The 72,089-nt window shown below is 37.7% G+C and overlaps 1 protein-coding gene across 1 annotated transcript; it reads right to left on the bottom strand.

Annotated features, from left to right (window-relative positions):
• Positions 1–6,217: 6,217 nt before the first annotated feature.
• NOX3 (NADPH oxidase 3) lies at positions 6,218–45,692 on the bottom strand. Its single transcript, XM_085297976.1, has 13 exons — positions 45,648–45,692; positions 44,891–44,986; positions 44,552–44,662; positions 42,721–42,805; positions 34,461–34,606; positions 31,274–31,455; positions 28,193–28,322; positions 25,028–25,120; positions 23,556–23,809; positions 19,714–19,876; positions 11,836–11,982; positions 8,611–8,735; positions 6,218–6,344 (listed from the first exon to the last, which is right to left on the bottom strand). The coding sequence occupies exons 1-13, from the start codon at positions 45,690–45,692 to the stop codon at positions 6,218–6,220; spliced, it is 1,704 nt and encodes a 567-aa protein (XP_085154102.1).
• Between the last annotated feature and the right edge of the window lie 26,397 nt (positions 45,693–72,089).

Raw genomic sequence — 72,089 nt, forward strand, 5'->3', positions numbered from 1 at the left:
ATGATACATGCATAGTATGATGGAAGTTCAGTTAAAAGCACAGTTCGTGTTTGATCTTTCAGTGTAAACTAAAGAGCAAACTTAAATAATTTCCATTACCTGCATACCTGGGGGGAGAAGTAGGGGAGGAATGCCCAAATATATAAAACCATATATTTTAACTTATTAGTGAATAAAATTAAATTATTGTAATACAACTTCACTTACTGTAAAACCATTATTTTTATTGTACGAGCCAAAGTAATTAATATATATATTTACAATGCTTGTCCATGATTAGTTTTCTGTCACAGGATGTGATGAGTCTGTGCTGTTATGACTATATTTTATTTACTAATATTTTTCTACACAGTGCTGAACACTTCCTGCTGAAGAAGCTGAATGGACAAATCCATGAAGATATCTTTCATTTTCCCTGACAGTGAATGATGTTTCCATATACAAACATAATAATAGAGTCATTACATATGCACTCACATTATCATAGCTGCTCTGTGCTTGGTGCTTGGTATTATTCAAAACAAGGCAGGAAGCCAAATCTAGTTGCCATTTCCATTTCCATTGCCTGGTTTCCATTTTGATTTAAATTACATTTGTAATAAAGGGATTTTCATTCAACCTAAATGCAGTTTCATCCTAGTCCAACAAACCTCCCCACCTCTTCTTTTATTATTATTATTTTTCTTTTATTCTAGGTCATTCAGACCTGATACAAGTGAAATTCTCCACTGGTGGTGATAACAGCGGTGCTACTCAATGAACTATAACAAGAGCTCTAAATGCATCTCCTGTAGCATACCACAGTGATTTGCAAAAGTGGGAATAAATCAAAGCAGTGAAGAGATGCCATGTTGAGCCAGAAGCTAAATGTTACATCTTGTTGCATGAGGCTAGGGGGAGAAGAGATCCTGCTTTTCTGGCAGCGCAGTGTCTTTGTGCTTGTTACCTCCGATCCAACCCCATTAAAACAATCATTCAGAATCTGCAGGAAATTGTCACCTCTTTCTTTCATGCAATGGCAGCTGGTATTGGTGCCTACACACATTTCTCATTTCCTTCAAGATTTTCAACACACATAAAAAAAGAAGCTTAATTTATATTAAAAAATGTGTCAGCTTACCCTGAGGCTCAGCACGGGCACCAGGGAAAAAAAATAAAAGATAAATGCCTCTAGGTGAACTGGCAGAGGCTCTAATTCTCCATTCACTCTCCTGCTACACAGTATGCGTTGCATTAATCATTTCACATAGGCAGGCATTTAGAAAAACTTCGGCAATTTTAAAACAAAGATGCATTGCCCTAAACTCAATAATAATACAGCTGTATCTTGTAAAACAAGCTCAGTTCATACACACTGTATCCCCTAATAGAAGAGATATAAAATAACCTTTTAGTCTTCCGTGACATAATCTTTATTCTTCCATTTCATTTGTCTATGCAGCTATGTCCCTGTAGTGGACATTTTATAAGTATACATATGTAATGTTGTCATTTGTCTTATTCAGCTGCTGACATAGGATGTTTTTTTACTTCCAATTTTTACTATGTGGCTAGATACATGCCTTATGTGATGCTAGTGAACTCTGTGTTATACCTCAGTCCGCTTCTAATATCATTTTTCTTTAAGGTAATATACTTCTTAGGGGAGTAGAAAGGTTATTTTAATAAGGGCAAAATTTCTCATTCTTCCAGTTTATGTAAATATTACAAGGTTTTTATTTTGTTCCCCGACRCCCATTTCCAAATTATCCTGTGTTCCAAATGCTTGACGTGTTTGCTTTGAAGTCCCAAAGCTAAGTATAAATAACACTTGGAGGAGCAAGACAAATTCAGTTCTGGAAAGGCAATAGTGACACACTCAGATAGACTTTGATTTCTATGAGGAGAAAGATTATTCCAGAGGATAGGAACTGTGGAAATGGCAGCTCTTGTGCCATTGAGAACTACTAGAAGATATGAGTAAAGAAAGTAAAAGAACTAGATTCCGGTCTCATGAAGGCCATTTTTTTACTCTTTCGACATACAAAATGCTGTAAGGCTGGCTGACCTAACCAGCTGGAGATCTCTCTTAGAGAAGGCATTATCGATTGTACAGATGTGTGCAGATGGGTACGTAGCTTTATATTAGTCCCAGCGTGTTAGGAGATGTGGCTCCAGGGAACACTGGGTCCTGRATGGGCTGTTTGAAACACAGTTGTTAGACAACAGTGTTTACAGCAGCTCTGCAGCTGGTTTGAATTGTGTTTCAGGATTTCCACCTGCCAGCAGAAGGTTTGCAGAGCTGAAAAGTTGACTTACTGTTTTGTGTCTACCTCTCAATGCTATGTCAGCACATCAAACAACAGATAACTATTCTGAATAACATGATTTGTGACCTATGAGGAAAAGCTGGATCAGTTACACAGGAGATTTGAGAGCAAAAAATGCAGATATGAATTACACTCTGTTAAAAATGCTAAACAGCAATATGTGTATGTGTACATTTTGATACACCATTCTCAAGGCTGTCAGCATGGTGTATGATAAAATGGGATGCAAACATAATTTCTCCTGTTTCTGCAACCAGCCAAGCAAAAAGTTTTTTTTAGAAATGATGTGGAACTTGGTGGGGTTGGGGTCCTAAAGGTCATCAACTTGTTTCTTGGCTTGTGTCAACAACAGGGATTTGGCTTTTATGACTATGGGACCCTCTTTGAAGATCAAGGGCTGCCAGTGAAAGGTGGGATCGACCTGCCAAAGTAGGTCAATGGCATCTTTGCCAACAATCTGGCCAAGACGGTGAGGAGAGCTTTAAACTAGAAACAATAAAGGAAGAAGATGATAAAGTGGGGAAGATGCTGGACCAGGCTGGCAAGCAAAGGGTGCAGGGCAATGTGGACAGGAGAGACCTCATAATCAACAAAACAAGGCAGAAAGAAGGCCCACGCAAAGTGTATGTACACAAATAAGGAGGTGCCAAGAAGAGACCATGATGAGGGAAGCATTTACACCTTTTCTGGGAAATCAGTATGACTCTGAATTGCTTGTACACTAATACACACAGCATGGGGAACAAACAGGAGGAATTAGAGGTCGTGCGCCATTGCAGGACTGTGATTTCATTTAGATCACAGGGACCTAGTGGGACAGCTCACATGACTGTTGTGCTGCAATGATGAATGATGTGCTGGATGAATACAGGCTCTTTAGGAAGGCCCATGCAGGATGATGAGGAAGAAAAGTCACCCTTTATATGAGAGAGCTGCAGGAATGCACAGGGCTGTGCCTGGGGACAGGTGAGGGGCCAGCTGAGATCTTTTGTCATGGCCTGCATTAGCGGGCAGACCAACATGGATGATGTTTTAGTGTATGTCTGCTACAGACTGCCTGATTAGGAAGAAGTAGATAAGGCCTTCTTCAGACGACTGGAAGAAGCCACATATTCACAGGCCCTAGTCCTCATGAGGGACTTAGACCACCCTGATCTCTGCTGGAGAGACAACACAGCAGGGGACAAGCARTACAGGAGGTTTCTGGAGTTCATTGATGTTAGCTTCCTGAYGCAGATGATTGAGAAACTGACAAGGGAAGATGGTCTCCTGGACCTCTTACTTAAAAATGAAGAAGGACTGGTCAGGGATGTGAATGTTGGAGGCACCCTTGGCTGCAGCAACCATGAGATGGTATAGTTTAGGATCTGGAGAGACGGGGGCAAGGCAAATAGCAGGATTGCAACCTTCGATTTCAGATGAGCAGACTTTGGCCTGTTCAGGGACCTGCTTGGAGGAATCCCTTGAGACATAGGCCTGGAAAGGAGAGAGGTCCAGGAGAGGACCTTGATTTTCAAAGAGCACCTACTTAGAGCTCAACAGTGCTCTATCCCAATGTGCAGGAAGTCAGGCAGCCAGCAAAGGTGACAGGAGACTTGCATGGACGAGTCAGTCCTGACAAAACTCAAAACATAGAAAGGAAGAGTACTAGTGGTGGAAGAAGGGATAGGTGACCCAGAAGGAATATAGGAATGCCTAGCATGCAGGGATGGGGTTAAGAGAGCCTACTGAAACTTGAATCTGATTAGAGACATGAAGGGCAACAAGAACTTCAACAAGCACATCAACTGCAAAAGGAAGACAAGTAAGAAAGTTGGTCCACTGCTGAATAAGGCAGGGGATCTGTTGACTTAGAGAAGGCTGATATATTAAATGTCTTCCTTGCCTTGGTTTTTACTGCCAAGACTTGCCTTTAGCAATCCCAGACTCCTGAGACAAATAAGAAAATCTGGAGCAATGAAGACTTCCCTTGGTGGAGGAGGATCAGGTTACGGAACATTTAAGCAAACTGAACATACATAACTCCATGGGACCTGATGGACATGGAACCTCAGCACCTATGAGTGTTAAGGGATCTGGCTRATGTCACTGTGAGGACACTCTCAATTACCTTTGAAAAGGCAATCAGGGGAAATTCCTGAGCACTAGAAGACAGAAAATGTCATTCCTATCTTCAAGAAGGACAAGAAGGAGGATCTGGAGAAYAACAGGCTGGCCTCACCTTTCTAAGRAAAGGTGATGGAGCTGGAAGTAGCTTCCTCCTGGAAATCTCCTGGAAACCATTTCCAAACATATTATCAAAAAGAGTCAGCATGGATTTATGAAGGGGAAATCATGCCTGACTGAGGTTGTTTATCTCAGCTTTAGCAAGGCATTCAATGCTGTCTCCCGTAACATCCTCATAGACAAGCTGATGAAGTACAAGTTAAATAAGTGGACCAGGAAGTGGACTGAAACCTGGTCAAACTGATGAGTTCAAAGGGTTATGATCAGCAGCACAAAATACACCTGGAGACAAATTGCAAGTAGTGTCCCCAGGGRTTAAGACTGGGACAGTATTGTTTAACATCTTCATTAATGACCTGGATGATAGGACAGAGTGCTGCCATGGCAGTCTGCAAATGTTTGCAGAGTTTTCCTGCAAAACCAGGAAATGTTTGATACACCAGATGATTGTGCTGCCATGCAGAGGACCCTTGCCAGCCTGGAGAAATAGGCCAGGAAGAGTCTCCTGAAGTTTAGCAAGAGGAAGTGTGGAGTCCTGCACCTGGGAAGGAAAACCCCAAGCAGCAGTACTGGCTGAGGGCCAGCTGGCTGGAGAGTAGCTTTGCAGAAAAGGCCCTGGGAGTCCTGGTGGGCAGCAAGTGACYGTGAGTCAGCAATACAGCCCTGCAGCAAAGAAGGGCAACAGTCTTCTGGGCTGCATTAGGCAGAGTATGGCCATCAGGTTGAGGGAGGTGATCCTTCCGCTCTGCTCAGCTCTGGTGAGGACACATCTGGAGGGCTTTGTCCAGTTCAATTTCCAGAGGTCCCTTCCAACCTCAGCGACTCAGTGATATCTGTAATTCTTTAGTCTCCACTTAATTTATTAAAACGGAATGGATTAAACATTCTGAAGGTTTCTTAACCAAGACTTAACCGAGGCTTGGTGATATCTGTAATTCTGTATCTTTTAAAGCCCATTCTGTAGTGCCCATGAAGCAGTGTCATTCAAAGGACACTTGAAACTTGTTCCTGCAGTTTCAGTTGCCTGTCTTGGGGGAGCCATTCACTGAGCACAGAAATTTCTGGAGTCTACTCAACATATTAACATATAACATATAGCTTATGGCAAGTACCACCACACTAAAGAAATAACAGGTTTAGATCTTGCATAGCATAGGGCAAAAGAAATTTGGTGAACAGTGTTTATTTAAACATTATTGCTATGGTACAAAGGGTGATGTGGATATGTGTGCAGTAGGAGGCTAGAAAGAGAAGTGAGAAATCAAAACAACAAGAAGGAAAGTACTTTGAATGACTGGGGATTCAACTGGAATGAGAGACTATCCTGCAGTAGTAGTTTGATTATACACAATAGTGAAGTAGTTTTAAATGTCCAATTTACTTATGTATTTTTCTTTAAAGATTTATGGTTTGTATTTATTTTCACACAGCTGTAGATGAATTCACAATGTAGTGGAGTAGGCAATGGAGAATCAGTCCTTCAGTTCTTCAAAGGAGAGACTGAAGATGAAGTCCAAATCTTTAGTTGGCATAGGATAATTTTTTCCAGTGAAGTCAATGCAGCTACTTCATTTTACAACTGCTAGTATCTAGCCTAAATGCAGCAGAATGAGTAGAGAGCTGGAGAAGGTGAGGAAAAAATGCTATTTGTTAATATCTATTATACAGTTGAGAAGTACGGCCTAGAAACTTTCTTTGTTGTAGTGAAACTGAACCCCTCTTGGATCAATTGATGAATATGAATTGCACATCTTTTGAAGGATCTTGGAGAGAGTCTTGGGTCCACAGAAAAATACTCCAATACTGTTGCTGTAATCACAATAACAATGAAACATAAAAGTAGCACAACAAACCAAAAAAATGCACCTTTTGGCAGTCTCCAGTTTGGTTTGCAAATTTTGAAATAGCCTTTTGAGACATACATTTGAGAAGTGTTGTGTTAGTGTCGCAAAGGATTATTGTATGACTCTTGTAATACTTCAGTGTTTATTGCCTCTTATTACATTATTTATTTGGATTGCTATTTTGGAGGTCACATGTTATTTTAAATGGCTGTTGTTATTTTTGWTCCTCCTAGCTTTTTTAAGACAGAGAAATAAAGACAAGGGCAAGCAGCACATCTCTTGGACTGAAATTTTGCTATACTTTCTCTCCAGCTATTTTTGTTTCAAAAAATAATGGACAGAAATCTGTTATTTCTGAGTTTTTCTATTTTTTTCTTGTTAAGACTTCTCTACCTATGTATATTTTTTAAATGGCTGATTTATTTTTTAATTTTGCCTGTAGGTAGTTCTCATAAAATAGTARGAACATTTCCAATGTAACAAACAGCTGTGTCTGTTACTGTTATAAGCAGCTCAAACCCTTGTTCTTTACTGCAAAGTGCCTTACAGGATTAGCTTTTAAGAACAGACACACAGTGCATCTTCCTTGAGAACATATGTATGCACACACGGAAACACACACTTCCTGAGCTACTGAGGAAAGCTGAATCTAGTTAAATAACATGCAAGAGACAAGTGACAGCATGACTTTCAAAAAGTTTGCTCCTGTAAAGGAATGGCTGTAGATCTGATTTTGATGCCAAAGCCATTGTCCCCAGAAGTAGTGTTCTAGTATTGCTCAAGTGCTGTGTTACGCTACGTTTACCCTAGACTGATACATTCCTGCTAATCTGCAAAAAGACACTGTTGTAGYCAAGAGAGACTCCCCGGACCTAAGTGTGGGACCTCAAAATTTAGTCAGTTCATGAGAGCTGATTGAACCTTCATCCAACAGAAACTCTCAAGGTTCTCTGCGTCTTAACCTTCTGCAACTCAAACCAAGAAAAGTTTGGGTGTTTGTTCTTCAGGATACATTAGGAGCCCAAGAAATGTTTATTTCATGCAATGTTTTCTTTAAAAGGTTCATGGCTGACCATAAATACGTGCATCTTGACTTAGAAGCAAATACGAGTTCTACTATAAGTGCAAGTTCCATTCTACAAATATAAATACAATGTATAACTATATATACAAGTTTTGCTATAACTTTAATGCTAGCTTTCTAAGGAAATATCACAGCATGGAAAGTTAATGCCCATCTTCTTCCCTGAGTGTCAGAAAAACAGATTTTTCTCAGTTGTACTTAAGAAAAATAACAAAACAATAATGTTTCAACTATAAGTTTAAAAACTCTGGTATTGCAATAGAGTCACTTTAAAAGGTCTTTCAAAAATCGTATTTTCTACTCTTGGACTTTTTCTATTTTTAATCTTTCATATTTCCTGATTGTATTCACTTTGACCTCTATCAAGTAGTTTCTCTATTACTGTTATTTCTGCAATTTTATGGTATTCTCATAGCTTACTGTTTTCTCTTTGATCCCTCTCCCTCCCTTCAGCTTTTTCTTGGGTCTTTTTCATCCTTAAAAAAGGTTTTCTTCCTTTTCTTTTTGTATCTTTGTCTCCCAAGTGCAGGCATTTATTTTCTATTAAAAGGTAAATGTTTGGAAATAATAGAGTCACAAAGATTCTGGAATTTTCTACTGCTGAACACAAAATATTTCAAATTCTTGCTTCAAAGGCTTTCAGGAACAAAGAAGCTTTTCACAGACCACTAGCAAATCCACCAAGTTCAAATGAACTGTCTTTGCCAGCAGAGATGAACTAATAACAGAACAGCATAGTCTTGCAAGAGCAGCCAAATATGTTAGGGGAACAAACATATCCTTGACATCATAAGAAAAAAATCACAGTTTATCTCTTTAATAACCATCTTCAAGGGAAATTAATGCTACTTTGTCCTTTGTGCAGGACAGTAATTGGATTGTGTGTTTCAATTATATCTGGACAAAGGCCAGGATATTGAAATACTTCTAAATATTAGATTTTCTTGTCCAAAAATTAGATTTTATTGGCATTCTCTTTCCGAGATTTCTTCATTAAAAGCTTCATTAAGCATAAATCTTCTTTCCACACAGCAAAAAAACTAAATTATTTTAAAAGGGTCATTTAAAAAGGTTCACCCTCCCTTCCTCCCGCTGTTTATGCTGAGAGAAGAGTTGCATAACAAGGTTAGAAGCTAACCTGCCTTACCTAGGATGATTTTCAGCTAGTTGCTTGAACTCAGTGTCCCAGTTTGGCCTTCCGTAGAAGGTCTTCTGTCTCAAACCAGTAATTACATCCTTCTTGTCATCATAATGTAGGGCTATGTGAGTAGCCTAAAGGCAAATTTACAASGTAATCATTTTAGAATCAACAATGTGTATTCCAAGGAAGAGGAGAAAGCAATAATACTATCTCCGAATGAAAGACAGAAATATTAATTAAGGGAAAGAAAATTGCATAATTATCAAATGGCTGCACTCTAGCAAAGAGGGAGAGGGGGAGGTACTCTCTGAAGACTGTATAAAATGACTGAAAGCCTAAAAAGCACTTCCAAAAGTGACTTAGGCCCAGGAGCTTGAAGGTGTTCAATTGCTTAAGATGCAATATTTGAAAGAAGTTGGAATTAAATACTTACCTTTACTGACATTGGCCTGAGGGCCAAAATCACTTTCACAAGCAGGTCTTAGATTCCTAAACTTCTAAGCAGCCTTTGAATATCACACCCTAAATATCCTTTATTGAAGATACTGCAGCAACCATTTTAAGGCTGAGCTGGAGTTTAGGAAAGGGAAGAAAGTTCAATGAAATCATGTTTGATGACAAATATTAGAAATTTTGTGCACCTTAGGAACTCCGGGTATGTCCAGAGTATTTGTTTTTTCTGCTCCTTGGAGAAGATATTAGCGCATATACTGAATGTTCAATGGTAAAATCCTGGCTGTTTTGTTTCTTCTCCACAGGTGGAGGGAAAGGCAGGGAGTAGATAAGCTGAGATTGAGCACTGAATTAAGTAAGGTATATASCTCCTGCTGTAAGAAACCAAATTCTGATTTTCATGGATTTTCTCATAGATCCTCTGCTGCACCTGTAACCAAGGTTTTTGAATACTTTTCAGGTATGCTTGAACATAAAACCACTCTCTCTCTCTCTTAGTTGTACTGCTATGGTGTAGGACAAATATTCTTGTTTTCATTGCAGACTATCAACATTACTATCACTGCTAAGAAATTACTGGAGGAAAGCTATGTTTAAAAGGGTTTGCATTCAGGCCATAGCATGAACTAGGTACCTCTTGCAGAAGTGGTTGCCAAAATTTGTATCTGTTTTCTGGGAATGCACTCTTCTGCTAATGAGTCTTCTGCATTGCTTGACAATTCAGTTATTCTGATCAAGCAAAACTGTCACAAGAGGTCTTGTTTCTAAAAGATTTTTTTTTTTTAGTTTGGGCCAATGTCGTGGAGAACTTAATGTAAGAAAGACTGGAAATGTATTTAGTGAGTGGTGTGCAGGGGTGGGATTTATGAATTTTTACAGCAAAATTGTGCCACTCAGTAGATGAGCTATTTCCATTCACATCAAGTGGAATGTTTTTAGGATTGTTGGTGTCAGTACTACATACAACTTATTGTGTTACTGATGCCTAGGAGTCTCAAGGGCATTACAAGGAGTACGATTTCTTGGCTAAGCAGAGACAGACATCTGACATATCTGTCCAGCCAATGACAACAGAGAATTCAGTAAGAGCTTGAAGCATTGAATAAACATTATAACTGAAAAAGTAAACACCCTCGCAATGATGGGAGATGTACTAGATGTGAATTGTCGCTCCTGCTTTGGTTCATCTTCACCTAACTACTGGTCATCTAAATGGAGAGACAGCTAGCAGACAAAGCTGTTTTTGTTGTTTACTAAAGGAGAAGTAAAGTTGAGCATCATTCAAATATTACTGATGTTGAAGCTCTTGTTCAGAGAAGTGATGAACTGGGATTTCCTTAAGATGAGTAGGAAAGACCTATAAGATACAGGAGCTCTGTGGATCTCTGAAGGTAGTGAACCAGTTGCCAAGTATAGTTCCCTGACCTAAGTAGGAAAAGCAACCTTTCAAAAGCACTCCACTCACAACCTTTTAGAAGTGGGATAACAATATTTTGTGCTCGGGATCTTCAGAAGCAAGGGAAGGTTCAGGGTTGGAGCGGACTGGCCCAACTCTAGAAGTACTTCTGCAGGCTCATAGCAGACTGGATGAAGGGATTTGGGGACAAGGCAGTGGCACTTTCAAAAGATATCGCAGCAAGAGGTGTTGTCTCCCTGCCCAACTTCTGAACTGAYGTTTGTATAAGAAGGAAGTGGGATGCCATCAGCTGAGCAATGTTGGCAGCTTTCTGTTCTGTTAGGTTCTTGAATAGCTTCTTTCAAACCAAGTATTAGGTAATACCCTGTGATACTGTTAACATAGGGTCATGGCTTGTAGAACATTGGTAAAAGTGCCGTATACTTCACAATGGGAGTGGATTTCTCATTTCAGAGAATGTTTGTGTACACTCCCTTAGGTACTTGTTGCATAAAAAATGTGAATACAGTCACTACCTGACATAAATCCTAAGGAAAGCAGAAAGAAACAGTGKTTTTTTGGCAGGGGAGGCAGGAAGAGAAATGCTCTATAGCGTCTTCTATTTTCTATCTCTACTAGGCAGTCCTTTCATTCAATAGAAACAGCAGGAAATAAAACAGTAGATCAAGGAGTTTCTATGAGAGTTTTTCTAGTAGGTACCTAAATCTATTTGCAATGTGCTCTGAGTGGTCAGTTGAAAAAAAGAAAGAAAATCAACTCATTTGAGACTAGATAAAGACTAAGGAAGTTGAATAAAAGCCACTCAGTCTAAGAATTATGTGCCTTAAGGTGGGATGATCCAATGAAATTATGTTAATTTTAAAGCCAAGCTATGAAAATACTTTTTTAATCAATGTGAATTAGTCCATAAAATTCATTACCATAATGTCCTGAGTGCAGCAGGGTTCAGAGTATACTGGACATGTATATGCACAACAAACGCTATAATAAATATTAAGAGTAAATAAGCTGACAGTTTTTATATAACTCTTTATATTTCAAAGCAAAATGTCAGGACTTAAAGATATGTGAACAAAATGTCCTTTCACAAACTTCTGAAAGACCTTCTGCACTTTCCTCTAGAATATCTGGTAATCAGCACTGCCCAGAACAAGATACCGGAGTAGGAGGATTACCGGCTTGATCTCTGTGTTCCTATTTTCCTGACTATGAGATGGAAACAGGCAGCCTGGTGTCTTTATATTTACAGTTCTTTGTCTCTCTGCTTCATCCATCATTCATTCAACTGTTCCTGTTCCATCTGTTACCATACTGAAAAATCAAGGCACATTAACTCAGACTCATCTGAGCATCATTATTACCTGACTTTCATCCCAGCCAGTAAGAAATATATGATAACTTAGAAAATCATTTTTCCCTTTTTCAGCCATTTTTGCTTCCAAAAAGGATAGAAGATCAGCAAACCACTCAAATGCTGATGGATCTCGACAAATCCAGTAGAAATAAACCTGTCAGAAAAAGAGTAGAGATTTAAAAAGAAGTAAACTTTCAATAAAACTTCTTAATGACTGAGTCAAMTCATCAACTGTATAGTGCACTACTCTTCTTGACAGTAAACTTAAACATAGTCATGTTGTACATGTCTTGATGTAGAGTTTCTATCTTTTAAACAAATTTTTTCATCTGAAAGATTGAGTGACTATATTAATGAGTTAACATAGATAGGCAAAGTACAAGTTTCCCATGTCCCTCTGCCAGTGCCTCTCAACTTCAATTTATAATACCTAATCCTACATTTCTTGCAAATAACTTGATTACTCTTTGAAAAGTTGGATTGATTTTCAGTTACATTGAAAATAAAATTTCAGTTTCATCTAGCAGKGCAGCAAGGAATTCTATTTTTTCAAGACCTTATGCCACAGGTTAACATTTGATGTGGTCAGAAGTTATAATTATGTTCCTTAACTCAAATACCATATATAAAAGAGGCCACAGGATGTCCCTAGTTCTTTTTTAATTTGTTTAAATTAGAGCATGTAATTTCTAAAGAAAAATGAAACTATAAAGTTATCAAAGAGGAAAAATCAACCACTATGCCATGATTTGATGTTCCAATGGTTAAAAACCTCCTCTCTAGGAAAAAAAGTGCACTGTATTTCTCAGGCAAATTTCTCTAGCTTCATGTCGCATCTGCTGGATCTTATTTTACTGTTGTCTGTTAGATTGGAGAGCCCATTACTAAAGCTTTGTTTCCCAGGTATAAATTAGAGGCTGGGCTCAAGTCATCCTATAATCTTCTCTATGGAAAACCAAACTTTCCCAGAATCTGTCACTGTAAGGCACATTTTCCATCCTTTAATCATTTTTTGTGGCTTTTCTATGAATCTTCCGCATCTGTTGCACAGACACTCATAAACAGAGTTTCTTTATTTAAAATAAAAGCTAATTCCTTGGGATCTTGGCATAGAGTAATGCTTGCATTGGGAATCAGATCTTTCAAACGAGTTGGTTGGTCACTCTCCATATGCTGGTGGAAGTCTTTCTTGCAAGAGTCTGTAGAATGGTATCTTCAACAGGATCAGGTGAGACTCCCTAACACCCCTGTTCTGCTCAGATTTTTTATCTAGCTGGCCCAGAGGCCTCTGTGACCACTATGGTTTAATGTGATTGCTCTATGATTGATTGTGCATGATCAATTGTGATTGATATCATAACTACATACAAAGCATCTTCTAACTAGTTAACTACATACAAAAGACTGTCCAATGTGACTATTTCTACAGAAACAGATTCTACTGATCATTTTATATGTGTCTTATCTATGCACAAGCTGATCTATTTTGCAGCTAGAACCACCTGTGGAGACTCTAGTTTGGCCAGATTACCCATCCAGTATCTTGATTAACACACTGAAACATGCTGTTGGCCTAGGCAGAGCAGCAGCTGCCTTGGAAAATCTTCAGGACAGTCTGAAATTCCTATCTGGAAACCTCTTCCACCAACTAGTCAAATGTTTTGCTGTGAAGATGGCTGGAAGTTCAGTCAATCACCAGATTTTAAGTCAGTCCACTATCTCAAACCAGYCCATCTGTGTAGAGGTCTAGATAGAGAGCACATGGACCACCTAGGGAATGAATGTCTACAGTGCGATGGCTGCGAGCCCAGACGCAACCCTAAAACCCCACTGTATACCTATAAGACAAATTTGATTTYGAGTCTTATAAATTGTATACTTCACAAACATGGAGGAAGCCTAAAACTACACAATTTCAGATGAGAAAGAAATATCATGGAGGACAACATATAAATTCCTACCTACTGGACAGTTGGAGCATTTTTTATTGTGACTATGCTTTTTAATTTTGTTACAAAATTCCTTAATTTTTCTCCAGCTTATCTCTATTTGTGCTCACCAGGCTTCTTGTCTTTTATTATATCTCAGTATCAAAAGTAACGCGGAAGGTCTAACCCCAAGGCAAGCCTTCTGGGAGTTCTGGTGATTTGGAATTTGCCACTCTTTTCCACAGGATCAGTAAGAAGAAGATGCATATTAGACAATTCCAAAGTGAAAAGTCAGAGAAGACAGACACCAGGAAGCTGAAAGGAATTTCCCAGAAGATTTAATATACTAGCTTGTCAGACTTCTAGTAAGGTATTAGAAGAGAAATATGGTAACACCATGCTTCACTGGAGTTTTGGTGAAAAAGACTAACAGTAATGTGAGATGTTTCTTAGATATGAATGTACTGTAAGGGACCATCTGTAGTTTCTACTAGAAATACCAATGACGTATGATTGTAGGAAATAGAAATATAAAATTCCGGCTAAAGTAGGCTATTTTTATAGGCTATGAAGGAGTATCTGCAGAACTTTAGTGCAAACCATATTGCCTGTTTATTTTTTTTTCCACTCTTTCAGCGTTTCACYTTAAATATAATCTCATTGCTTCACAAGGGATTGCTGCTGATTTTCACTGGCATAGGTTATGAGGAAAAGCAATCCTACTGTCTTTAAAGACTTTCATTTTTGTAACTAACAACAGCATTATTCTAAATCACCTGAATTATATAAGATTTGCAGCTTTAACCTTTATGTAGTTTTTGTATCTGAATTCTGAAGTCTTTGCTTGCCCCAAGGCCTCAGCACCTTGAAAATCAGGCCACAGAATGCTGTCAGTCTGCATTACACTGTGGCTGTTGATTTGTAGTGAGAAATTTCTTCCCCAACCTCTATTTGATCAAGTTATTTCTCGAGCCTTTTCAGCAGTTCATTTTATGTAAGTGTATATTTAGTACGTGTGTGTGGAGAGGAGGCGTGTGCTCCTAAATGAATAATGAGTAGTGCTAAGGGTAGCAACTGGGAGCATGTGGGCAGGATTAGGAGCCAAGTATATTCAGGGAAGGAAGAAGAAAAGCCAGATGATGAGCTGTGGCAATATGGGTCTTGGAAATGGGGACAAGAATATCAGGGTATGAAGCTTGAAGGAGTAGTTTTAACCAACTGGTTCCAGACTTAACTGTCATGATAGCAGCCAGTCCAACCAAATCAGGTCAGCTTGCCTCCAGCACAGTTCTCCTGAGAAAGGCTATATCTTTCCAAAGCCACAGAAATTCCTTAAGCTCATCCCTGGTGCAATTCTGCTGAAACTGTACCTAGTGCACTGCCTGTAATTTTCATGATAGAAGTGRAGAGCATTTGGTAATGAATAAAGACTGTCATTACAAGAAGTATTTTTGCCTATGATTATAGTCTTAAAGAGAAATAAAAAAGCTAGTGAAGAAGGCTGTCCTATGGGGAAGTATTCTCTTGCCTTAGATCAAGGAGGACGTCTAGTATAATATGTTAAAATAAATGCTATTTACAAAGGGCTTTTCCATTCTCTCTGCTGAGCATCCACAGCATTGTACAACATATGACATATATAATTAAAATACAATAAACACACAATAAAATTAATCCTTATTAACACTGTAGAATAAAGCCAGCATCAGTACATTTCTATAATTAAACAATTACTCTGAATCCTACATTTTTTCTTGTAAGCCTTATACTATTAACTGGCTGCAATTATTTAGAACCCTTAAAAATCTGTTTTAGATTTATGTTTCATTAGTCTCCACCCACCCTACCCCCATCAGCTACATTCATCAGCTTGATGGCTTGCCCAAGTAAACTGTCTTAAATTTTCCAAGTGCTCTTTTTCCAAATTGAGTTAGATGCAGTATTGCTATTAATCAGATTGTAATGCAGGGTTTTGAGTGGTCGCTTATTTCTGTACTACTCCACTCCCTTGCAGTGTGTGCATATTTATCATCTGGTTTTCCCCATCCTGAATTTTGTACAGCAGACAAGAGCAAGAGCTTTGATGCATCTTTCTTGTAAGGTGAGAGAAAATACTTTGTAAATCAGCTTCAAATGGATAGTCATTAATAATTATCTGTTGATGAGTATCCATCCGTTTCTCTTCCCCTCCCTGGAGACAGAAGTGGAGCTGTCCTCTGAGCAAAGCCAGCTCTTTGGCAAAGAGGTGTAAAAGGTGATGAACAGGGGGATGACCAGGGAGGAGCCTCCATCGCTGGCACTTGCTGCTCTGCCTTCRACACAAAGCTGCTCCCTGCTTCCCTATCACACGTACAGTTGGGCACCTCCCTGCAAACGCCCCAGTTCTGCCTGCTCCTGAATTTACTTACCATACTACCCATGGGCTGCAGAGTACCAAAAAAGGTCAGAGATTCAGCTTCACTTAACTGATCCACTGGGCCAGTACAGCAAAGTCACAGCAGTTCCTGTAGCCAAGGGCATGCCAAAGAGTGGGATTTGGCAGCCTGAACAACAAGGCACTAATTTAGAGCTATGACGACAGCAGGCAGCCTTTCATATAAATGCGGGACAAGGTCCAAATTCACACCACTGAATGTCTAGCAAGAGGCCTACACTATTCTGCCTCAATATCCTTTTCTAGGAGGCATTCTCGGGAGATTAGGTGGGCTGGCAAGACCAGTCAGCAACTAGCAGTCAACCCTGTTGAGGCAAAGACTACTTTTCAAAGACAGCTCAGAAATACAATTACATTTAAGAGCATAAAGGACGAGAGTTTTTAGCTTTTCAGACAAAAATATTTTGCTGAAAAGCCTGTGGGATGGGGTGCAACTCAAAGTAGAACATTACCTCTGGTAGGAAATGGCCAGGTGGAAAGCAAATAAGAGACCATTCTTATTTTCCACACAATATGTAGGTGAAATTATTGCCACAATATGCTGTGGTTGTCAAAGGTCTACATGGGTTCAAAAAGCAATTAGACAAATTCATGAAAGAACACTTTACTAAGGGTTATTAAAGACACAGCTCTTGTATCAAGATATTACTGAAGTGCAGGTTGCTTAAAGGCAAGAAAGTATTCACCAAAGAAATATCAGTATATGATTTTCCAGTCTGTATACTTTTCCCTAGGCATTCATGAACAGCCACTGTTGGAGATAGGATATTGAACTAGATGGATCTTTGGTAAGACCCAGTACAATCATTCTTAAGTGCTTATATAGGGTAAAAGGGATACCTAATCTCTTATGCTAATATTTGCTAATATTAGGGTCTGATGGATCAGTACAATTTCATCAACTTCAACAGCAATTGGTCTAAAAAATGAGACCCACTAATGTGAGTAAAGATCAGTATATGCATAACTAAAGCCAGTAGAAACAGTCCAGCCATGACTAGTAGTAGCTCCCTTCTTCATCTCAAAAAATGATAGGGAAATGAAGGCTCTATGGCTATTTAATTGTGAAGAATCAATTAGATAAATGTGTATGCCTTTTGATTTGCTACGTTTTTTAAATTATACAGCTGCAGACATTATGGAAGCTATGAGTATTTATATCTCAACTGTATGTGGGCAACACTAAGAAATATTAGTTCAATAAGTGTAATGATAGCTGTACTCTAATCAAAACGAAGTTGTTAAAAAAAGAAAAACCTCTTATTTATTTCCTTAATAGACATTTCTATGGTACTCATCATGGCAGAAAGAGAGCGCTGAATACTTGGAGGAAGATTAAATTATTTGTAATTACACCACAAGTGGAAGCTTTCAACCAATGGAAAAAAATGTGGCACTACCGTGAGATTAATCATTCTCACTAAAATGATGGCTAAATTTTTAAAATAAGCTGTGAACTTCCCCAGCACCTTCATCCAGGATTTCAAAATATTTTACAAACACTGACTTCATAAAGTGTGAAAATAAGCATCACTATTCCCAGTGTACCGGTAAAGAAGCCAAGATATAGAGAAAGAATATATAGAAATCATTATATGTTTGTATTTAACAGGAATTCAGAGAGAGTGAACTCTTTACAGCAAAAAGCTCTGGTAGGATACACCATGCATTTAGCTCTGTAGGTTTACCTGCATAGGATTCTCCCAAAGCTATGGATGAACACCCTGAAGTAAACTATGCTCTCAATGCATAGTTAAATTGAGCTTGTTTTCCCCTTAAGATAATAACAGCAATGATAATAATAACAATTTTACATGTATACATACAAAACAAAATATACATATATAACATATATACATATGTATCACTCGCCTTCCAGTGGAAAAAACCCTTCTGGTACAATGGGAATGTTTGCAAGTACACTTCTTTTCACATCCAGTACATATTTTCATTTTTATTTCTCTTCCTTCCCAATGCTTTCTCTACCTCAAAGATTCTGCCTGGCAATTTGAACCTCTCCTCAAACTCCTCAGTTACTAAAATCCCAGATGCTTTTTCAGTGGCAGCTTGTCGTTAAGATGCCTATTTTAACACACTTTAATTTGTAAAGATCAATCTCTTGGTCCTGCAATCAACTCCATATGCACTGACCCTCTTAGAGATCTGTCCGCTCAAATGCAGTTTCAACATCTGTTCTTAAATGTGAAATGCTGAACAGTTCTCAGTTCAGCTTTTACATCAGAAAGTGAGCTAAAATAAGCTGTAGGGTCCATGGGCTACCACTTGCCACCATGAAGAGAGGATAGGACATGTAACTGATTTTTTTTTCTGTTACCTTCTTATTCCTCAGTCTACCTCACCGTTATCTCTTCTTCACCTGTTCTCACCCAATGCTGCTTCATGTATCTTTAGCAAAAACATACAATATACTAGCAAATTAAGAGTATGTTAACTTAATTGGTAATATCCATGCCTTATAGTCCCCAACATATTTTTTCAATAAATTAAATGAAGTTGTTTGCAGGCAGCAATGTGCATCTTGATATATGCATCTCATCTCGCATTTAGAAGGCCATTTTGTATTCCTTTTATACCGACTAATATCCTTCTGATTTTCCAAGATGGCAAAAGTAGCTAATAGTTGCCGAATGCAGCATTCCGGATCAGACACTCAGCCAAAGGGCCCTCATGAAACCTGTAGCTGAACAAGGAACGTGTTCTGCTCTTCAGGACTGTCTGAGATGAATTAACAGGATGTTTCTATAAGAAAGAGATCAAATTTCTAGCTCTCTACCTACCTACCTTCCTACCTGTCTATTTGCATTCCCTGTTTGTTTCCAGTTACTACTGAAAAACTGATTCTGTAATATTTAATAAAAAAATATTTCAGGGAAGGCTACCTTTTTCCATCTGGAAATGACAGCGAATTCTGAAGACCCTACCATGCAATAGCAACTGAAACAGCTGGAAAGCAGAAAGGAGGTAGAAAAAAAGCTTCAGTAAAGAACAATAGTTGAGGGTGTAGATAGGCAAGTCACGGTTCACTGATGTAACAGGCTGCTGCTTCTCTCCCCTTGGAGCCTGCTGGCCCCAGCTGTGCCTCCTTCTGGGGCAGCTCTGGGACGTGCTTGACTGTCTGCTAGCAGATTCTGCTCCCTGCACCAGCAGAGATGGATCAACCAAGTATTGCCTGGGCTAGTAAGCCAGACTGGCTCCCTGAGGGGTCGCAGAGGCTGCAAAGGAGAGGCATAGGAAAAGACAGGAGAGAGAGGGGACTTGTGCAAAGGCACCTGCAAATGGGGGAGCAGAAGAGGTTATTCACACCAGCTCTCGTGAGCTACCAGCCTTATGTGCCTAAACGAGGAAGCTAGTTTTTCCATTTTTCAGTGCCTTGCGAGTGCCTGCTTCTCGGGGGGAGTTAGAGCAATCCAGTGAGTTTCCAGCTCTGAATCRCCTCTTCAGCTTTCACAATATAAGCTCATTTGTGGAACTTTTTAAAAGAGTGATAAACTTTCCCACCTACCTTCTGCAGCGTCAGTGCTGTGCTAGGATTGCAGCATTTGTACCAAATGGATTTTAGAACAGAGGCAAATGGTGTGACTCCTATTCCTGCCGCAATGCATACGCTCACTCGGTAGTGAAAAACATCTGTAGTTGCAGCTCCATATGGTCCATCCACAGCCAATCTACAGCAGCAAGACATTTAGTTAAGAATTAGCAATGTATCAAAGGGATGTAAAAATTAAAATCCGTTGGGCTACATTTTTAAAAATTGGGCTTCTGTTGAACATATTAAAATGGAAGAGAGATAGACATGTCTAAGTTGGCATATGAATTACACATATAAATGCGTACAATTTTCAGAGGTTGCCATTTAATAGCAAAGCAAGTGTTTTTCCTGAAATGAGAGAACAAGAGCACCCATGTAGTTTTGGGGCCTAGCCATCTATTTAAGCATGCAATTGCAATTTTCTGGCTTTCTGGAATGTGATTAGTCATATAAATGCATGTCCAAATTTAGCTGTGGAATTTGCATATTTAATTATGAATTACTGAAAAGTATTCTGGTTTTAGAGCTTTATTTTATACACTGTATATATCAAAGCAGAGAGGAACAGATTATATTAATCATTTTGAAAAGTTATCTATACGTGTAAAAGTAATAAAAGAAAAAGCAAGAAAGAAGTCATCATATGCAAGACAACTACTATTTTCTCAGCTCTTTCAAAGAGATCAGAATTAAAAACCATACTTTTTTGGCAATAATATTGTACTTAGTAACTGACCTAAAGGGGAAACTTTTGAGCAGAATGACTTGTTTATGTTACTTACTCCTATAATCAGCATTGTGGATGTTGAAGCATTCATTTTGGTCAAAATTAGAGAAGTAAAAGAGTACTAAATAATCAGAACCATTCCCCTAGAAACATGGAATGTAAATATACACTAGACTTCTGAGTACTCTGTCCAGTCTGTCTTTAAATAACGTAAATGAGAGAGCTTCCATTCCCTTCTCTGGAAGATTGTTTCACAATCTAACGCCCATTTTCAGAAAAAATGAGTTTCCTCTCTTCCAGCTTTCCTCTTGCCTTGTGCTCATTATTGCATGAATCATCTTAAAAATTCAGTTTAAATAGTACAAACAAGTGTGCAGACATACAAAGTATGAAGTGTTTTAACAAGAAAAGAAAGGGTGGATCACTAAGTGACGGTATGCACAAATACAGGGATGCAACATATCTCAAACCCTACTGTTGCTTTCCTTATGTGTACCTAAAATCTTATCATTCCCTTTCATTTGTACTTGCCACAAGGTTTGTGTTTATGTCAATATTTCAAATGGCCTGCAAGTTCAATCTGAAACAGCTACTCAAGAATAACTTTTGAAGATTTGGCCTCAGATATAAACAAAGTAAACTATTTTTGGTATATGATTATTCAGATTATTGCCCAACCCTGTGCTTTCTGAGCATTCAAAACTTCCTGTAAAACAGGGTTAATTTAAGATATGAAATGCAAAGCTTTTCATTAGATATCTAGATTGCACAGATAGAACATTATATATATATATATACATATGTACTTACATATTTATATAAAGTACCTAAGAACTGCTTTTGGGTAAACTTTCTATATAGTTCCATGTGAAATTGGTAGCAATTCTCATTATTGTTAACCAATTGAGAAAGACTGATCTGGAAGGAATTTCAAGAGATTATTGATTCTCTCTCCACGCTACAAGACAGGATCAGTTTTATCTAAATCATTCTTTACAGATATTTGTCTAGTCGGTCTACTCCTAAACCCTCTGGTGGCAGAGATTTCATAATCTATTTGAAAGCCTTGCTGTTCCTGTAGCTAGAAAGCTTAGACTAATACAAAGACTCAGAGAAGCAGGGAGGAGAAAGAGAGAAAAAACAACCTATATGATCCATTCATTTGATATAGAGACCATGGAGGAAGGTAGGAAGATAGTGAATAAAGTGGCAAAAAAATTACCTCTTCATTTACCAAGAGAGGACTAGAAAATAGAGATGTAAAATATTTCTAACTATGCTTTGAATTGTCCACATTCTTTATGTCTATTTACACAATTTCATTAGAAAGAAGTCTTGTATGTTTGGAGAAGATAGGGAAACTATTTAGTTTGAAAAAGTAACATTAGAGAATTCCTCTGTTATTTTTGAAACTTAGACATCCTAATCAACAGGAATGTGTATTACTCCTGATCCTAAGAGGAGTAAGATTTTGGGACAATGTGCTAAAACAGTAATAATGTGAACTAAAAAACCCTAAGAAACATGAGATGGAATTTAATAATTTTTATAGTAATAGTCTGTTCTATAGTCTTATCTTTTAAATTAATCAGAAATCACAGCTAACAGTCTTTTCTACCTATATAAATGTGTGTATATTTTATTTTAGTCCTCTTTTATTAATTACAACATACATATTTTATTTTTAGAACTTTACCTTACAGTTAAGTTGCTAAATATCTTCTGTCTTCTGCTCAGTTTTTGCTATATCTTATTTTTTAATATAGTCACTGATTTCGTTATTATTTTTAAGAAACTGGTACCTTGCTTTATTGCTAGCTTAACTATTGAAATATTCTTTTTAATATATTGCAAGAAAGCAACTGAATGATGGCATTAAGCATCCTAACAGGATTAAAAAGAAGAGTCTTCATATATGACAGCACCGTTAATTTCAACCCTGTATTGTGGCCAGCAACATTTGATAACATTTTCTCTTTCTCATTTTTCACACTGCCTGTCAATCACTTCAGACCATTCCTGTCCCAGTTCTGGTGAAATTGTATACTTCTCATTCCAGTTGCCTTCAGTAAAGGCACAACTTTCATTTCTAATTCTTACTAACTGATATAAGGCAAGTTTTCTTCTCAGTCCCTACATTCTAGTATGCCTGTGAAGCTTGATGGCATCTATAAGCTTTTTAGGGGAATGTTCTTTAGCATCCAGGTCCCATTAAACTGTATAAATGCAGTTAAACAAGTGCCCTTTGCTGCTCAGCTTTACTAGAACTCCCTCATCAAAACCAATTTTCTAAGGGGAAAAATAGCCTTTTCAGGTCTGAGCCCTACATACTCCACTAGAATTCAAATTATCTTGTGCCGGACTGTTTTCTTTCCCTAGAATCTTCACTATAGCAGCAAATAGCTAAATGGTTTGAATTTGTTACATATTTAGTTAGTGGAAGGCAAGGTAGCTCCATTAACTTCAGTGGAGCCCTGTTGACTTGAACCAATGAAGAATCAACCTGTTTGCATTAGTTTGCCAAAGACACAGAATTTAAACACTGATAACCTTTGTAAATTGGAACAGATCTTGGACATCAGCAACAGAGTTGAGAGATACTGCTGGAAAAAATAAGGTGCCAGCAGAAGTTTCTGGGGCCGCAGAATATCTAGGGGAAAAACGTCAGTCCAGACATTTGGATACCAGGTGATGTATGCCATCAGAAGAATATATTCAGGCAAATAGCTAACAGATAGCTTCAAATGTCATTTTAATTCATAAATACTCACCTATTGAAATGGATATCTACAGATATAGATGATATAAATATAGATGATACATATATAGATAGATATAGACATAGATATAAGCACAGATGGACTTTAAATCTTGGGTTAGTGATCAGGTCTTCCTGATAGCCATTGTCCTAAGTTCATGACCATGTTTGCTTATAGTTCTTTAATAAAATGACATATTTATGGACCCAGGACTGTGATCTAATACTGTGCCACAAAGAATACACACAAAATTAATTAAAATTAAAATGTTAAAATTTATTTTAAAATGTAAAATCATCATTTTGAAATGTATTGTTTATTATTCAAACCTTGGTAACATCCACAGTTCCCTGAAAGCTTTTTCCTCTGCTTCAAAGGCCTTGAAGAGGGCTGCAGTCCAGTCCCCAGCTACTCTTATGTGAACACTGAAGAATTCTTCCTCAGGAGCTGAAGTGAGCGTGAAAGGATGCCACTCCAGCTGTGAGACAGATGAGCACTGCAGAAAGATGTATTGGCCGGGTTCCATTTTAAAGCCGCTTTTCTTCATATGAAGCTCAAGGACTCCAGAGGAATGCATCACCACCTAAACAATAGTAAAGGGKCCTATTTTAAAACAGGGCCTATAAAAAGGGCCCTAAACAATAAAAAGGGCCTATTAAAAAGGTGAATGTTTATTACCATTCAATTACAAGTGACTTTATAATCATTTCTGCTTGATTTCAACCAAAAGTTAATAAAAATTAGGATACATAGTAGTTTTTAAAAGTCTTGTAGATAATGATCTATTCTATACATTGTAGTGCTGTTGCTCCCCAACAGCTTGAGAGCACTTACAGTATGTAACATGTGACAACTTGAATTATGAGTCTAAGAAGCAGAGTAAAGGCTGTAACAAATCAAAACTTTGACAAYTTTCTATCTTAGTGGAATCCAGGCAAAAGTATTCTTTAATTGACTGGAATGATTTTTCCAGTTTTACCCTCAAGTAGCACAATTGACTGATATGGGGATATTGTTGATTTTGGAAGAATCAAGCCCAATGAGTTCAGTTCTAATACACTCTTATTAAGAGCTCCTCTCAGTTAAGCAGCCAGTTTTATACGTCACATGTACTATACTCAAGACTCTCAGATCACAGCCACTTTATGAAATCAGCACCACATTCTATCCATCATACTTTTTCCCTCATACAAGATAAGCTTGATTCTGATTGCCAGCTAGATATGTGAGGACTGGGCTGCTTCAACAGCAGCATTCCTGATTCATTCTGCTGTGTATTAAATAGGCCCTAGGTACATAAAGATATTTACAGCCAGGATAAATTGTCACAGTTGTACGGATATTAATGAAGCTTTGACAATTTACACTAATTGATAGTATATTCCTCAATCTCCTGGAAGACTTCAGATTTGAAAGCAAAAACTGTATCCTACTGAAATCAATTGTTTCTGTGCCATTTACTGCAGTAGTATGCGGGTTTCACTTCAGAAAAAAAGAGATATTCTCTGACCAGAGGTCTGTGTTACGGTGGTAGAGTCTAATAAGTCTGGTACTTTGTCAATCAAGTCAATTTGTCTTGATTTGTCAATTTGTTTGATCCCATATGGAATGTACTTACAGATTTGCTACTGGAATAAATGGAAAACATAAAATCAGTACTTGGTTGAAACCATGGTACTCATGTAAAAGCTGCTGAAACTAGAAGCAAAGAAGAAGATCACAATATAGAGAAATTATCAATCAAAAAAAAATCATTGACATTCAGTTCTTTTTATGCAGTTATGCAAGCTACATAGCCTACCTTAGTAATGACCACCTCCTGTCGAAATCTCCAAAATCGAATGATTCTTTCACAGATATACAACACCACAGGACTTAAAATCCACTTCCACGCCTGTAGAAAGTTGCATGTTAAAAACTCACAAATGTATTTTAATTTATTCAAAAATATTTTGCATTTCTGGCATAAAACAGCAGTTCTCCTAAAAGATGATGATGTGAATTCTCTTCTGTGATTTTTGGTCCATCTTTCTCAAGACAGTATTTCTTGTGCTATGGTAACAATTCTGGCTTTCCCTTGGAACAGACATATGGGACTCCTTCACGGACACACTCCAAAAGCGGTGCTAATAGCCATCTGTATTCTGGCCAAGAACCAGCTTTAAAAATCTATTCCTACTAATAGGCAAAAAGATAAATTTATTTAGGAGTTATATAGAGATGTTACTGGACATAAGGAGGTATAGATGCATGCGTTTATACAATACAACCCATGGCCTTCCTATTTCACTGCTCTTTAGAGACTAAAAAATTTCAGAAGGGTCAGATAGGAGTAGCTGTCATTGTCAGCTGTGAATTTACTGATGATGCATGAAAAACCTTTAAGTCCCAAATATTCAATTAGAGGAATAGGATACACTTCCATTTAATTCATTAGTCTGCTCTGTATCAGTAAATGTGTTTTGTTGACCTAGGATACCAAGCTGATCATACTTTAAGTATTGTACATGATTGCTGTACTTGTACTTGCTGATCACTCATATGTACTGATCACTTTAATAATCAAAGGTACTTGGCTATTTCAAGTATACTAGCTGATTATTTTATTCTGTTGTACTATGATAGCTTAGGTAATTAGATGTAATTCAATCTTCAGGATTAAAAATTTCAATTCTTTTTGTCTATAGAAGATACTGTTTTATTTCCAGTCTAATTACATACATAGATCATTTGAGCTAACTGAAGACTCCAAAATCATGTGGTTTTTAAAATCTCCAAAGAGTAACTTTACTTGCTGAAACATTGACTTTGCTCTGCAAGCTGGGTAACACAGGTTATAAAGTATCTTTTATGAGAGGCAAGCCATAAAATTATGTGGCTTCCTTAGAAAGTGCTAAGAGGATGGAGTGGCAATTTCCCAAGGTTAAGTCTTGAAAATTAAATTAAAAAAATGCATGATTTAATAATGGGAAGAAGCCAGCATAATCCAGAAGATTCTGAGTTAAAGCAGAAACTCAACTCATCCGTTGTCCCTAAATACTACAGGTGTCTCTGCACAGTGGGTAATCTCACATATCTTGAATATATTAGCATATATCAAGCCACAGTAATGATGAAACCTGTTTTTCCTCCCCTCTATTTGTGCTACCTATAAATAAAAGCATGTGATGGGAATGTTAAAACTGCAGGCTATCCTCAGAGACAGGAGCTCGGTTCAGGTTTTAAATACGCCATTGCTCCAGCACAACGAACCATTCAATCTGAAATGCCTTTTGGTTGGTTTAGGACAACAGGGCATCAACAGGAAAGGGAGGGCTGCTAAGCAACACCACTTCTGGCTAGATAATCAGGACATCTGTATTCTTGCGCAACTGGTGATTTCCTCTTGTAATGAGAATTTGCTGCTGGGGCAGCAAAGGCTCAGGAGAGAACATGAGAACAGAAGTTTGGATGCTCTGGGTATGACTGAAGAGCTTCAGTATCTCCAGTGGGAACCAGATCAGGCTTCCATGGGCTGAAATATGGAGCAGGAACAGGTGTGGCTTTACTGGGAGATGGGCTTGTCGCATTAGCCTCGCCCAGGAGCAATGGCCAGCAGGGCCAGTCTGGTGTCCCCAAACACATGTGACTGATCACATCTGCATCTGCCCCTGTAGGCACTGCAGAGGTCTCACCAGAGATTTTTATTCTGTGAATGAATTTTCGCTAATCAAGTGTCAGGTATTAGACCACAGAGCATTACCCATCCAGCAAAACACTATTCTTATAGACAATCTATATGCCATATGGTGATATCACAAGTCATTGAATGTGACTGCAAGTATGGCCTTGGGTATGCAGGAAACTGTGGCATACTAGGTTTAACACAGAGAGGTGGAAGTTCTCTGTGGCTTTATGATAATGAATGTCAAGACATGCTGTTGGAAGCAAGCTTGTGTCTGTATTCACAGTGCATAGTGAAGTATTGATTTTTATGGCGACATTGTAGCTGAAATTTTTAGAGAGGCATTCACTTTCTCATTAATATGCAGGTTGGACAGTGGCTAACAATAGTTTAGTTTAAGAAAAATCTATGTCAGCCATTAAAAGAGCTACAAGATACCGAATGCTAATTATTCCCTGTTAAGATTTCTTTTGGTATTTTTTCTTTTTTGGAAGGAATAACAAAAACTTGCATATGAGCAAGCAAAATCTTTAGTTGTAAATGTTAAATGATTTTGCTTAGATGCTAGACATCTGACATACTACACAAGTCTGCTACTTAATTACCCCCTGTGGATTTGCAATCCTGTTGCAGCAAAACCACCCTTCTGTGGGACATTTTTCCTGCTTTTCTCCTATCCTTTTCGTAACTCTCATTTTCAAATTCTCTCCTTTTTACCTAGCTTAAGATCTCAAGGCTGGATGATATGAAGTACGTGCCCCAAAGCAAGGGCATTTTATCTCCAACTTACTTTCCCGTGATATTTAGAATATACATATTAAAGCATTATTAGTTACAATAATAATAATAATTTGCATCCCTAGATTTCCTGTTCCATTGTATTTTCTGTATCACTATGCTTATAAAATTTTCACCTAGAGACTGTATTTGTGCAACAAACACATCAAGAATATTGGGACACTAAATAATAAAAAATAAGTGTACACAACAGATTAAATAGAGACCAATTCTGAAATCAATACTCTTCAACGTGAGTTTTGCCTAACTAAATGATCTTCCAGAAATAATAATTATTTATAACATCAAAATTTTATATAGCACCCTTTATTTGTGTATATTTGTACAAGTAGGAATCACTACTTGTGAGGTTAGGTCATGGAACAGAAATATAACGTAACTCTTGAAACATTATGCTAAATGCCAGTTAATAGCAGCATACACTCCAGCCACCTATTTCCTCAGACATTTGGTCTCTTAAGGGAGAGCATTCAGTTAAGAACAGAAGACAAACATCACTCTTACCACAGGTCTGTTGCCTGAAAACTGTGGCAGGGGACACTGAGTGGCTTTCTCCCATTCCAGATAGTGATCTTTACAGTAAGTGACGTTGTGAAGCAGCAGACTCTGAGGTGTCTGACCTCGAACAAGCTGACTTAAAACAAAAATATTCATCAGTGATATCCTTCTTTGCAATTTTGCTAAGTATSTGTAGGTTTTGTACTATTACTTGAATGCAGATCTACATTCAGCTGAATGTTCAACTGCTACCTCTTTCAAGCCTGTTCTGCTCTCTTGTTCAAATCATATTTCCTTTAGGTTTGCCATGATTTTTCTACGACATTAAGGAGTGCTATATGTAAATGCATCTGAAGATGGCAAGTCCTTGCACAGAATACATACATTTAAGTGTCTGTAGCAAAATTTGAATGCAGGTTCTTCGGAGCAGATGCCTATACCTCTTCTATATATATATGATACTCTGGTATTGTTTAGAAAAATTATAAAGCTTAATAGTGACAGACATTCTCTTTTCTTTGCTGCTTTCATTTTTGAAAGCTGAAAATAAAGTTGGAGGACTGTAATGAGATGTGTGCTTTCTAAACATACTAAATTCTAGCTTCTTTACTTCAGAAAATGTTAATGACGTGAATTTTCCCAAACACATCAATCCAGACTAGTCAGTTTAAATGGGTTTCAGCTGGTGCTGATTATGGGTAGGGAAGGAAGATTTTTATAGTAAATCCTATCTATTTCATACTGTTTTTCTTTATTTTCCCTCCATGCTTACTTTGGATTGACAATGTTAGCCTGTCCTGTAACTGTGTTATAAAAGAGTAGAGAATAAGAACTATCTTTCATGTGTCTGTGTCATGAACTGCTACCTCCTAGATAGAAAAAGAGAGAAAAAGGCTCCAGTGGGCAGTTGCTTTTGTTCAGTCTCCTGGGAAGGAGGAAGAGATGGGAAGTGGATGAAATCTTGGTTTTGGCTTGCTCTTTTTTATAAGGAGCAGTGGCAGAGATGTGTTGGGTAGCAAGGGCTATTCTGCTGCAGTCTATCCCCAACCTGGAGCAACCATCAGGCTTGTTTAATGTTATTGATATTGGTGTCCCCTTTTCAGGGAAATCAATTGCTGAGGAGTGTTGATCAGTTGGCTGTGTAGATGGACCTTCCAAAGCTGAAGGTTTAAAGGGTTCATTGTAGTTGTTTGAAAAGATTTGAAAGAGAGAGACAGGCCTTCTTAATCAGGCCAGAATACGGTTTACAGCATTTGTTTGCAGCTGTGCCTCTGAAGCTTAGGACTAATTAACTGGGCCAGTTTCAGGCACACTCAAAGCCAAACTAAATGTGACAACTCTCAAATCACAAGGGAAGAGGTGAGAAAAGTAACACACCACAAAACATTGTGCAAGCCTGTTATTTGCCCTGTGGTGACTCCACACACCTCCTGAGAACAGACACATGCACACACTGCTGTTGTCTAAGAAGTTCTGTGCATCAGAGAATAATTGTCTGTATGTTCAGAGGCGGGCAATACCATCTGAATGTTTTACAAAAGAGACACAAGAATCACAGTATGATAACGTGGGGTAACTCTGTATCTAGATCTGGAAAGCATTACAACAACTTGAAGCTATGTGTACACTAGGTAGTCAACAGGAGATCTATAGAGCAAAGCACTACTTGCTGAGGGCTTTGCATTGCATACTTTCAGGGGGTTACTTTTGACTAGCTCTAGTTTGGTCCCATGAACTGATCATTTGTTAGTACTTGGATCACATGGAAGCTTTCCTGGGACTAAACTTTCAGTATAATTTCATCCAAAAGCAATCCAGGTCATGCACTCTGAGACTGCTCCTGGGTATGAACAAAAGCAGAGTAAGTGAGGAAGACTAGGAGATGTGCTTCAAAACTGTACTCCCTAATTAAAATGCTAATATAGATGCATTGCAGGAGATTCATAATAAGACTATTATAAATAACAGTGGAAAAAGGAGGGAAGTGAATAAGGGTAAGGAAGGAGAAGATCAGGTTTAGCTCAGTTGGTTACAGCATGGTGCTAACAATGCCCGGGCCATGAATTTGATCCTTGTATGGGCCATTCATTTGGGGGTTGGACTAGATGATCTCCAGAGGTCCCTTCCAACCATACCAATTCTATGATCACCTTCAGCTCATCTCATGACATGTTTCAAACATGTTATCATTCATTCTATGATTCTATGATCTATATTAATAGAGCCAGAAACAGAAGATAGAAACTTTTTCTATCATCAGGTGCCTCCTTGCTCTCACACTGAATAGACAGAAGATTTATTACCCCCCAAGCTCTTAAGCAGGTTCTCCCAAACCTTCTGTCCCTCAGTGTGAGAAGCAGRAGCCCTATACCAATAGGACAGACCTTCCTCTTGTGACAAAAAGCAAGAAAAGAAGCAGTGACCTGGTACTCCTCTCCCTAAAAGCCACCTGATTAGGCTAGTGCTAAACCTGATATGCTTGCTAGTCATTTAGACCTGGAGAGCTGACATGATTCACAATACAATGCCCACCACTACTGCATACTGCTTCCTTATGGTGAGGGAATTTGCAGTTATTTTTGCCATAGTGAAAGAGGGACAAAAACACTTTACTTTTATGAATATACAGGAAAATGTCCATAGGAGCATTCACCACTGAGCAGTCAACACACTGAAAGCTCTCATAGTTCACTGGGTCTTCTTTGTGTGTCCCTCCTCTTGTAAAATGTCTTACAAGCATTTTTACAAGCAAAACGTCTGAGCAGAAGGTCTCTCTCTTATTAATTTGAACCCACAATGGTTTGATTCCTAATCTGGAATGACCCCAGTTCCCAGCCATGGAAGCTCATTCATTTATTCTAATCTATTGATAAGGTGCAGGTTGTGAGAAGGATCTGAAAGAACCAAAACACATTTAGTCCTCATAAAAACGGTGTTTTTAAATTTCAAAGTGCTTTCATTTTGTGATCTATCTCTAAGCAAAGATCCTAGCAGCTTGTTAATAGAAGGACACAGTACTATAGATTTGCATCATGCTTCATCTCAGACTGTGTACATACACATTATGTAGTTCATACAGATACTTACCCCATGCCATGGCATATTAAACCAATAAAGAAAACCACAAAGAGGTGATGGGTGTACCAGAACACCTCATAGGATGACCTTCTGATGGGCTCCATGGATGAAGTCATGATCAGAACTAAAGCCACAGTAATCACAACTCCAGTTACTCCAGCTATGGTAGTTAGAATCTCTCCTGTTGTGTTCTAGAATAAGAAAAATATATTATTATTATTCTTGTTATTATTATTATTACATGTGATGCTGAAATTCAACTTGTATTTTCACATAGGAACAAAACCAAAACAGGAAACACAGGCAAGGCAAACATCTTTTTCACCCAAGACGGGACCCTGGATGGGAAAACATCACTCTTCTATTTCAACTTAGGCTTATCCTAGACAGATATGTGTTTGCTACCATTTGTTTGTTTGGGGAGTTGAAAGAAGGAAATTACACAATCTCAGTAGTGTTTTTATCTGTTTTTCTTATGTGAAAGTGTCTCAGAACAAAAAAAAAGAAAGTGATTAGAGAAATGAGAAGATTACATCTAGAAGTGTAACAACCAAAATAGCTTACAAACCTGGCTATTCATGTCAAGGTGATAAAAAAGAAGTGCTAAGGCACCTGCAATCATAAAAAGAGTAGGCTACTTCGTCCTTATTTTACCTCAAAGTGTGTGGTTTTCTTACATCCCCAAAATGGTATGTAAAAATGGTATGCTCTCATTTACCTAAATGGCATATCTCACTTACCTGTTCCTTGCACTTAAGATGTACTGGAGAATACTTATTTTTATGCTTTAAAATATCTATTTATATTTACATTTTTATGCTTGTTAGTGCTGAAACATTGATATCTTAGGCCATGACAGGATGACTAGCAGATCTCAGCATAGGTCTGTTACCTACTTCAGTCTAAATCCATCAAAATCAACTAAAGTGCAAATGAAGATATACTTTGAATACAATAGTCAGATGCTGATATCAGTTATATAAAATGCAGATCAGGAGGAACGGCAGTAAAAATCGCACACGTGAGAAGAGACTCAAGCTAAATATTCTGGCAGAGCGTAAATGAAGTCCCCATTTGGCCTGCAAAATACATCTGTGTTACTGGTGCTGATGCACAGGAATGAAGGGACTCAGCATGCCTTCCAGAGCCCGAGCTGGTACCACAGCTTATTAAGTGAGGAGAAAAAGRAAAACTATATTTTACTTGTAAAGTGCACTCATTTGATATGGAAATCCTAGAGATGATAAAATCCCACCTTGCTATTTTTACAGCCATTTTTACAGTAAAATCATTTTTTTTTCAAAAGTTCACACTTGAGAGCACACAGTTTTCAAATTGGTGCCTGTGAAGAGTATGTTCAGATCCTATTACATATTAACAGGATTGATCTAGGTGATGTTTTGAACATTTTCACTACAGTGGCTAGTTTGCATCTTAAGATGAAACAAGGAAAAATGTCAAAGACACTTAGTACATTGCTACTACAGAGGTATGATGAAACTGAAAAAAAATCCTGAATTGTTGCTCTCAGAACTTTCTTCTTTGAAGGTAGGAGCAATCTTTTATTTGCTTTCCTTCATAATTTATGAATTCTGAGTGTACCTACTAAGATACAAGTGGGCAATAAAAGAAATATAAGTATTAGAGGTTAGACTATAATCTAGACTGTAAATTGGCATGTAATTGTGGGGTATATTACTGTGAGAAGTCTGAGAAAGGATTTCAGAAAATGCTAGCCTTCTTTCTAAAGGGTATTTAGGATCTTAATGTTAATTAGAAGCCTACCKCCCAATTATGTCACTGCGGGAACACTTAGTGGAGAAAAAATGCATGTAAATAATCACTGAAAGATGGTAGGTTGCCATTCTGCAGTATGAGCTCTATTTTGTTTTTGGGGAACACATCACATGCATGTGGTGAGAGTGGGCACTGGGTATTCAGAAAGGGCTGTGCATTTAGTCCTTGCTTGCTGTCCTGTTCTGATAAACCTGACTCGTTTGTCAACATCAGAATCAGGACCTATGTATTCCTACTGCTGAGACCATTCATTTACTTGTTTTTCTTCAAATTTAAGTTTTAGTTACTTATTTGTTTGGAAAGGTGCAAAATCACATTATCTAAACTGAAAAAGAACAGAAAAAAACAGGACAAAATGCTTCACAGCTGAAAAATACTATGAAATTGTACTGATGGCTGTCCAGCCATCATCTCACTTTGTTTCTTCTTTCAGTAGAGCACACTAGTTACTGAAAGAGCCTGCTCCTTGGTGCTTGAATGGCCTTTATTGCATGCTGCGTATGTGGGAATTTTCTGAAGAGCGGACACAATACACGTGGGAGTCTCAACAGTGACACTCAAACCTGGAGTACACAACAGTATGCACAAGGAGGCAAATAACATCTATGTGATGTATGGCATAACGGGATAAAAAGAAAAAATTGATCAACTGCACTTCTTCTACATGCATGCATTGCAGAAAAAGGTCTGTTTTTCTTTATGTTATAAATAGGAGAAGGAAGAGCTCTAGCCATCCTGTTGTGAGATAACCTAGGGAGTGAATAGGTAGCACAATAACTTTTTCGCCAAAGCAAGCACAGACATTTGTTAGCAGGAGTGAGGTGCCCATAGTCTTGTTTGGCTCTGAAGAACACACACCTGCATTAGCCTCATGGTGAACTGCCTCCTACAAGCAATGTGCCCTTGGATGATTTTTCACATGCAGTTCCCTGTGTATGCAAGCTCTCCATGTAACAGAGCAGACTCAACCTCTAAATTAGAAAGACATTGCACAACCACGGGGAGATCCAAATCGCAGCTGTGAAAGAAATATTTTTATGTACTATTATATTTTTTTCTAGAAAGAAAGAAGTTGCTGTTTGTTCTGTATATTGATAGCTGAATTTAGTTTTAAAAAATTCTTTGCAGCCTTATTTCATTGTCTGCTATTCATAACACTCCTGATCCTCCGCTCCTCCAGCTGCCTTCTGACAAACTAATTAAAATACCATAGACATTTCTTTGAGCTTAGTAACCTGAAAATTGCAGCTCTGAGTAAGTGTTTTCAGCTGAAATTGAGGTTAACCTCTGGCAGCACCTTCTCGCTCTGGTTAAAAGGCTTTGAAATACAGTTTTACTGACAAAAGTATCCACAGAGGAAAACTTTTTAGATGAGGAAAACCAAAAAGTGATAACTTACTGTTTCATGGGTCCTGATTGGGTTCAAGTAGCTTTCATGTGAGTTCTTGCCAAGGCCAGAAAGTTTATTCTGTAATTCCCCTGCTTCCTTCGATTGGCTCCTACGATACCGCTCTATGTTGATCAAGTGGGCAACAATATGGATGGCTGCATGAGAGGAAGAATGGCGTAAAATTGAAGATGCACTTGTACGTGTCTGCAATGCCGGAAGGAATATCATGAAGCACACTATGAACTATTCAAAAAGAGTTAAATTAAGAGTTGAGAGCCTCACATAGTAAGCTAGCAACAACAGGAAAATTTTGTTGGTGTCTAGTACGTAGCAACTAATTTGATTTGCAGAGAGAAAGAACAGCTCCAGTGTGATCTCCCATGTTGACTGTCAAGTGCCCTGCAGTCTTCAATGTCATAGAAGGAGGATCTCCTGAGAGATGAGATAAACACATTTGCCTCTGATTTATATAGTTCAAAATGAGGCAACTAAGTTTCGCAGTTTTAAATATGAGAAATTCTCAAATCCATTACAGAACAGTTGTCATTAATGCAAAATATTAAATACTTAAGGGTGGAAAACAACAATGAAAACAATTATACGTTTACAGTACAGCTATTAGGATGCACTATTTCTAGTTTTTATAATTAGCTTCTCATCATCATCTCTCTTTCAGTGTTTATCTGCTCCTGTGCCTGACCACTAAAAAAAAATTTCTAAAGTGCAATAATTGAGGTAAAACAAATACGATCTGCTTCCCTGAACAATAATGTTCTCTTAGAATATATTTTTTTAAAATTCTAATTGTCTATTTTCACAAAAATAATGCCATATTGAACTAGTCATCATCAACTAGTCATACAATGAAAATGCAGGGTTAAATGCATGAGGACTTTGACAATGCAAAGTCCTTTGGGTGCCTATCCGCTTACTGAGCTCCATTGCTCTACGYGAGATAGAAGCTCCTATACAGTGCCTGGGGAGAGCTCTGGGCAGCAGAACGTGATTTAAAGCTGGACACTAACCATGGAAGTGCTCAAAGCAGCCAGTGCAAAAAGGAGGAAGATTACATTCTGCTCCTCAAGAGCAGCTTAGCCTACCTGTCCTGGCTGGGGAGGGGTTGTTTTCACTCTATTCTCCTGATGTGATCCTTGCAGAGCTGGACAAGGCGATGTGGCAAGCATGCACTGTGAATAGCTCTTAGATTGTACCTCATTCAAAAGACAGTGTTAGCCTAGGGCCCCCCTCCCTCTCGCACCATTGCTTTCCACCTGTTTTACCTCATTGCCTCATACTTAGGTACTCACTGGGGGATGAGAGACCTCTTTTAAAATCCTCTTTATACRTAGCTTAAAGTAGGGACTTAAATCAAAGCACAAGTTCTAGTCACCAGACTGAYTGGGTTATTCTCTTGTGAGCTGACTTCTGATGTAACCTTTAATAAAAATAATCAAATATTTATCAACACAGGGATCACAAGTGAATATTCCAAGTCATGAGCACCCACACTGCAAAATTAAGTTCCCATTTTTTCCTGAATCTTTGGCCCAACGAATAATAAATTATTTATAGAAACTGGAATAGCTTCAGTAGGATGGAGACTGAATCCAAATGGGTATGAGCTGCACAGAGATAAAATGAGCCTGGAAATTAGAAGACAGATTTAGGCCATCAGAGGAATGAGATTCTAAAATAACCTTTCAATAAACAGGATAATGGGATCAAGCAATCTAAGTGGCTTTAGGCTGGAGGTTGGTCAGTTTTATGAAATAGCATATGTGACATGACTGTCAGCATTAGAAGGTACTGACCCAGCATGTCCTGTGTATGTTTTTATGGATTAGTTCTGTATGTGAAGCAATCTTGCCAGTGCTAGACTTGAGCACCTCCCTGGAGCTCACCTGTGAGACAGGGCTCCCAGTGACTTGGCAACGCCGGGACACTGGAAGCATTGCACTAGACCACGAGCAGAGAGTGAGATACACAGATTCAGACTGTCAAAACCCAAAAGCCTGAGAGGCTTTGAGCTGTAGGGTTAGGTGACAGCTGTGCGGGGGCTGTGGCAATCTGTTCCCGAGAGTACAACTGATGGATAAGCAGTATATAAACACTGTTTATGTATTTAAGTGTAACAGCACTTTTAAGTGCTGAGTGGGAAGGAGGGGGAGCTGTTCCTACATGGAGCTCCTTTCAGAACAGATGTTTTGGCCTGGTGAGGGTGTTATCAGATCCAGMTGGATGGGAACCAAGTTGCTGCTTGATGAGGACCTGATTTCTCTGACATCTGAAAGAGCTTGCTCCAAGGCTGGGGGTTCAGGGTGGCTGCGGTAGGTTTTGGGGCTGCATGCTGCATGCAGTCCAGCACCTGACAAAGAGAGAAAAGTTTCCAAGACTGGAAGGCCTGACAATGAATTTTGGAGTGGACTTATGCTGAGCTGTTTTATCCTGCCATCTGCTACTGATTAGTGGCAAAATCAGTAATAGTACTTGGGCCTCTTGTCTTCTATGCATGCATGATGTTCTTCATAACTCTCCTAATGATGCAAATAGTCATCATAGCCTTGGACTAGATGAATTTCACACAGTTTTACCATTGTTTTGCCAAGGATTCCCTGTAATGTATAAACTGYAGGTTTTGGACTATTTCTGTTCACTTAAAATAGCAACATTCTCTAGAGACGGAAATTTGAATGTGTTTTCATAACAGAACACACATTGTCACTTTTCACCATTGGGATACACAGATTTTAGAAAATTAATACTSCACATTGTGAAGTTCTAATGCAAAATGATGAGATTTCTGTTGTTTAGAAGGCTATGAAGTCTTGCACTTTCCTCAAAATGCAAGAAAGTCTGTGATACGTACAAATTCAGCCAGATCAGCAGTGACAGGAACCCCAGTGCTAGCTGGTATATGCTGAGTGTTGAGACTGAGATGAGTTGGTAGTTCCTTCCAGACTTACAGAAATCCATGTGTAGAAATCCTAATAACGTATTTTCATTTGAACAGAAAAATACGGGTTGAACAGATGTGCTTTAGAAGTTCTTTTGCCTAAAATTTAATTGGGGGGGGTAATCATGTTGCAATTTTTTTCTAAAAGAATAGATCAGATTTCTGCAACTTAACCTAGTAAGGTTCTGCAGCTTAGCCTAGTTGGCAGGCTTTTAGGAGACGCTGTTTTGTCCAACAGCATTTTATTCCACTTTATTGTAAGTGTTAACTGTCAGTGGAAACACCATCATACTCTCTTCTTTGGGATTTACCTCTTCTTCCCTCCTGGGTGACATTCATTCAAGCTTTCAACTAGCTTTGTAGAGGGTATTGCAAGTGTAGAAGTCTGCCAGAGTAACTAAGATAGGTCTTTTCTGCAAGCTACTCTGTGGTAGCTGTTAATATGCAGAATATAATGACGCACAGAAAAATATTAACATTCAAACTAATGCACTGAGTATGTTGGTTTACCTGGCTCTCCCATAATCTTGCCCTCAGTGTTATTAGATTAATACCTTTGATGGGTTTCTTGTGTGCTACTAGGAAAAAATGATGCAATCTAAAAGTGAATTATAGCTAGATGGTAGGAGTAATGCAAAGATCTAATTCCATTTTCAGTGTGGTTCATTTAATGCACAATAGTTGTAGCAGGCTAAAAAGTCTGGCACTGGATACATTGCCATTAGCTAAAATATTTTACATCCCTAAAGTGCATTTTCTGAAGGTCCTTTACATCTGCAGTGTACAGAATTTACCAAGCATTTCCAAAATTAGTATGTAAATTTCTGAAATCTGAGCTTACTGCATTTTATGTATATATATGTGCGTGTGCGCACACATACACACACGCAAGTATATGCATATACGTGTGTACACACCACTAAGATAAGTTAGCCATGAATGCAAAGCTTAAGGTACTACATCTCAGTATTTTCTATTCAATGTTTTCCTCATTCTGCATGGCTAAATATAAACTAAAAGATGATCATGCAATTTTTAAAGCAAAGTTCTTTTTGATATCATTTCATGAAGACTGACGGATTCAGACTGTTGTTTTTAACAACATCTGGAACCTTTAAAGCACTTAACATGTATTAATTTGTATTTGACCCTGAGATGTTCTATCTAGTCCACCTCTGAGATCAAATAAAAGGTTTTATTGGAAAGAGGGAGGGGGAAAAGGGGTTGCTATTAGAGCATGGTGTTTACTGTACATGTTCTTAAATACAAAGAGATGTAATTAAATTATCTTGAAAGTCTGGTCAATTTAGCTAGTCTTATTCAGCCAATTGTGCCTTCAGTGAGGCATGCACAACTCTCACTGAACTAAACAGAAATTGCATGTGTTTATCTGAGGGCAAGATTTCCCTCTCTCTTTTCTGCATGCCTGTACAGGATAATAATCAAATTGGAGTTTGCTGTTAGGAGTTAAATGTTTTGGTTAACCGACCTATCATGAGAGAATCAAAGGGTCAAGCCTTGGCCTTTCTACCCACAGCGAGGAGAGCAGCTTCATAGAAATTTCACCAAAGCGCTGGGAATTCTGCACTAATGTAGCCTGATGCCACCCACTGCCTTGTGACACTCGTAGTTACATGAAACCCTTCATTCGGCTTCATATCATCTTTGTGAATGGAAAAAGCACAGACGATGTTAAAATTAGGACAATAGTCACCACACACAACTTACGCTAGGTTTTTTGAAAATGATTATCAGCATCAAACAAGAACTTGCCATGAGCYGCTAGCCAGGGGCTTATAAGCTTTAATGTAGTATAATCTTCTCCCCAACTACTTGCTAGGAAATCCAAGAGTTAAACAATCTGACTGAAGAAATGCAGTTTCATGGAAATTAGATGGAAACTTTCTGCAAATTCTGGAAGTACAAAACTAAATTTCAACTAAATCTCTTCTTAAGATAAGCATCGGCTTTCCTGAGAGATTCATAGTTTACACAAAAATGCGACTTTAATCACCAGAACCCATCACATAGCTACTTCTGTATCCTCACCATTAACAAAATGTGGTCAAAAATAGAAAGATTTTTTAGTTTTTTAGTTATAGCATTTTCAGTGCTTGGTAGAAGCCATGCATATCTGGTATCACTATACTTCTGTGTTTATTTTGCATGTTTTTAAAGGAATACACACTACTGGAAATTTTAAGCAGACGGAAACACTATTTCAAGCAGACTAACTCCAAAAAATTTCTCTTTCCATCCCTTCTTTCCCTTATTGCTTGAGCTTTATTCACATCATAATTCAAAGATTGTTGGAGCAATATATTTGTATAACTTTCTGCAAACATCAGAACAACACAAAAAGCAATTACTTCTTCAAGACATGCCAAAGTAAAAACAAAAGAATCCCTCTAATCACACCTCACTTTAGAAAATGTATGGATTTGCTTTCTCATGATGGTAAAAACAACAGAGTAAGAGAAATGTGTTGTGCCAAACATTATTTATTTATCTCTCACAGATATCTTTAGGTTCAATGTATTGCCTCTCAACTTTGAATTAGAAAGTGTAGAATGATTTGCATTGATCAAGCTGAGAGTGAGTGAAACTATGATTTTATTCTAGCAGAGGTACAGGTCTATAAGGAAGATTTATTAGTGGGTGAATAACTCCCAGACAGCTCTTATCACAGACATGCATGCAGAACTCAGGAAGCCGAACTAAGCAGAATTCCCTTTACTGAATTTTCAATGATGCACTTGATTATAGATAGCATTGTTTACTCTCTCTTTCCTCTAGCTTCCCTTCTTCCACTAGTCTCTAATTATATCCTTTTATGACCTGACCAATTAAAGCCTGCATTTGAATTTGTATTAGAGCTGATGAAAAATTAAAGCTACAGATGTACTTTTTCCAAAGCCACACACACCTTAGCTGAGCTGGTTGTTAGAAGCCAGACAATACTAATGTCACACTATTTTTAGTATGCTATTAAATAAATACGCTGGAATAGCACCACCTGGCAAGCTGAGATGAAAACATGTTACTTTAATAATAAAGCGGTCTACAATTCTATATTGTGAGGATAAGCTTAGTGATTTGATCTGCAAATTGGTTTAACTTCTTGCTGCCACATTTAGGCCATTGATCATATAAGGAGAGAGCATTAACTTAACTAAGAATGACTAAATTGCAATTCTCCGATAGGAGTTGACTATGCTTTTGTGTAACAAAAGGTTATACAGGTAGTACTTGTATAAATAATGCGTCAGGTGAGTGGAAAATAGCATCTCTCTATTTACACAGCATTTTAACGTTGTTAAATTTTATAATAAGGACCTCGATATGACTGTGGGTACCTCTTTACTGTAAGAGGAGGGAACTGTGTTTTTTTCACATAGTGTGCTATGAAGATTGAATATTTTTAATGCATTTTAAATTTAATTTCAGACAACTGTATTTCTGGCCCTTCTTTCCCCAAGGCTGACTATAAAATGATGTAGTGTTTCCCCATATTTGTTTCTCACTTATCTGTTAGGAAAGCATGAGTTCACAAGTTGTTATGTTTTGCTCATCAGACTTCCCTGTATTTTGTTTTCTTCATCAATAATCTCATCAGATATTTGTCCATTTTCTATTCTGAAAAAAACCCAAACCTTCATTTTTTCCCTCAAGAGTGACAGAATTAAATAATGGTGCTTTCTGTCATTTGACATCAGCTCCTGTGTCTTTGTCTTTGGAACTGCTGAAGCCATAAAGTAATCACTTTTCTGATAAACTTGCACTTCCCAAACTGTCCACCTTAATGCACTAGCAAACATTTTATATGAATGTAACCCTTGAAAACATAAAAGGTTTGACTGTGCAGTTTTGCTTTCTTTTTGGAGCATGACAAATTATACACCAAGTAGAAGTTGGTTAATTTATATTCCTAGGTTGATTTGTTAATTAAAGAAGCAATGTTGCATTCTGTAGGAATCTGCTTTATGCTGAAACTGAACTCTGATAAATGAATGGACATGACAGATAAGCAAATCATTGTAATACATTATAGGATGCACATTCTCACCCTCCTGCCTTCCCCTCTAAAAACTTTCCCATTATATAAAAAGGACAAATTTTAGCTGTTGAATCTAGATGGCATTCCTGACCTATACTCAACCAACTATGGGGGGATACTAGTGTCATATACGTGCGAAGAAAAGCTGCTGCCTTGTATACAAAAAAAAGAATGTTGGAATTAATATTCTTCGATATTCTTCAATATTCAACCCTGACAGCCTCAGGGTACAAATTTTATGTTACAATGTATTATGCTTAAGAATAACTCCAATAAACTTATTTATGTCCTTTTCCTTTAAAAAAGTTGGCTAACTCCCTTTGAGATCTTTGGTCATAGAGTGACCATAAAATACGGGACTTTCTTAAGCATCTGAAGATGTCCAAGATGAAAAAGATATTTTTGGAAATATGGGCTGGGACCACAGTCCACCAATGTCAAATCGTCCGAAGAGCAGTGGACTTCATGAGATCTAATTTCCAAAGAGAACAATATCCCCTGTCCCAGATACCTCTCCATCTTTACGTGCTTGTGCCCTCCTATTAGCCTTCGTTCTTCCTTCTCTGCACATCCTCCTTCCTCATCGTCTCTTCTCTTCCCCCCATGTTGTCTAAATTCCCAGCTTCAGTCCACTCCAGGCCCTCTAACCACTTGGGAACAGGAGGGTGCCATGCCTTGCTCCCAGCCAGGCCAGCAAATGGCTCTAACTCAGCAAGTCTTTGATCTCAAGCTGCAGATTTTCCCTCAAGGGGGCCATTAGTTCCCTATACCCCCACCTATTTTTCCAAAAAGTTGTAGGACCTTAATGTTTTTGAGACAGCTAATTGTTTCAAATTTATTATCAGGTTAAAAAGTTACTGAAGAAGGGGATGTAGGGGTGGACAGATGAGCAACATGACTCACAAGCACAATTTCCTTTAAAAAGTCAGACTACAAGGCTAGGTCTTCTCTCCAAACATCTATTCCCAGGATTTTAATAGAAGTTATTTGTACTAGATGCTAAGAGGGCACAAGTTGGTCAAGTTAACAAAAGAGCAACTAGTAGTTACTACCCAAGTAGAAAGTTTATTGACTGTTGAAAAAAAGATCACGAATGACTAATTGGATGGGACCTCTAAACCTATTTAAAGTTGCAGTCAGCAAACGATTGCACTAAAGCAGCACACGTGTCAGAGCTGATGGGGATTACAGCATGAGGCAGAATCACTGTGAAATTCAAAGCAGTTCAAAGGCAAAGAAGGAAAAAACTGAAAGCTTACTTGCATTTACAGCTATTCCATAGGCAACCATCTTGTGAAATACGATGTTTTTGTCAAGCTGTCTCCTCAGTGCTCCTCCACAGCACTCGGTGAAAAAGCAAAATTCGTTTTATATCATTCCTATTTACAACTGACACTTTAGACAGGAGAGAAGAGGAGTTCAGTACATTTAAAAATGAACCTTTGAAGGAATTCAGTGAAGATTTTGGTTTAGCCTTAACTTTGGGACCAAGGTAACTATTTTTGGCATAGCGACACTCCACGAGTTCTTAAAGCTCCTCAGCCTGCGTGGGGGCTCAGAAATGGATTTGATAAAACTCTGCAACTTTCAGCGGTAACTTGTGAGCGGTTCTTCTGGGCTCGTCTGCTGAGGAACCGACACCACAGCTGGTTACACGCACAGCCAGGCTGGGCCGCCTGCATGCGCAGGTTCAGGTCATGTTGCACGATCACAGCTAAACTACCGGCAAGGGCAGCTCTCAATGAAAACATTTTAGCTGCTTTCACGAAATGCAAACCCCAAGAGGGGCCTAGGCCTCAGGTGGGGCTGCACGCGTAGGTGTTACCGAGCCGCCTCTCCGCCGTCGCAAGCGCACGGCGGCGCTGTGCTGGCCGGCAGCTGCGCGGCTCCGCACCGCGCCAGCCCGGGGCCGTTACGCGTGGCAACGAGCCAAAACTAACACACGGTGCTGGCTCCGCGACAGCTCCTGCCRAGCTGCTTCACGGCCCCAACCGCGTTCGGGGCGTCTCAGTTGCGCACTTGGCCTGGCCCAGCGCCGCGCCAAAGATCCCTGCGTTTATCCGTGCTGCTTCCTAGCTAATAAATCTTCCCAGCACGCGAGCACAGGTGGGCGCAGTGCCGAGACACCGTGCCGCCCGCAGGGGCGGCGGCTCCGGCGCGGCCCCRCTGCTTTGCCGCCACTCAGGTTCCTCCGTACCAGGCTCTTCAGGGTGACGTTGTTGTCCAGAAAGACAAAATGTATCGACGTTCCCAAATGTRCCTTTGGGAAAGCATTCATTTCTCTAAGTTCTTACAGAGCACATAAYTGTGTCTACAGATACTTATTGTTAATTTATGAATTGATTCAGCAGTCCGATAACATTTCTTTCCCTAAATTCTCAGCTTCTGAATTCAGCCTGTTACAAACGAGCGTTGATTCCTGAGGACTGTCTGACATGTGACAATAGCCCAAAGAGAGCAAAGCAAAACTGAAGATAATAACCAGGTTACAACCAAAGGGCTTGCTCTGACTRTAATAATTCCCAGTCAGCTGAGGCCTTAGCTAGGCAGAGCTAAAGCCTTGAGCACGTCCTGTGGGTGGTGCTGAGGCTAATACAAACGCCTTGGAACAGATGATCACTCACCAAAACACGTGTTTACAGGAAGGGAGGAGCTGAACGGTGGCCACTCAGAAGCAAGTGTTTAAACATGTTCCTTTTCACCCTTACCGCACTTTTATCTATACTTCCTCACTCTGGTTTTCGCTTTGCAACTATGCAGGATACTCATGATGGATACGTATGTTCTCCATTTGGCTAAGTTGCATTCTTATGTCCCCTTTTTTAGCACCTCACTTTTCACTTCATGACACGGTGCTACGTAGTGGCTGCCAAAATCAATGTTGCGTTTAGAGTACTGTGTTAAACAAGCCATTTGTTTCTCTTCAGTCATGAATATCTGACAATTCAAACAGTAATAACTAGGCAATAGGGTACACACTTCTCTGTCAAAAATTAAAATTCCTTGGAAAATGTTTGATATGGACAATATTGCTGAACTATAAAAATAAAAAGAGAAGGATAATATGGCTATTTGAGAAATGGTACTTACAGTGCTTGCTCCTCGTAAGAATGAAATAAGGTTTCTACTGACTGGCAGCAGGATTAGCATGCAGTTAAAATTAAGGCATGTTGCAGAAGCTCTCGCCCAAGCCAGAGTTGACTGTATGAATAGCAATATAAAGAAATTAGATTACAAGTTTGGTATAGCAAGAACAAAAGAAAAGAAATACTATATTAACAAAAGAAATACTATATTAACAAAATACTTTTATATGGGAAAATTACTGTTGAAGCATCAGGAAAACTATTGTCATGAAAGATGTGAAGAAAATCATGCTATGCATACGTTCTCCCTGTGAATCCCTTTAATAATCAAACTCATACTTACTCCCAGCATAATCCGTGTGTAAACGTAAGCATCTTCAGCTTCATACCAGTGGAAGGTATCAATAAACAAATATAAATTCAGTCCCAGCCACACCACCTGCAAAACAGACAGGCCACAGATTAATAACACTTAACAGTATTTTTACTGTATATAAAACTGGTTACAGTTATGGTTTTAAAATAATCTGAGAGATACTTGAAAATCAGTGTGCAATACAGCTCTTGATCACAGGTGATAGAAATCAAAAATATTTGCTGGAATGAGGCTGTCTTTTGGAAAATACAGGMTTATATCCCCACATCCAATAGAAGATGCAGATGCTATTTACTGTGTGATGGCAAACTTGATCTTAGAYACAGGATTTAGCTTGGATGCTAAAAAGCCAATAGAATCTAAAAGTAAGGAATTCCAGAAACGAAGGCAGTTAGGAGCTGAGGAGCTGGGGAGATCTACCCCCACCTCAGTTCACCAAAGCCTCTGAAAATAATTCAGAATACATTTTGAAATACAATTCCAAAYCTCTGTTCCATTTATCTGAGAACTAAAGTACACAGACTAAGAAATAATTAAAAATAAAACAGTAAGACTTTAAATTGTTTTTAAGACTAGTTATAAAAAGGCTGCTGAATATTTTATAGCAAGTTTTACATTTAGCTTGGGAGTATTACTGTAAGCAAACCATAAAATGTCTTTTAAACAAGCTTAAAATATTTATATATGTCCAATTAGGTTTTTTTTTAATGCTAAAAATACTCACTAATAACAGGACTGACAGTTTTTCATTCAAAATCCAGCATCCCATCTTGAGTGCCTCTTCCTATGCTAGCAGCAGCTCACTTTTGCCTTCCAGTGTAACCTGAGGTCTCTGGCCATTCCTCAGGCTTTTCTACTAACTCTTTTGTCTTTAGATCTTAATAAGCATCTAGTTGGAGCTCTCTCTAGGAATTTTCTAATTAAGGACTCCCTGACAGGAACAGATCACATAACAGACATGTCTTATGACCTGGGCAAATAAATGCTGGTCATTGTCCAGTGCATCCTCTTTCCAAAGTCATTTCTCAGCAAATGAGAGATGCTTTCATTAAATTGTCCTCGCGTTTGTTTGGGGGGTTTTTTTGGCTTCCACTTTGCAGTTTGAACAGAGTGTAACAATTCTTCATGATTTGGCTTTTAATGCAATAGCAGATGGGAGCCTCCTTTGTGTGTATATAAGACAGGGGAATTGTTAAAAGAATCTTGGAGTGGCAAGTCGCTCATTCAGAAGTCAGGAATCGCCAGACTAAAGGCTGCGGGTGTAATATCCATCTGGATTTCTCATGATTGTGGATTATGGTAACCTTAAAATGAAGGATAGTTTACCATAATTCACTGCAGTCTTAAAATAAGAAATCATTTTCTCTTTTTCATGTCCACACCATTCGGTGTAAAGCTACTCATCCTACTGTCTCCTCTGCCTGGCTGGAAGAGAGGTAGCAACTGATTTCCTCCCAGCTTCTCTTTCAAGCCTCATAAACATCAGCTGCCTTCACCTCAGATCTGGGAGGGGAGGGTGCCTATTTCACAGGTAAGGAATGGAGGCCCAGAGAGATTATGGAAAAGACARGTCCATTAATGGTGAGTGTGGATCCAGCAGTGCTTGGAGGTGCTCAGGACTCTGTGGCCCCCAACGTGTTCCTGACACAGCTCCTGCCCTTCGTTTGTAGCAGGGACACTGCATCAGCAGCACTTATGGTACTCAGGAAATATAAGCCTCTTGCAAATATAATCTACAAAAACTATCCGGGACCAGAGCTTACCATTTGGGGGGGGGATTTTTTTTTTTTTTTTTAATTTGTAAGAACAGATGTGCCTACTCCTCAAAGTTTGTCCTGAGGACTGTTCTGCCTATTTCCTTCTTCAGAGTTTATTCCAGTGAGGATTTAAYAAGCCACCTGCAAAAATGAGTCAGCAGGATTCAGTACCTCTCAGCAAGATCAAAACCTTTTGACAGGTCAGTTTATCAGAGAACACTGTTAGTCTATTCAAGACGTTCCTTATTAGGTAGTTATTTGAACAGCTAGCACTGTGATGATATTTAATGCGAARAACACATTTTCTGATTTTCTTTCACTAGGAGAGAAGAATAATTTATTGCTTTACTGCACTCTCTAAATGRAAATCCCTTTTCCTTTGCCTTGCTTAAACTGTGGAACTGGTAGCAATTGATCTTCCTGGGGGAAGGAGACTGAAATCTCTCACCAAGGCWACACTGTCAGCAGCCACTGCAGGAAGGTCTTCCCGGATGACCAAGTCTTAGCTCCTCTTTTGCCCTGTCCTGATTAGCACTCATGATTTATCCCTGGCTCCGCTCTGCCAGGAGCTGTGTGAAATCTGCCTACGGTGGTTTCATTCTTTCTCCAGTAAAACCATTTCGTAAAGACCTTCCTCAGCTGAATCCTGAAGGAGACATTTCTTTGACAAAATAGCAAACATCTTTCTAGATGTTGCTTGAGACAATACCCTCAAATATGAATCTAATAAATTTTTGTGTTTCTAAAATACAAAGAACCATGGGAAATAATACTGAGATTTGAAATGATTGTTAAGCTCAGGTACTTCTTTTAACAAGGACAAATGACCATCAACATGCATTACCAGAACCACTGAGATGCTACTTTGAATGTTCTGAATACAAGTATTTACAATAGATTTATTCTGATCTTTATTTTTCCTATACGATAGGATTAAACATATTTTATTAACAAACTCGATAACAAACCTAGTGCAGTAATTGTCCATTGTCCATTATGTGACTTGATATAGGCTATTGCCACAACCATTTTCTTTATAGTTGCTCACGATAATGCAGGAGCTAGCAAGATAGTGACTATTGCTATATTTTTCAGAGAGGTCAAAAGAAGAGGAAACAAGGGAGAAGGGAAGAGGAATGTGCAAAGGGTGAGGAGAAATACTGGTAAGGTCATATGCCAATTTTAACTACGTTAAGGGGAGGCAGTATCTGGATTAGCTGCACTTCAAAGGGAAATGCTGCACTGAGATGTTCTGCTTTGAAGTTCAGCGATCCAGACAGCAATTTTCTAAAATGAGTCAAAACTGGCATCTGAAATAGATTTTTTTTCAGAGTACAGCAGATTCATATGCTGGTTTAGGCTCCAAAATTTGTCTGGATCAGCAGCTGTACTTCAAAGCAGCACATCTCACTACAGCATTTGACTTTGAAGTGCATGTGGTCCAGATGCCAGTGTTCTTAAAGGAGCCGATGAATCAAATGCACTTTATTTTTTGTCTGTTGAAACAGCTATGTTTTTATATATATATATGACRATAATGTGTGTGGTCTTCAATATGGTATCTATCAATAAAAACATAAAACTAACACAAAAGCTCTTTATAGCTTCATTTTCTACAAAGGGACTGATCATCAACATTTTATTATACTGATTTGCAGTGATCTCAGCCAATTTCTAGCACAAACTATTCAGACAAGACTCAGGGAGGGATATTTTATTGATTAAAGAACTAACTATGTTTCATTTTGTTATTGTTTTATCATTATCGTGAGATGCAATTGTCCTGAAAAGGAAGTGGAATAAGGATGAAAAGGGATTTGTTCTGGGGGCTCAGGAAAAAGCAGTGCTGAGCGTGCGGAGTTCCCCTGCAAGAAACAGGCAACTCCATCATTAGCTTAAAAGGTCACTTTTTGCATGGAAAGAGGTTTATGAGGTGCTGAATTCTTCTGTGTAAGTATCTCTGCATTAATATCAATGTTTATATCAATTACTGCTACAGGTCCCTATTGCAGTTAGTTCTATTTGATGACAGTCTCTGTCTGAAGTCTGTCTCATGTTTTAAAGTACTTTCCACAGTGCTTACCCTTTACAAGACAAATTAATTATTAACATTAGACTGCATATACATACAAGTATATGTGTATGCATATGAATATGACTTTTACTAGTCCATCTCAATGCTAATATTGGATATGTATGCTTTCTTTCTCAAAGACAAAATCATTTCAATTGACTCTGAATTCTGCCCAAGTCCTCTTATAGTTCTTGTGTGTGTGTTTGACTTTATGTCTGATAGTAACTTGGATGAATTCAGTGTGCCTCTATGCTACACACAGAGATGGATAGAGGTAAAAASTGAACCAGAGGATCAGGGTGCTTTAATTTTGCCAGTCATCTGACAGCCATTTACTTGCTGGTTATATCAGAGTGTATACTATGTATTAGACTATACAAAATGGTAGAGCTGCTGTATTCTGCCATTTTTATATTATATCCCTATAATATTTAAGAAGTGAGTGGGAGATTTGTCTCTATGGAATGGATGAAGAAATTGCACAGTGTRTTTCATAAACCATTCAGCTTTCCTGGAGAGAGAAGCTGCTGATGCTGATTAGAGTGCAAACTTCTTTTTCTTTTTTTTTCCTTTAAAGATAATTCTGAAGAAACAGAGGCCAAGGTTCAGCATTGGTTGGTTCAGCTTTGTAAAAGAAACTTATTGAATTTCTATAAACAGTGACTGAGTGACTATTAGCAGAAAAACAGCTATATCATTTTTAGAGATTTTCTTATAGTTTTTTTAATTTAAGTACCTCATTAATGTTAATGGATTTTTTTAATGAACTGTACTCGCATTACAGATGGGGGAACTGTTTTGCAGTTTGAGAACATTCAAAAAACCCCTAAAGCTCTGAAAGACTAATGTAATATTAGTATTAGTATTGTCAGTGCCAAAGATTCAAAAATCATCAGATGATTGTTCTAAAATGTATAAAATTAAAAACAAAAGTGTACGGTTGGCAGGGGGTTGCTGACTGAGCACTGAGACTTCAAGGGCATCTGGCCCCTCATTTTCAGCTCATCTCTCTAACCATGTGTTTATTTTTTTAATAAAAGGCACAAATTCTGCTAAAAGTCTTGGCTGCAGGAAGTGGGATTGAACAAAAAAATATGCAGTTATCAAAAAACTTGTGATACAGTTGCCAGTATTAGCAATGGTWTAGTAAGTATTGACTTCTGTTCTCCTCTATATTCTATGGTCAGTTGCCTGGAATGAGGCCCCAAGATCTTCTTAATTTTTTGGGGAGCAATAGCTAAAAGAAATTTGCATCTGCATTATGTCCACAAACTTAGTCATTGACTAGAATGCATAAAATGGAAAGACTTCTATCTTTATTCAGAAAAGAAGGAACAAAATTTAACTCCAACAASAAATGTTGGCTGTAGTTCCAGAAGTCAATGGAAGAAAACAAACACACAGGTTTGATACACCAGATGGTTGTGCTCAGAGGGACCTTGCCAGGCTGGAGAAATAGGCCAGGAAGAGTCTCCTGAAGTTCAGCAAGAGGAAGTGTGGAGTCCTGCACCTGGGAAGGAAAACCCCAAGCAGCAGTACTGGCTGAGGGCCAGCTGGCTGGAGAGTAGCTTTGCAGAAAAGGCCCTGGGAGTCCTGGTGGGCAGCAAGGTGACCGTGAGTCAGCAATGCAGCCCTGCAGCAAAGAAGGGCAACAGTCTTCTGGGCTGCATTAGGCAGAGTATGGCCATCAGGTCCCGTTCTGCTCAGCTCTGGTGTGGACACATCTGGAGTGCTGTGTCTAGTCCTGGGCTCTCCAGTACCRGAGAGAAATGGGCATACTGGAATGAATCCAGCAGAAAGGGACTGGAGCATCATCCTCATATGAGGAGACACCAGGAGAACTTGGATTGTTCAGCCTGGTGAAGGGAAGGCTCAGGAAGATCTTASCAATATGTGTATAGATACATGATGGATAAATACGAAATGTGTATAAATAAAGAGAGAGATCCAGGCTCTTCTCAGTGGTATTCAGTGACAGGACAAGAAGCAATGGGCACAAACTGAAATACAGTTAAACATAGAGAATAAACTTCTTTCCTGTGAGGGTGGTTGAACACTAGCATAGGTTTCCCAGAGAGCAGAAACTTGTGGACTGTCCATCCTTGGAGCTATTCAAAACCAGCTGGACATGGCCCTGAGCAACCTGTTTGAGGCAACCATGCTCTGAGCAGAGGGGATTGGAGTAAACAATTTCCAGAGATCCCTTCCAACCTCAGCGACTCAGTGATATCTGTAATTCTGTGGTCTCCACTTAGTTTATTAAAACAAAATGGATTAAACATTCTGAAGGTTTCTTAACCGAGACTATGAACATACTTAATTTCACTAAATTAATTTGTCCTTTGTTAGAAGTTTTAGGAAGAAGTTATTGGATTAAGCTGATTTTATTTCTGGCTGTTATTCAGAACTTTGTGATCCCATTAGCAGTCAGCTTTTATGAGGATGAAATATTTTCAAGTGCTACATTGAATATTTTCAGCGGAATATTTTATAGCAATTTTGGTTGATACAGTCTTAAATTCTTTCACTGGGTACATCAAGAATAATGATAAGGTGAGAATACAGATATTTTGGTGACTACATATACCCTTAAAAGAAGCAGCCATGACATGAATAAAGGCTTTCATTAAATTAATGGAAGGCCTCGTATATAGGTATGCTTTTTAAGACTCCTGGCTCCAAGTCATTTTTCCAAAAAACACATCATAGAACAAATTCCCCATTTGCATAGCAGTAAAATTACCAGAGTTGATAAAACTGTATGTTATCTGAATGGTTTTCAGACAGTGAATTATTTCCTCTCATTTGGACTTTATATTACTTCCCAAATTCATTCTGAGATTATTATTAAATCCTGTTCCATATTAAATTAAAAATGAAATACAGTTTGCCCAGCACAGGAGCATTTAAGGGTCATTTCTAGGTACTCCTTGATGTCAGTTGTCATATACACATGCAGGATGAGCAGCRTTACCTGCAGATGGCAATTCAAAACTGCATATGAAAATACAGGTCAAGCACTAAGCATTCACATAGGAGGAAGCATTTTCTAGTATGTTCAGAGTGGAAAATGTATTTTCAAGTAATTACAGGCCATCATTTTTAACACTGCAGTGTGGCAATATATAAAAGTGTAAGCTGTAAGTATTCTGGACTCATTTCTCTGCCACTAAAATGTTATTTGCTTCCATTACCTTAAATTCAAATAAGCCAGTGGCACTGTCTATAAAGAATCTCTCTATTGTGAGAGCAAGCCATGAAGAGGCATAGGCAGCAGCAGAGAATAAAGAACCAATTCACAGAGAAGAGGTGAAGAAAGAAACTGGGAGGATRACACAGACGTTTTAACAATATTTTCGTATTCTAAACAATAGGACCCTTGTGAACAAAAGTTTACAAGTGATGACTGATTCTAGTTTCATACTACTTTCAACATTTTCCCCCTCACGTCTCTATCTCCTCACCCAAACGCCTATTCCTAAAAGCCCTGTAATTTTTAGCAACTAAAACTATTTAGTTTTATGTCATACGTCACCATCTTACAGTGATAGTGTGCCAGAGGTAGAAAAAACTCTTTCGTTTAAAATTCGTACCAGATTAAATCTGCTGTGGATAAAGTGTCCCAAAGGTCAAGAGGTTGCAGGTGTTGGTATCCAGCGATAGGACAAGAAGCAATGGACACAAACTGAAATACAGGGAATTCCACTTAAGCATAGAGAAAAAACTTCTTTCCTGTGAGGGTGGTTGAACACTAGCATAGGTTTACCAGAGAGTAGGAAACTTGTGGAGTGTCCGTCCTTGGAGCTATTCAAAACCGGCTGGACATGGCCCTGATTTGATCCTCAAAGTCTAAACTGAATTTTGAGTAATTCCTTTCAAATATGTCCCAAGATTTACTCTTCCTCACCTATAGCAGCATAGTTCCCAATCAGTGGGTCAGAGACAGCAAGGAGAAGACAGCAGGAGGCCAGGCCACCCTTTTCTTACCAATCCTCTCTGGGAAAAGCACCAGGGACTTCTTCTTCTTCTCCCCACCTCCACCCAGACAGTGACACTCTCATGTCCCTCCTGACCCACTACTGTCATCAGTGCCATCTTGAGGCCGTGGCCCCTCGCCACCACCCTGGCTATGCCTGCTCACCGTGGACGTTGCCCTGAGCCACCATCAGCCAGCACCAGGGCTCTGCCAAGGGCATCTTCAGTTATTTTGCACAGAGTTTAGATTAAATGTTGCGTGTATTTTCTGGCTGTGATTTCTATAGAGCTGCAAATGAATCTTATTTTAAGTATGGATGTAGTGGTAGCTGCAAGAACATGRTGACTAAAGTATTTACTGTATGCCTTTTTATGTTTTAGTTTCAACTTAATCTAATGAATTCAATTTTGTTGAAGGTTTTCCCAGGATAGTGTTTTAAAATGGAGGAGATCAAAGTGAGTTTGTATAAAGATATTGCTTATTTCAGATCTCTAAGAAGTTTTAYCTTTTGACTGTGTTTTGCAAATAAAGAATCTAAAAGATACTTAAAGGACTACCAATAATGTGCTATTAATTAAAAAGCTGAATAACCTAATTTCTAGTTTATTTTTTAGAAACACATATTTGAGGGTAGTCTATTTACAAATCATGCTAATTTATCTATTTTAACAGCAATTTGGTTAAAATATTCTGTTTCATGTACTGTGATTCCAAAAGAATATGGGAAAATAACATTTTTTTCATTCAAAATAATACATGCCATTTTATTGGTAGCTCTTGCTGAGATGAGGTTAAGTAGTTATAAAAAGAAAACTCAAAAGGGAAGGTTAAGTGACTTCCCAAAGGAGACATAGCAATTGCCAATAGGGCCATGACTAAAATTAAGAAGTTTTAGACACCTGTTCAGACTTTCAGTTTACCAGAATTTTTCTGTTTTTGCTATTGTATACAACAAGATTAAAACACCAGTAATGCAATAAGCAATGTTAATTGCTACAGTAGCAGAGAAAATAATAACACGTGATCACAAAATCCAAATATTTTCACTGTGATATGATTGATTACTCGAGAGAATGGCAGTGAGAAATAAAGAAACACAGGAGGAGATTTATTACATAATTCATTATTTTAAAGTCTGTTCTGCGCCCCCCATATCATTTCTACTTGCTACATGGGAAACTGCTGCCTCACTCAGCAGCACTGTCCTCACATTGCAGCTGATGCTGGCTCTGGAGCTTCAGCCCTGTCCCTGGTTAGGTGTCCAAAGCATAGACCACATCGCCCTCGCCTGCCTGACCCCGGGAAGGATGCACCTGCCATAACTGCAGGCCAGCTTCCTCTGCAGACTTGGCCATTTCACAGATGAAATGGACTTTGAATGCCAATTTTTATGTTTAAGGATGAAAAGAATTAGCTCGTGTATGCGGAATGGAGATTGGGATCCTGGAAATCAATGAATTTAGAAAGGTTAGTGGATTTGAGCAGAAGACTGACTCATTCTAAATTCCCATTACAATGAGCAAGATAGTGGCTATATAGTTGTGGGAGTCCTGAGGAGGAGCAGGAATAGGACTTCTTTTATAGCACTGGTAAAACTGAAGTAAGAAAATGCACCCAGGCCTGGTGTGCAAAAATTATTTAGAAAAATTTGGAAGGATAAAGAAGATGGTCACAAAGATCAGGGTGAAGAAAATAGCATCCTCTGAAAAACCTTTATGAGCAGTCAGTCTCAAATTTTGTTCACCACTTGTCCAGGAGGGTGCTCAAGAATAACTTTCCTAGACTTTGTTGTTGTGGAGACAGCCTTGAAAACATAAATCATAGGTAAAGTGATCCGGTGATGCTTTCCAGACCTTAAAGACATCACAGGATGATTGCTGAGGAACATGTAGTGTCCTACAAATATTAATGAACCGTTAACTCAAACCTAAAAAAATGATAATTTATATTGAAAGCTGAAACAGCATAGACAGTATGAAATAAATGTAATATCAGATACACCATATAAATCATGCTGTACTGAGAGTAAGCACTGTTGCATATAATCAGATAAAATACTCCTTAAAAATAAATATTTACAGCCATAAAATTTCCACTGGAGTTCTACAAAATGTAAAGCACTTGCCTCAGATCATGCTTCCAGCACAAATAAATTAGGGCTGAGGTGGATCTTCCATTGGAACTAGCCTAACTTTAGCAATGTCGTAAATAGTGGCAAGCTGTAAACTTGGCAAAACTTGGGTGCATTTATTAAAAAGTGTAATTTATCCTTGAATTCATGTGATGCACTATACTGATGTAGTTTGAATGACGTGGGACAGAAGTGTAAATATGGGAAAAGCAATGATGAGGGTGGCTAATTAAAGTTCGAAGGGAATAGATTTTTGACTTACACTATCCCATAATTTGCTTTTCTTTAATAACTTCCCTCTGTCTCCTATACATGTAAATTACCCTGTCTGAACATCCACTGAATGACAATTTGTGTAATTTTTTCTACTCCCATTCTCTTTCATCCAATTTCTGATCCTCAAAGCCATTAGAAAATTTGTTGATATTCAATTTTCCAGCAGAGAATACTATTTGGTCACATCTGCATTAGTGAAAAAGTAGTACCAAATTTGACAATATCTGTTTACATTGGAGTATAATATTTAAAAGATGTTAAAACAGCCTTTTATATTTTGTACTTAAATTTTTAAATTTCTGTTTGAAAAAAATGTTATCAAGAATTAGATTGAAATAGTCAGACCCAGCTGCTTACATTATATATGCATAAAAAGGTTTGACTTTCCTATGCAGTTTCGGAATAGTATATCATTATAACTGTTTCCTCACCCCAATTTTTAAAAGAAAAACGTTCACAATTTGATATTTTCATTGAATAGAAGATTTGTTTTCTGAATAACAAGTTAATTTATGTTCAAAGTATAAATTATCATTTCCGAGGTTTGATGAAAGTGACATATCTCACTAAAACTGTGCATACATATGCAATAAATTTACTGAAAAAGATACTATAACCACAGCTATGTGTTTGCTTGGATTTTGTCTAGGAAGTTTACGAATATTTTATCTTTTTTGTTCTTATGTGATGAGTACCRGCAAGAAGTCAAAATAGGAGATTAGTTGTGCCCAGTGTGCTTACTTTCCTATTGATACTGAATCAAACCAATCCATCATTGATCTTAAAATTTCTGCCTAATATTAATATCTTTTCAATGATTCCAGAATTTTCCAAGGACTTTTTGGGTACAATGAGAAAAGCATATATTCTAGCTAAATACACACAGAAATTGCTACAAAAATGGGGAACAGGCCATACAGGGAAGGTTTAACCTTCTTCTTATTTTAAGAGTGTTTGTTAAGCTGCAAGTCTCTTCAAAGGCAAGGTAGAAAAGCYATGTTTCTTGCATATATTTCTAAACCTGAATGGCTAAACTGAGAAGGATAAAGCAGCCTGAGCAGCACTGTTTACTGGAAGTTTGTTTTTGAATGACTTGGGTGTTTTCTTTCCAACTAAAAAGTAATGACGCAAGCAAATGCAATGCATTAGGGCAACCTATGGTGCAGCTATATCTGCCTCTATTTATTTCCCTCTTTACTGCGTATGTTTATGACATGACTTCTAAAGAACTGAACAGCAAACCAGAAAAATTTCTATCATGGTGCACGGATGATTGAAAGGATGAGGTGCAAGGGACAAGGCAGGATGACAAGGAGCGTCTCCTGAGAAGAAACTCAGGAGAGGATCAAAAGAGCATGGCAGCATCCCCTGAGTGAGCCGGACCAGTAAAACACAAGCCAGCAGTGGGGCTCTGTTGAAGCTCTTGAGGCTTAAAATATTTGGATGATGCGGTAGCTGCTCACTCTGACAGTAATCTGGTGAATAGCTGACAAGGAGGGCTCAACTAGATGCTTTCACAGAGACATTTTCAGTGCAATATCTAGAAATGTGCACATAATAAATGGGAACTGTTTCCAAATTTGACAGTGCATGCACCCTTTAATCTTTATTTCTATGCCTTTCATAAATATATTGTGCAAAACTTACTATACTTTTTTTTTTCAGATTAGGGATGGTGTATGCAACTTACTTTTTAAAACTACTGTCTTCTCATGGGAAATTTTGAAAACATTTTATATAGAAATAATTCCATTTCTAGAGCATATATATTTTTTATCACTTTTCCCTACTGATTGCTAGAGATATTGGCATAAAAATGCACACATAGGAGTTTATCTGCTGCTGATGCTTTTTTCTGACTTGAAATCAAAATCCCTGTGGAACAAAAAAGTACTCCTAAGCAACAGAAATTTTCATACAAGTTTTTTTTTTTTTTTTTTTTTTTTAATGAAAACAAGCAGAGGAGAAAAAAAACACTGAAAATATGACTTACTACTTTTGGAAAACAGTTTTTACTAATGGCTTCCATGAAGCTCTTAATACAATAAACAAGCTTTTAAAGCTCTCTTCTAATTTAGTTGCAACCAGTACGGTTTAATACAGAAAAATTGATAGCCTGTCCCGCATTAGAATTGTTGTGGTCTCTTCTGGAAATCTTGCTCTACTTGCCAAGATGCTCTTGAAATTAAATTTTGTCTTACATCCAAAGCTGGTCAAACAAGACATTTTGCAAAACTGTCCATGCTGGGTGCATAAATGGAACTGCATTTTATGAGTATTTTCCCATGATATATCTTCAGCATTCTCATGTAATCAGGAAAAGAAAGTCATTAAGTTTATGTACCATCATTTTCTTGTCTGAGTGGGCTCAGATCTTTCTAATTATTTTATTTCTTTTCTTCCTTTAATAATGGCTAGCACAATAGTAAGCTCCTACCTAGCCAAGCTATTTTTTAAATTCTTTCTCCTTATCCTCCACTACAATTTTTTTTTCTTACCCTAAATGGCATCATTCTTATTCATGGTCCCAGACATACGAGGGGGAAAAAAAAATCAGAAAATATTCCTCCTTAAAGAAGTGCAAATGTTTAAAAARGTGGTTAAACAATATCTCAGCCTATCCTGCCTGACTGCACTGGCAAGGATCTTGCTTGCTGGTGCATTCAGTGATGATGTTTGAGAAAGCTTTTCCTTCTTGCCTCTTCACCCCAGATTTTGTGCAATTGGTCTGTCAACCTCAGGGATAGTCCCAGGGCTCATTCGGAGGTAGCTCCCAGGCACGATTAGAGGACAAAGTGCCAGTATAGCTTGTAGGCAATGCACATGATGGAGGAATCAGAGCAYGGGTTGGGCACAAGTTCTCCTATGAACTTACCTTGATTAGAAATGAAGGCTGAATCACTATAATATTCCAAAATTACCACTGACATGACAAAGTTTGGATCTTCACAGAAAATTCTGGTGTTTCTGTGAAATGTTACAGACTAGAACATACCATAAAACAAATAAAACATCCTGAGAAGCAACAGCCTTCTCACAAAAAGCAAAAGGAATGATAATAAGAAAAGTGAACCCTCTTTGAGTTTATTTCCAAACTCCAGAACTCTAAAGTAAGAGCAATTGGAAATAATTTAGCTGCATAATGTCAGCTGGCATCTTGAACTGCTTATTTGAATGATAAATATAGGGAGCATTAGTATTTGTTTAAAATTTTTGCTTTTTAGTTTCTGTCATTTACTGGTTTGTTATCTATTAGGTTAAAAAGAACAATTTCTTTTTCTTCATTTGTTCTATATAAGACGTATTTGTTCTTTTTGGATACTCTTTGTATACTAATAAGTACTGTACAATAGAATAAGTTTCTTCTAATGATGGAGCATATTTGATGCCATAAATTCAACTAGTTTAAGGCTGAGGAACACAGTTAATATCCTCTGTATATCTYTGAAAGTAACATCTCCAACAAAGAGGAGAAACCAGCTGGATTGTACTAGTAAGAGACAGTCGCCCTGGCAGTGTGTGTCTGTCAGCAGAACCTGCATGCAATTTGTTGGGCTTCCTCCAGAGCCGTGGCCTTAGTACTGAGCTCATTCCTGTTTTGGTGACCACTGGCAATTATATTGCCCTGCTCCCAGTTATTTGCTGTGCAGAGTAAAAAGGAAACAGAAAATCTGTTCAAACTTAGGCTAGCAGCAAGGCCCAAGAGGGAGAGTGGTTCAGCCCACCCAGCTATACAGTAGCTAATGGGACCAAACTACATCAGCAGCTTGACCTGCTAAAAATGCCAGTTGCATCGTTCATTTGCATCTCTGTGGGAAATAATAGCCCGTGGATACTTCTTGATGCATTCCTCAGCTCATAACAGCAGCTAGAGTTGAAATTATTTCCTTGCAAGGGAGCACCTGTACACTGGAAGATGGAAAGATATCAAAGTTGTTCTCTGATTAGTATTGCTGATGCAACTTTTAAAAAGCTGTTTTATGACCATTAAATGACCTTTTCTTTTTCACAGAACAGGATTACAGAACTTATAAAGCTTGAGAACAACACTGGAACTCTTATTTTCAATGAATTCTAATAGGAACATTGATTCTTTTAATCCCATTTATTATCAAATTATCCAGAAGGTTTTTACTTGATCACTAATTACACGTAATACAAAGTGTAATTACATTTTTCAATTAGGTACAATGATAAAAAAAAGGTCTTATTTTGGTGAATTTCTCTAAAAGGACAGTATATATTTTCCTTCCATTTCAAGTGAGTAATAATAGGCAGCTTCATACTTTTACTCTATGGACAATTGACAGTTTCTGTAGACAATATATGAGCTCATATACAATTTTTATCAGAATAGAATTTCCACATGATATGTTTGGTAAATTAATAAATTAAATTTTTCCACCCAATTTTCTAGGATTCTACTAAGTAAAAGTAGAATATGTAGCTCTCGATATGAGACAAATATCTGGTATTGTTGTGGTGAGTTTTGTAGTCTTTTGCAGCTAAAAAYAAATAAAACCTGCAAAAATGGAACTTTGCAAAGAATCTTAAGAGGAATTTCTTGCTGCAACATACAGTAGTCCACTACATCTGTGGAAGTAAGGTAAGACAAAAGTCTTTTCTCCCAGATTTTTGTTCAGTGTTTTGGAGTCAGTCATGCAGTAGGAATAGGATTCACTCTGCCTAAGTTTAATCATCTAAAGTGATCTTTGATCATTATAAGTGCTTAATTAATTTCAGCAGTTTAGACATATGAAGATGTTTTTTTTCTCTTCGTGAAATAAATACTGAGTTCTTAGATGGCTAAAGTCAGATGGGAAAGAACATGCCTATGATTTATGCCACTATACATGTAACTTTGACAGTTTTCTGCCCACATGAATTAAATTCTTTAGTAAACACCACCGTCTGATTTTATAATTGTAGAAAGACCTCTTGTTCTTTGTATATTGTGGTAAAGAGCACATAGTTACTCATTCTCTGATGAATCTAACAATATATAAGCTGCAAGGTCAAACTACAAATAAACACTGCTGATTTTGCTGGGTTTTGGTACCACCTGAGTGCCAATGTAGCAGTGCTTCTAAGTGTTTTGAAGAAATACTACTCTATACAATTCCACTAAAGGACAAGCAGCATAGCTAGGTGGGTAAGCTTAARTTTTGTTAATTTGCATTACTGCTTACATGGGAGAGAATCAAAATGACCTATACTTCTTATCTGGCAGACAAAACAGGATGTAATTTCTAAACAACGAGAGAAAAATATTGTGACAATAAAGGTGTCAAATCAACCTTGAATTATTTGCATAATTTAGCACCAAGCTCTCCCCTCACAGTTCTTTAATCTAGTTTGGGTACTGAATTACTCAAAACTGATTTCATTATGATAGCTTTATCTTGTGAACTTTTGAAATAAAAGAACAGAGGCATTCCTTTTCATTCATAATTTAATTGCATTATGAAGTGATGAAGAGGAAGAAAGGAAGAAGAGGAAGAAAAGAAATTTGTAGTTAGTGGTGGGCCAAATACTTGAATTCAATTATTAGGTTAAAACTAAAAGTCTATTTAATAAGTTTTTGCATATTTGAGAGCATAAGGTACTTACTTTAAGCKTGAGTTAGGAAACTGTATCTGTCAGTATAAAAGAGCGTAAGTTGCCTCACAACCTTTCAACAACTTAATTGTGCAGAAGGACCTTTAAGAGACACTCTGCATTAACATGAATACTATTGCATCAGTATCTGCATGATTTMTATATCATGAATAAGCTAATTTATGATCTCTGTTAGCTACTGAATATAAACATTGAATTTAGAAGCACATCCCTACAGACTGTAGTTGAAATTCTGGTAACTTTACCATTACCTTCAGCAGAGCAAAGATGTCACCCAGCGACTTGCAGCTTGCTGTGAAAGTGTCCGTGCTTTAAGAGGGGACAGTATTATATGAAACTGGTGAAGAAATTGCATATGAAACAGCAACAGTTTCCCTATTTGTTATGAACAGATTAAGAAAAGTCAAAATATAAGAAGTGACATTTGTAAGCCTCTTAATTACTGAACTGCAAATTCTTCCAAGAGGCAACCATAGTAAAATTAAAAGGTACTTAACAGCATCTCTTGAATCTGATAGCTAGGTAATTCAGTTGCATATTTCACAAAATAAATCTGATGGATAATGCTTTACCTACTTTTTTTCTGTTTCATTCTATGTGCCACATGTTATGCTTTGGTTCTGGCACTCCAAGAGATAATAAGTCTTTAGATTAAATAATATCTTGCTGAGATAGAAAGAAAATATTGGCTAAGAAACTCAAAACAACAAACCATACACATCTAGCTTTAATACTTTAATGCAAAGTGGAGGCTTAGATTGTACAAGTACTGAGCTTCTTCCTGAGTATTTCTATACTTCTTTTTTTTGCTCTTTAATATTAATATTATAGTAATGTTAATCTGTATAGTTATTAACTATGAGTAAATTAGTTAAGATAATATTCAAATATTTAGTTTGAAATGAATTCTATGTGGGCTTTTTGGCTAAATGTGCATATTTTCTATCTTGGTGTCAGTTTACCCGTATTGAACAGTGGGAGATTGACGAAATTTGTCCAAGTAGACTTTTTATCCCCAGTATGTAGAAATGTGCTTTGCAAATGTTCTCTAGTAATGGAAGYGCTTTGGGAATTTCCAGGGGGACACCGCTGTGTTTAGGGTTGTTTGGAGTTTGTAAAGTCTCTAGGAATAAATTGTATTGTCTGAAAAGGTTTGGAGTTGCTAAAATGATGTTCTGAGATATCTGATATCTTGCAGAGGGAAAAGAATGAGATGCTCTATCAGTCTGTGAAAGAATGAAGTCAGAGAGCATTGAGTTTGACCACTGGAGCAAGAGAGGAAGTAATGAAGGCTTGTTGGCAGAGCAGTGTTCACCAATTTGAGAGGAAACAGCTTTCAGATACGGGCTCTGCTGCAAAGTAATTGGGCTCCACAGCCTTAGGTTGAGAGTCAGATGCCATGTTTATATTTAAGGTCTAGAATAAATATTTTATGTGGGAGCCTCTGAGATCTTTTCCCTCATGAAGGTGAATCCATTAAAAAAGAAAACCAGATACTGATGGAACAAGATACTAAACAATGAGAATGGTATCCAATTTTACTTTTCATCAACTGCACTGCCTTAAGCTGTTTACTCAAATGGCACCAATGCTTTTGAGAAATTATTAAAATGCCGAACTCTGTAGATTGTCTTCAATATGATGTAAGAAAAGGACTGTAAACTTGCAACACTTCGCAGATATCCTCACTGACTGGTAAAACTGCTCTGAGTTTCCGAAAGCTTACTAGGGACATTTGAGCTATTTAGCTGCCTTTATAATTACCACAAAATTTGCAGACTAGAAGAGTGAAGTTCTACCCAGCACTATCCAGCACCTCTCTACTGAGCTTGTGCTTCCTCTTAGTTGTAGTCTATAGCCTGTGAAGGATACAGCAGTGAGTTATTTGAAGGACTGAAGAGGTTATACCTTTTTCTTTCTTTCTTTCTTTCTTTTTTTTTTTTTTTTTTTTAAGATTCATACTTACATTAAGTGGAAAATTACTATAATAAGCTATATGAAGTGGAATTAAATGGTTCATTTTACTGATAATGTGTCTACTATAAAGTTTAGATCTATTTGTTGAAAAGGCAACTGATTTTAGAATGACATTTCTGGCTTGCACCACATGCTTCAAATTAAGAGTAAGATCAATGCCAAATACAGTGAGAAGGGATCTTGAATTTCTCTGTCACTTGTACCTAGAAAGAAAAAAAAGACAACTGTAGTACATGCAGTTTAAATTTTGATGCCAAAGAACATCTTTGTGAATAAGCTTGAGATGTTTCACTGTCTGAAAAAAAAGGATCTACCTTTAGTGCTCCATATTTATACATGCAATCACTTAGAAAGAAATATTTTATCTCTTGAGTGTCTTCATAACAGAAGACCAAAACCATAAGATCCATGGACAGCATTACACAGAGGCTGGCATTTCAGAAGAGAGAAATTATTTCACCTGCTTCTCCCACTTCAGAATTGGGTCCCCTCAGCATCAGGTTTGATGTTATAACTGAGAATCTTGCTGAGATTTACAGAGAATTTTATTCTGGCTCCTTGCTTACCTTTTTCAAGCACTCCCAGACAGGAGATACAATAGATGAATGGTATTGCAAATAGTCTATAATGCTTATAAGTTTAGTCACCGTCTTCTCCACCTCCTTCCCCTCTAACTTCATCCCTTTTGCAGAATATACATAGGAATATCCCCCATATAGCAAAAGGTTTGTTACTTTTACCGATAGCTCAGAAAGTGTTGCCACTGCTTCCATCTCCATACTTAAGAAATGGTGGACAGGAATCACGTAGCTCGCACTGGTGACCTAGATATACTTCATTATTTTTGTAACTGATCTTGGGTTCCACACAATGACTTTTGCTTCAGTAATGGCCAGTCTATATCCCATAGATAGTTGATACCAGCAAAAAATGCCTCTTTTTAGCAACAACTCACTTGTTTAAATGGCTGTTGTAAAGTACTTCTAAGTCACACTTTGGCTGATTTGTGAAAATGCTGCAAGTTTCTTTGGAATCTGAATAATGCTGTTTTTTTGCTAGGATTCAAAGTCAGTATGAACAAGTCACATATAATGCCTTATCCAATCTGTAAAACAATTATAAATTCCATTGGCAGAAGTCTTAATTCACAGAACAGATTTCAGGCCATATGTCTGTTGGTGATGCAACTGATAATTCATCTTTAGTTCTCATACAAGGTGTGTTTAAAATTATTGTGTCATATGGCTTCATGTGTTAGACACTTCCATAACAACATTGCCATGGCATCATTTCAGATGCTTTCAGTTATAGGTCCAGTCCATCTATTGACCATGCTGCAGTTGCAGCGTCACTTGTGTGCTGTGCACCTAAAAATGCACAGCATTTAGGTGCAAGAATGCCAGGCTGGAATCCTACTTTTCTGCAAATTTTCTGTGTGGAAAGAAGGGCAAGAAAAGATGAACCAGTTCTGTCAACAATATTCATGCTTCTACATAAGGATTGCATGGAGAAGAGGTTAGAGATTGGGGATATGCTTAGAACATCCCCAAGAAACAGTGGAATAGTGGAGTAGTAGTAGATTTAAGTCCATTTGTTTCTATGAGTGGGAAAACAATTCAAGTACTTCTGTAACACAGTAATGAGCTACATAAGCAACAAGAAAGGGCAAAATCTTTTGCATCAGCAACCGTTCTACTGCGAGATTRGTTAGGATAAATCTTTTCATTGGCAGAAAACCTACCAATGTCTCTGAGGATAGAAGCTTTCTTGCAAGATCTTTGAAAGAATAAACTATATTTTTCTACAATGGGGAGCTGATTTCAGTGAAAGATAGTATTAAATATCTTGCATGTTGCTTTTGATGAGAAAGAAGAAATATATCTTTCCCATTGTTTATTTTTCTTTGAATTTCATGGAAGATGAAATATGACAAGTGAACTCTTCTGCTCCAAAATATTCTTATCAGTTTAGATTTTCAGAGCTCCCACATTTTCCAGTCATTACTTCCTAATTCTACTGCAGCAAAAAGAAATAATATTTTAGACCTAGGTGCTAATTTTACACTTGGAACCAAGGTTTGCCCACGTATATGCCAAATTATATGTCTATATAGACATACAGACATGAGGTGGTTAGAATTTGGATGCAGGTTTCTAAGACCTTGATTTTCCTGGCAATTGGAGAAAATCTTATTCCTGTAGCTAGCAGTCTAATCTTGCTTCTCCTAATGCTGCTAGTGATGTTGCTGTCAATTTTATTAAATACAGATCACATCCAAGAAGTTAAATCATTAGCCGTCATCTTTCAGCACTTAATTTAAAATATTCTTGTGTGCAATACACTGTAAAATGTTTAATGTGAAAACAAATTCCTATGTWGGTCCAATGAAATAGTAAAGGATTAAACTGCTGCATATTTCTGATTCTTGGCATTTTTCTATAATCTGATTTATCTAACATTTGCTTCATAATTGTTTCCGAATACATGTATTTAAAATATGATAAAAACAAGTTATGATCAGCTAACTGACAAAAGTAAGGAATTATTTTTATACTTTTCCTGTTAATTATTACCAATTCATAGTCGTTTTACTAGGGCGTATTTTAACTTAAATAGTACAACTATTACTGGGTAAATGTATTCAGAATAACTACATTTGAAAACTAGTAATTTCTTTGCACTTAATAACTGCTTTGCTTGATCGCTTAAAAGGAGCTAAAAGTAAAATAGTCTAAGCTCTATTTATAGCTATATCTTCATAACTGTTTTATTTGTTTGCTAAATATTTTTTCTAATAGTTTCTGAAATACGGCATTTTCTTTGAGTATTCTGTTTGTGGACACTCTGTATGTTAATCAATCAAAAGAGGTAGCTGGTACCTCAGAAGGAGGTGATCTTATGCACATAGTGTAGCAGTCTATCCAAAATGTATGCATAGTTTTATTGATTGCTTTTCCTATCTGTTTTATTTGAAAGAATTATCATGACTTCTCTACACAGAACATGCTGAATGTGCTATTAAATTATTCCTGCCCTTTGTATAAAAATAGATTGATTACCCTAATTTTCTGTTACCTAGAAGATTTACATTAGAACAGAACACCATTAAATGTGGTTTTGTTTGCTTACATAAGGCTATCTACCAATGAACCATGTCCATTCCCTATTTTAGGAATATTTATTTTAATAAGGAAACAATAGCTTCAGATCTCTGCGTACAGTGAAAGCCACCTTGTCTCGTTTGCACGAGCAGAGGCATTAATGCATCTAGACTTGGTTGTGCAGCGAAGATCCAGTTTTCACTACCCTACAGCCAGTCTCTCCTGCTAACTGTAAGAGCTCACCTCAGTGACAAATACAGGCAATTAAGACGATTTAGCCTGCCCTCCTGCAGGACTCTTCCATCGCTTCCCTAAGAGATGAAATTATACACCCAAGACTGTTTTTTGCATTGAGTAGTAGTATCTCACTATGGGCAGGCATATTTTAATAGTGACATTTTTGTGAGGACTGAGGTAAAGAAAAAGAAAATATGAAGTCTCTTTAACCATATCTTCATAGCTATTTAGGTTACTGAAGTCTTCGTGAATCAATGGAAGTTCAGGAACTTTCTATCTTTGAGGATCTAGGAATTATTTTATACCTGGGTGGCCTTTGACTGCAAATTTCTGTATGTATTCCAGTATTTACAGAGACAAGTTACTGTAGATATGAGCACCAACTTTTGTGACCAAAAAGGAAAAGTGATATGAAAGTTTTCTGACTTCACCTTACTTAATGAAAGGCATTACATTAATATGTGTTTTGACATATTTGCAGGAAATGGGTTGGCTTCTTGATATCAGGGCTTCTGTAATACTTCGCTTGAGCTGAACAGAGGCATAAACTCAGAAGAGTTATTAAAATGATTAGAAAAAAGACCCCGATCTAGCCCTCAAATTGGATAGGTCAGATCTTAAGAGTGAAAATTTTTGCCTATAAGTTGTGTGGAGAGTCACTATATAGACATATTTAGCAATCAAGAGTAACCAACTCTACCAAAAATGGAAGATTTAAAAAAGCATTGTTTAAGAATAATCTCAGCATTCAGACAGAAACTGTCTGTCATGCAGGTGCTCATCTAAAGATTGGCAGACATTCAGTTCAGTACAAGATGAAGTCTGGAAAGGAAAAAAAATTTCAAGATCTCCACCGGCCGACCTAATAATGAATAGTTTTTATTGTGTAGCTTGTTCAACTACAACCTCAAATACTTGCACAGGAACATTGGGTTTCCCATCATTTTGGAATGTGTATGGACTCTCTAAGTAAAAAAAATCCCTTATAGAAAGTCAAGACAATTTTAATGCTAGAAGGATTCCTAAAGTCTCATTTTATACATCCTGTTTCACAATACTCATTCACGTGTTTTTTGCATCTTGCATTGCAAAGTAATCGTTCATATCTGGGACACACATATGCACAATATACCTCTATTCTCTGATTTGGTTCAGCTGTGTTCATATTCAGTCTGGAGGAGGATAAAGTTCCTGCTGGGCCCAGAACCCAGAAACAAGTGGTGGCTGCATTGCTTCATCCAGCTGCTAGGGAGAGGTGCCTTCCCATGAGCAGCTTTCCCCTGGAAACACCTACTGTGCGGGGGCTGAAAAAGGAGTGCTGATACTCCCTGGCTACAGCTTCATAATTTCTACTTTCTGCACAAGCAGGACAAGCAGCTGGAATAAGTGCCAGAAGCGGTTCCAAGGAATCTAATTCCTGATCCACAAATTAAAAAATGCTTAATATGAGCCTGTTCCCTTGGGTATACATTAAAAATGTTTTTGGAACCTCTGGTCTGTTTTCAGCCATCCTCAGAAAATGAACTGGTCTTTGTCTTCACTCTTCAGCTCTGAATGTGTCCTGAATTCCCATGTTACATTGTAGGATGGTATAACTGGTGAAATGTAATTTGAAATTTCTATAACCCAGGAAAATAAAGGGGATAAATCAGTGTAATATTAGTGCAACAACAGAGAATCTGGCTTGTTGTACCTTATGGTTTAGAGTAGGGAAACAACCTGTTCCATGGAAATAACAATGTAATTAGCCTCTTTTTTTTTTTCTCTCTTAGGTTCCTCCATAAATTTTTACTGAATAGCTCCCTGTGTTCTTTACATTAAAATCCATATTGCAAGATGTGCTAAATCTTCCTTGCATTTTGCAGAAATACAGAAAACTCAACATTAAGCTAGCATTACTAACCCTGGGAAGTCCACATTAAGTAAGATGAATGACTGAATGAGTAAAACCAATGTATGTGCTGAGTACTAGCTTTACATTCTTTTCCATATTTCAAAGTGCATTTCTTCCTTCCTGTTGACTTAAATTATTAATTTATATAGAGTTAAGTTCCTAAGATAATCAGAGGTATTTAGGGCTATAAAACAAGGCTTAAATAACCGAAATACACAGCATTATTCTCCAATGAGATTTAAAACCTAGTATCAAACTCAGAACCAGCCAGAATATTTTAAGAGGAATCAAAAATATTTACTGGTAGATAAATATCTTCGGGTGTTAATAACTGAAGCTCAAAGGTTATATATACATCATATTACCCCCAAATAGTTGACAAATCAGAAACAAATTCCAGTGTGTTTTTCTAATTTACTTCCAGGTTGGATTTTTACTTTACACAGTACTATTAAAAAAGATTTTTTCAGATTCAAGAAGAGCATGGTATTCTAATTTTGAAAATATCTTTTTCTGGTTTGTAACAGTGTTTGTGTGTATTTATGTACAGTCTAGCTTGCAAAAAAATAAAGGTGACTGAGAACTAGTATTAAGTTTTGGAAAGCAGCGGGAGTTTGTTGGTGAAACATAATTCTAATCCACGCAGATTTTTCTAGTTCGTAATGTCTCTATTTGCAGCTTTTTATTGTAATTTACATATTTTACATACTAATTCTCATTTGCAGAATAGCTCACTAGCAGTTGCTGAAAACTTATTTTCACTAAACTTTTGTTTCAAATGTCAATTACAATTTACCTAACATTTTGCAAAATATATGAGGTATTCCTGTATAAAATGAGATAGTTTTCTTTAAAATAAAGGGAACTTTCAGGGTAGATGCATCTATAGCTTTCTATGCATTTTAGCATAGGATTATGACCATTCAGTATACTAGTTACTTCTCAGTATCTTCTTTGCCTTGCTTCTTAAGCATAAGAAATATCTTTTATACCTGAAACAATGCCTTCTCCTGCTTGGCTTTCAGAAATGGGTTCTGCAATACTTTGAAAACAARCATGAAAAGAAGTGTTTTAATGAAAAATTGGCTGAAGAAAATTTACAATAACTTAGCTGTGTAAGGTCCTATTTCATTTGTAATGGGATATTTTTAAGTCTAGAATTGAAATTTGTTTGTATAGAGTGGGACTATGTGCCAACAAAATGCCTTGTACAGAAAAGCATTGTCAGGACAGATCAAATATTTAATCACATTTGTAAGCTTCCTTTGTTTCATGACTTAATGAGCAAATCTGTATCAGATGAGCTAAAATGGCAAGAATGTTTTAATTTCCTCATTGGTTTGCAGTCCTTTATTAGAATTTAAATCACATTGTGGTGAAAATAACTCCTCCTAGCTTATTACTCCTAAGAATTGTTATATTTTGATTTTATTGAAATAAGAAAGAATTCCTTACCAGCAGAAAACTACTTGATGAGCACGTTGTAGTTTTGTTGAAGTTTGCTTGCACATGACTCATATTTTCATTTAGAGAATGAAGTTAAGAGAACAGTACCTCTGAAAAATCAAGCATTCAGAAAGTAGGAAGTATAAGTAAGTTTGGCCATACAGTCAYCTTTCAAATCTTTTTTCATCTGCCTTCTCATAGCCATCATATATGCGGTCTGTAACAGAAGCACGAGTGCATCTGGCATACCTGGGCTTTCATCATGTGCTGTAACAGAAGGTGCTTTTTTCCTGCTGTAAAACATTCTTCCTTTAATCACAGTACATTCCACACAGCTAATGAGGTAGGGGTATGTTATCATGCCATTAAAGACTGTATCATGATATATAATAAMAGGGAGGTGATTTAAGAATGTGTCATCTTTGATATGCTTAAATTTGCAACTGTAATTTTTGTCTTTTTGTATGTTATTTAGAGTGATTATAAAAACAAATTCTGTTATATGCAACTATATTGACATCACATAGATCACTATCCAATTTACTCAAAGCGTCTATATTCATGGGTCTTCAGAGCACTGGAACTTTGTAAGATTGTAAATTGACTATATCTGCATAGGTGCATAGGAGTATCACTCCCCCCAAAATCCATCCTCTCAGCTAAGTGGTATCCCTTTACTGAATTTCAGCTATGTGCTCAAAAGCTCAGAAATTTGAGAGCTCATCAGGTAAACAGTGGTTACAAATAAGGCAAAGCTGCACTTTCCTCTTTAGTATTGAGTAATTACTTTTTATCATTAATCTTTATTCACTTTGCTGTCTCCTCCCTGCTTTCAGGAAGGCAACATCTCGTAACTAAGAACATGCCAAGGCACTAAAAGTATCAAAGACCCTAAACTTATTTGGGGGACAATGCACTGATATGGAGAAATGAGGAAAAATAGATCCTGAGATTTGCACTGCCTATGCACACACATACATAGGGTGACAGTCTGTCCAGTTTTACCTACAGTGCAAGTCTGATAGCTCTGTGTCTTGGACTTTTCCTAATATAATTTTTTTTGAGGTAGCGATTCAAGATAAACAATGGCACAAAAGCAACATAGTATTGCCCTTAATGTCTGAGGCAACAGCATCAATTCTTTAGTTGTCATCAGAGGAAAAGAAACTTAATTAGAATGATGGAAAGATTTTGGCTTTGATAAAAGCATACTTTCCTATGGGGAGGTCTTTCTCCAAAGGTGGTCCTGAAGATAGTGTGTAAACTGTCAGGGGCCTATTTTGACACTGAGATGGCACAAAGAGGCATGGAGGAAGATAGATCCTATTCCGCTATGACCCATTTCATTCTGAGAAAAACAACTTAAAAGTTAAATATTTTGTGATGGTATTTGACCATCTTGCATACAGATTGGTTTTAGAAATGATTTATTTTATAGTTGAGACTTAARAAAAACATTTACTCCAAAGGAAAAAAGAAGAATTTGCTTAATAGGCCAAAGCGATTCCACATTGTTCTGATATAAATCATTGTTTCTCTCTTTCATTGCCAAAACAAATATCTGCAGAAGAAATTCAAGAAATGACCAGTGAGCRATCTTCCTATTCACTTCTTGATGCAGTAGCTTATCTGACCAACTAAAACTCAGTTAAGTGTTTAAGAGGGGAGAAGTTCACCTGAGCCAAGGATTCAAAATGAATTTAGAACTTAAAGTTTATAATTGTTCAGGCTCAGAATGGTTGAATAGAGTACTGCACGTGGAGAGATACGGAAGAACAGTGTTAGTAAAACAGCAGAACAACAAAGCAACCTCTCAAAGCTCGCATTCTTTATACCTACACACACACACACACATTCTCTAATGAGCATGTTTCCTGTAATGGAAACTGGTTATTAAATCAAATTGTGATACCTTCACCACCTCCATTTAGCTGTTTTCTTTTGAAATAGGCTGCTTTTAAACCATTGTTTAGCTCTAACCATTGTTTCATCTCTCAAATAATATTGAGAGAGATTGTACCAAATATATCTCAATCACTTTCCTTTTATTTTCATCCCATTTTACACTTTCACACTTTCACTGACATTATTTCCAGAAAGAACTTGTCTTCCAGTTTGTCCATAGGTTTGATGGCATACTTACAATAACTGTTTTTTTCCTTTATTTCTGAGTCTGCCTTGTCAAAAAAAAATGACCACACGTGCATTCATCTGTGCATTTTACCTACCAATCTAGGTATCAGAGACACAGTTTCCCTTGTTACTATTTTTGGCATTGATTTTTTTTACTAAAAATGAGTAAACTCCTCAAAACATCATTGTGAGGAGCTTGCTTGATATGAATTCTCTGGTCAAGGAACATTCATTCCCATATCAATGGAAAACAACTGTATCACATAAAGCCTTCTAATGGTGGGGAAAGTCCATATTGTTTCCTTCCCATGCTTTCATAGGCAGGGCTGCAGTCTCTCCATCTCCAGAAATGCCTCTGCCAGTGAGGACATGGCTTTCCTGGTGCTTGACATGGCTGCCAACACYAGTATGTGCTACTTGTATTGCCTGATGGAGATCAGCAATAATACTCAGATGTGACCACGCACATGTTTGCCTTCTCCTCACTCCAGGGTGCGGGAGTCCTGGGGCAACTGCTGTATTTCTGCACCCTGACAGGGAGATCA

The sequence above is a fragment of the Rhea americana genome, unplaced genomic scaffold (genome assembly GCF_003343005.1).
Source record: "Rhea americana isolate MKP2758 unplaced genomic scaffold, rheAme1 scaffold_134, whole genome shotgun sequence".
Taxonomy (NCBI): domain Eukaryota; kingdom Metazoa; phylum Chordata; class Aves; order Rheiformes; family Rheidae; genus Rhea; species Rhea americana.

Bases quoted from the DNA above. Each gene is read 5' to 3' on its own strand.
- NOX3 (XM_085297976.1), bottom strand. From the start codon at position 45,692: ATGGGATGCTGGATTTTGAATGAAAAACTGTCAGTCCTGTTATTA. The intron at 25,121-28,192 runs GTAAGAGTGATG...AACTTTCTACAG, and splicing joins TTTCAGGCAACAGACCTGTG to GCGTGGAAGTGGATTTTAAG. The intron at 8,736-11,835 runs GTAATAATGATG...ATTTGCCTTTAG, and splicing joins CTGGCTGGGATGAAAGTCAG to GCTACTCACATAGCCCTACA.